Raw genomic sequence first — 67,097 nt, forward strand, 5'->3', positions numbered from 1 at the left:
CCCGTCCCCTAATCCTAACCGGTACGCTAACACTAACCCGTACCCTAACACGTATGCTCACCCTAAACTGTTGTCGTACCCTAACCTGTACCCTAAACCGTCCCCGTCCCCTAACCCTAACCCTCACCCTTACCCGAAGCCTTACCCTAACCCGTCCCCTATTCCTAACCCGTACGCTAACACTAACCCGTACCCTAACACGTATGCTCACCCTAAACCGTTGTCGTACCCTAAACTGTACCCTAAACAGTCCCCATCCCCTAACCCTAACCCTAACCCTTACCCGAAGCCTTACCCTAACCCGTCCCCTAATCGAAACCCGTACGCTAACACTAACCCGTACCCTAACACGTACGCTCACCCTAAACCGTTGTCGTACCCTAACCTGTACCCTAAACCGTCCCCGTCCCCTAACCCTAACCCTAACCCTAACCCTTACCCGAAGCCTTACCCTAACCCGTCCCCTCATCCTAACCCGTACGCTAACACTAACCCGTACCCTAACACGTACGCTCACCTTAAACCGGTGTCGTACCCTAACCTGTACCCTAAACTGTCCCCATCCCCTAACCCTAACCCTAACCCTAACCCTTACCCTAACCCTTACCCAAAGCCTTACCCTAACCCGTACCCTAATCCTAACCTGTACGCTAACACTAACCCATACCCTAACATGTACGCTCACCCTAAACTGTTGTCGTACCCTAACCTGTACCCTAAACCGTCCTCGTCCCCTAACCCTAACCCTAACCCTTACCCGAAGCCTTACCCTAACCCGTCCCCTATTCCTAACCCATATGCTAACACTATCCCGTACCCTAACACGTACGCTCACCCTAAACCGTTGTCGTACCCTAACCTGTACCCTAAACCGTCCCCGTCCCCTAACCCTAACCCTAATACTTACCCGAAGCCTTACCCTAACCCGTCCCCTAATCCTAACCCGTACGCTAACACTATCCCGTACCCTAACACGTACACTCACCCTAAACCGTTGTCGTACCCTAACCTGTACCCTAAACCGTTCCCGTCCCCTAACCCTAACCCTAACCCTTACCCATAGCCTTACCCTAACCCATCCCCTGATCCTAACCCATACGTTAACACTAACCTGTACCCTAACACGTACGCTCACCCTAAACCGTTGTCATACCCTAACCTGTACCCTAAACCGTCCCCATCCCCTAACCCTAACCCTAACCCTAACCCTTAGCCGAAGCCTTACCCTAACACGTCCCCTAATCCTAACCTGTACACTAACACTAACCCGTACCCTAACACGCACGCTAAACCTAAACCTTTGTCATAGCCTAACCTCTACCCTAAACCATCCCTGTTCCCTTACCCTAACCCTTACCCGAAGCCTTACCCTAAACCGTCCCCTAATCCTAACCCATCCACTAACACTAACACATATCCTAACACATACTCTCACCCTAAACTATTGTCGTACCCTAACCTGTATCCTAAACCGTCCCCGTTCCCTAACCGTAACCCTAACCCGAAGCATTACCGTAACCCTTACCCTAATCCTAAACCGTACACTAACACTAACCCATACCCTAACACGTACGCTCACCGTAAACCATTTTCGTACCCTAAACCATACCCGTTCCCTAACCCTAACCCTAACCCTAAACCCACTTATAGCCCTACAGCTCAGGAAAATTAAAATAACTAGAAAAAACCACCCCAAAGTTTAGGGCAGCTCTGTATATGAGAGCCTCGACTACAGTACAAATTAAATATCCTAGAAAGAGAAAAATGGATAAAGAAGTTTTCGTACTTACGTACAATGGAATATCACTCAGCAATGAAATCAATGTCATCAGGTCCGTAGCTGCTTAATGAGTGGATTTATGTACGATGATTCTGAGTGAAATAAGTCACACAGATAAAGAAACTTATCATAAGATATCACTTATAGAGGGAATGTAAACTTGGCTACACATGAACTGAATTACAAAACAGAACAGAGTCTCACATTTAGAAAACAAACTTATGCTTGCTTAAGGGGAAAGGTGAGTTGGGGTGCTGCATAAAACCAGAGATTGAAATTAGCACAGATACCGTTCCATAAGCCAAATATGTAATAGACAACACCTACTCCTTGCTCAACGAATTAGACTCAACACTGCCTATTCACCGCAGAAGAATATATCTGACAATAAGAATATTAAAACGTATGTATTTATATGTCTCCATAAGAGAATCAAGTGTGTGTAGAGCAGCATACACAGCCGTGAAAATCAGCTAAACCCCATTATTAAAATAAATTTCAAAAACAAAGACAGTGAAGGAGAGAAATTTCTTAAATAATTTGTTCAGGGCTTGTGATGAAACTTGGATTTACCACATCTATACCCACAGCTGGGTGAGATATAAGGCAGGACATTTGGGGCTGAGAGGATTGGTGAGGTTCGGTGAGCATATGCAGACCCTTTGAAGTAATACTGCATGCTACCCATTCCATGGGTCCCAACTCTCCTGGTTTCAGGAATTCTTCCTACAGCTAAAACATGCATGGAAAACCCAGAGGATGGTCCACCGTGTGATCGGGCAACGTTTCTAAAACGCATCTCATTTTTTGTCCCTTGGTACACGGGTTCTCCATTCCAGACGCTTTACTAAAAATCTCCCCACTTGGAGAGTCAGTGCCTTAAAACTCATGTTTGGCAGTTTGCAATTTCTGCGGAGGATGAACGGGAATAGGGAAAACCAATGAGAGACTAGCTGTAGGTGTTTGGACAGGCACATTTCACTCTAATTTCCCACCAGGAAGAAGAATTAACAAAAGGCTCAGCGTGCCCTGATGAAACCAGAAGAGGGCCAGATGCAACCCTGCGGTTTTGCGCCCAGCTCACAAAAAAGCAAGTTGAAAAAAGAAGCTCAGGCTCACTGCAATTCACAAACCTGCAGAGTTATAAAGGACAGCTATCGTCCAAAAATATATTGAGGTAAGGCTGCTAAGAGGACTTGAAAGCAAGGCACAATTGCAGGAAATATATTTCAGGAGGTAGATGGAAACTGCATTTAAAGCATATGAAAAGCGGCAGAACTTCGACAATGATGCACTTGGCCAAAAAGGGCGTATGCGTTTTTTTCCTGAATATATGCAGGAGAAAACGCATACACTCTTTTTGTCCAAATAAGCAAGCCTGCAACGGAGATCTGCACTACAATGAAGTCTCACTTCCCACCAGTCAAAAGGGCCATCTGAAAAAAGTGTAAAAACCAGAAAGGCAGGACAGGCCATGGAGAACAGGGAGCCTTGTTATGCTGATGGGCGGAATGTAAATGGCCAACAGCCACTCTGGAGAAGTGTATGGTGTTTCCTGAAACATCTAAAAAACAAAGCTACAGAGCCTAGGGCACTTCCACTTACGGCTCTATAGCTTAGGAAAATTAAAATCAACAAGACACAGCCACCCCAAAGTTTAGAGCTGCTGTGTTTACAAAAACCTCGACTACGGTACAATTTAAATATCCAGAAAGAGGAAAATGGATAAAGAAGTTGTGGTACTTACGTACAATGGAATATCACTCAGCAATAAAATCAATGTCATCAGGCCCGTAGGAGCATAATGAATGGATTTAGGTACGATGATTCTAAGGAAATAAGTCACACAGATAAAGAAACTTATCATAAGATATCACTTATAGAGGGAATGTAAACTTGGCTACACATGAACTGAATTACAAAACAGAACAGAGTCTCACATTTAGAAAACAAACATATGTTTGCTTAAGGGGAAAGGTGAGTTGGCGTGCGGCATAAATCCAGAGATTGAAATTAGCACAGATACCGTTCCATAAGCCAAACATATAATAGACAACACCTACTCCTTGCTCAACGAAGTGGACTCAACACCCCCTATTCACCGCAGAGGAATATATCTGACTAATAAGAATCTTAAAATCTATGTATTTATATGTCTCCATAAAAGAATCAAGTGTGTGTAGAGACGCACAAACACAGCATTGAAAATCAGCTAAACCCCATTATAAAAATAAATTTCAAAAACAAAACACAAAGACAGTGAAAGAGAGAGAAATTCTTAAATAATTCGTTCAGGGTCTGTGATGAAACCTGGATTTACCACATCTACACCCACAGCTGGGTGAGACATAAGGCTGGACACTTGGGGCTGAGAGGATTGGTGAGGTTCGGTGAGCAAATGCAGACCCTTGGAAGAAATACTACGTGCTACCCATTCCATGGTTCCCAACTCTCCAAGGGATTCTTCCTACAGCTAAAACATGCATGAAAAACCCAGAGTATGGTCCACCATGTGATCGGGCAACGTTTCTAAAACGCATCTCATTATTCGTCCTCTGGTACTCGGGTTCACCATTCCAGGCGCTTTACTAACGATCTCCCCACTTGGAGAGTCAGCGCCTTTAACCTCCTGTTTGGCACACTCTGCAATTTCTGCGGAGGATGAACGGGAATAGGGAGAACCAATGAGAGACTAGCTGTAGGTGTTTGGACGGGCACATTTCACTCTAATTTCCCACCAAGAAGAAGAATTAACCAAAGGCTCAGCGTGCCACGCCGGAACCAGATTAGGGCCTGAAGCAATCCTGCGGTTTTGTGTCCAGCTCACAAAAATGTGAGTTGAAAAAAGGAGCTCAGGGGCACTGCAATTCACAAACCTGCAGAGTTATAAAGGACAACTATCGTCCAAAAATATATTGAGGTAAGGCTGCTAAGAGGACTTGAAAGCAAGGCACAATTGCAGGAAACAGATTTCAGGAGGTAGACTGGAATTGCATTTAAAGCATATGAAAAGCAGCAGATCTTCGACAATGATGCACTTGGCCAAAAAGTGCATATGCGTTTTTTCCTGAATATATCCAGGAAAAAACGCATACGCCCTTTTTTGCCAACCAAGGAAGCGTGCAATGGAAATCCGCACTACAATGAAGTCTCACTTCCCACCAGTCAAAAAGGCCATCAGAAAAAAGTGTAAAAACCAGAAAGGCAGGACAGGCCATGGAGAAGAGGGAGCCATGTCATGCTGATGGGCGGGATGTAAATTGCCAACAGCCCCTCTGAAGAAGTGTATGGTGTTTCCTGAAACATCTAAAAAACAAAGCTACAGAGCCTAGGGCACTTCGTCTCATCGTCCTATATCTTAGGAAAATTAAAATCAACAAGACACAGCCACCCCAAAATTTAGGGCTGCTGTGTATACAAGGACCTCGACTACGGTACAACTTAAATATCCCAGAAAGAGAAAAATGGATAAAGAAGTTGTGGTACTTACGTACAATGGAATACCACTCAGCAATGAAATCAATGTCATCAGGTCCGTAGCTGCTCAATGAGTGGATTTAGGTACGAAGATTCTGAGTGAAATAAGTCACACAGATAAAGAAACTTATCATAAGATATCACTTATAGAGGGAATGTAAACTTGGCTACACATGAACTGAATTACAAAACAGAACAGAGTCTCACATTTAGAAAACAAACATATGTTTGCTTAAGGGGAAAGGTGAGTTGGGGTGCTGCATAAATCCAGAGATTGAAATTAGCACAGATACTGTTACATAAGCCAAATATGTAATAGACAACACCTACTCCTTGCTCAACGAAGTGGACTCAACACCCCCTATTCACCGCAGAGGAATATATCTGACTAGTAAGAATCTTAAAACCTATGTATTTATATGTCACCGTAAGAGAATCAAGTGTGTGTAGAGCGGCATAAACACAGCAGTGAAAATCAGCTAAACCCCATTATAAAAATAAATTTCAAAAACAAAACACAAAGACAGTGAAAGAGAGAGAAATTCTTAAATAATTCGTTCAGGGCTTCTGATGAAACCTGGATTTACCACATCTACACCCACAGCTGGGTGAGACATAAGGCTGGACACTTGGGGCTGAGAGGATTGGTGAGGTTCGGTGAGCAAATGCAGACCCTTGGAAGAAATACTACGCGCTACCCATTCCATGGTTCCCAACTCTCCATGTTTAAGGGATTCTTCCTACAGCTATAACATGCATGAAAAACCCAGAGTATGGTCCACCGTGTGATCAGGCAACGTTTCTAAAACGCATCTCATTATTCGTCCTCTGGTACTCGGGTTCACCATTCCAGACGCTTTACTAACGATCTCCCCACTTGGAGAGTCAGTGCCTTTAACCTCCTGTTCGGCACACTCTGCAATTTCTGCGGAGGAAGAACGGGAATAGGGAGAACCAATGAGAGACTAGCTGTAGGTGTTTGGACGGGCACATTTCACTCTAATTTCCCACCAGGATGTAGAATTAACCAAAGGCTCAGCGTGCCACGCCGGAACCAGATTAGGGCCTGAAGCAATCCTGTTGATTTGCGGCCAGCTCACAAAAAGCGAGTTGAAAAAAGGAGCTCAGGGGCACTGCAATTCACAAACCTTCAGAGTTATAAAGGACAGCTATCGTCCAAAAATATATTGAGGTAAGGCTGCTAAGAGGACTTGAAAGCAAGGCACAATTGCAGGAAACAGATTTCAGGAGGTAGATTGGAATTGCATTTAAAGCATATGAAAATCTGCAGATCTTCAGCAATGATGCACTTGGCCAAAAAGGGCGTATGCGTTTTTTCCTGAATATATTCAGGAAAAAACGCATACGCCCTTTTTGGCCAACCAAGCAAGCGTGCAATGGAAATCCACGCTACAATGAAGTCTCACTTCCCACCGGTCAAAAGGGCCATCTGAAAAAAGTGTAAAAACCAGAAAGGCAGGACAGGCCATGGAGAACAGGGAGCCATGTCATGCTGATGGGCGGGATGTAAATTGCCAACAGCCAACAGTGAAAGAAGTCCCACAGAAAAAGGAACTTGTCATAACATATCACTTATAGAGGGAATGTAAACATGGCTACACATGATCTGAATTACAAGACAGAACAGGGTCTCACATTTAGAAAACAACTTATGCCTGCTTAAGCGGACAGGTGAGTTGGGGTGATGCATAAAACCAGAGTTTAAATTAGCTCAGATACGGTTCCATAAGCCAAATATATAATAGACAACACCTACTCCTTGCTCAACGAACTGGATTCAACACCCCCTATTCACCGCAGAAGAATATATCTGACTAGTAAGAATCTTAAAACCTATGTACTCATATGTCTTCGTAAGGGAATCAAGGGTGTGTAGAGCAGCATAAACGCAGCAGTGAAAATCAGCTAAACCCCATTATAAAAATAAATTTCAAAAACAAAACACAGGGGCTTCCCTCGTGGCGCAGTCGTTGAGAGTCCGCCTGCCAGTGCGGGGGACGCGGGTTCGTGCCCCGGTCCAGGAAGATCCCACGTGCTGCAGAGCAGCTGGGCCCATGAGCCATGGCCGCTGAGCCTGCGCGTCCGGAGCCTGTGCTCCCCAACGGGAGAGGCTGCAGCAGTGAGAGGGCCGCGTATCGCAAAAAAACAAACAAACAAACAAACAAACCAAAGGCAGCAAAAGAGAGAAATTATTACAAAATTCGTTCAGGGGTTGTGATGCAACCTGGATTGACCACATCTACACCCACAGCCACGTGAGACATAAGGCTGGACACTTGGGACTGAGAGGATTGGTGCAGCTGGGTGAGCGAATGCAGATCCCTTAAAGTAATACTGCGTGCTACCCATTCCATGGGTCTCAACTCTCCAGGTTTAAGGGAATCTTCCTACAGCTAAAACATACATGGGAAAGCCAGAGGATGGTCCACCATGTGATCCAGAAAGGTTTCTGAAATGCACGTCATTTTTCCTCTCCTGGTGCTCGGGTTCACCATTCCAGCCTCTTTACTAACAACCTCGCCACTTGGAGAGTCAGCGCCTTTAACTTCCTATTTCTCACAGTGTGCAAGTTGTGTGGAGAATGAAAGGAAACAGGGGGAGCAAATTAGAGATTCGGTGTAGGTGTCTGGTCGGGCACATTTCACTCTAATTTCCCATCGGGAAGAAGAATTAACCAAAGGCTTAGCCTGCCACCCCAGAACTAGAATAGGGCCTGAAGCAATCCTGCAGTTTTGTGGCCAGCTCACAGAAAAGGGAGTTGAAAAATGGAGCTCAGGGGCACTGCAGTTCACAAACCTGCAGAGTCATAAACGACAACTATCGGTTAAAAATATATTGAGTTAAGGCAAAGAAGAGGATTCGAAAGCAAGGCAGAATTACAGGAAACTGATTTCGAGAGGTCGGTTGGAGTCGCCTTTAAATCACATGAAAAGCAGCAGAACTTCGACAGTGATGCAGTTGGCCAAAAAGTGCATATGCGTTTTTTCCTGAATATATTCAGGATAAAACACATACGCACTTTTTGGCCAACCAAGCAAGCGGGAAATTCAAATCTGCACTACAAAGAAGTCTCATCCTAACACGTACCCTAACCCTATCCCGCTACCGTACCCTAACCTGTACCTGAGACCGTACCCGTTCCCTAACCCTTACCCTAAGCTGTACACGAACACTAACCCGTACGCTAACATGTACCCTAACAGTAACACATAGCCATACAATAAATTTTATCCTAACCCTACCCCGTATCCTAACCCTTTCCCTAAACCATACCATAACCTGTACCCTAATCCTAACCCACCCCCTAACACTAACCCATAACCTAACCCGTACCCTAATCCTAACCCATACACTAACATGTACCCTAACCCTAACCCGTTGTCATACCCTAACCTGTAACCTAATCCGTACCCATTCCCTAACCCTAACCCTAACCCTTACACTATCCCGTACCATAATCCTAACCTGTACACTGACACTAAACCGTACCCTAACACTTATCCTATTCCTAACCCGTGGTCATACCCTAAACTGTACCCTAAACCATACCCGTTCCCTAACCCTAAACCTTACCCTAAACCGTACCCTAATCCTAACCCGTACACTAACACTAAACTGTACCCTAACACGTACCCTAACCCTAACCCTTTGTTGTTCCCTATCCTGTACCCTAAACTGTACCCGTTCCTTAACACTAAACCTAACCCTAACCCGTACCTAACACTAATCCATACACTAAACCTAACTATAACCCTGAACGTACCCTAATCCTAACCCATACCCTAACACTAACCCATACCGTAACCCGTACCCTAACACTAAACCATAGCCATACCCTAAACTGTACCCTAACGCTAACCCGTACCATAACCCTAACCCTAAACCATACTCTAAGCCGTACAATAATCCTAACCTGTATTCTAACCCTAAACCTTACCCTAAACCCTAATCCTTACCCCTAGCTTAATTTTGGTTTTTTGTATTTAAAAAAATATTTTCTTGGGTTAAAACAAACTAGCAGAACAACAAAATAGGGGGCTTCCCTGGTGGTGCAGTGGTTAGAATCTGCCTGCTAATGCAGGGGACACAGGTTCGAGCCCTGGTCTGGGAGGATCCCACATGCCGTGGAGCAACTAGGCCCATAAGCCACAACCAGTGAGCCCTCGCATCTGGAGCCTGTGCTCCGCAACAAGAGAGGCCGTGATAGTGAGAGGCCCGCGCACCAAGATGAAGAGTGGCCCCCCACTTGCCACAACTAGAGAAAGCCCTCACATGGAAACTCAGACCCAACACAACAAAAATAAATAAATAATAAACTCCTACCCCCCCAAAAAAAGAACAACAAAATAAAACAGAAAGTAACCTGAGTATCCCTCAAAAAGCTAAGTCTGAAATAGTTGGTACTTCTGTTCTATGGACTGTCATGTAGCCTATAAAAAGTGTGAGAGCTAAATCTGTTTTTCTACAGTGAGAAGCATGATATTCCAGATGTATAGAACACCTGGATAAAATGAGAAATCTACACATTATGCTGGTCGTTTCAGTAAATGGGAAAGGATGGCAAGTGGTAAAATATTATCTTTTCCTTTAGTCTTTTAAACTTCACTTGTTACTAAGAACTTGAATTATAATTGTACTTTAAAAAAGTAACAATGGAAATTTAAAAGAAAAAATATGTATTGTGTGTTCAGTTACATTTCATAGAATTATGAAATGCTCCACCCTCTGGCCATTACCTGCAAAAGCAGCTTTAAAACCTATGCTAATTGTCACTTCATATGAACAAGTCCTGCAGGGCTGTAAAGGAAACCTGCCCTCATCATGTCTTGAGGGGGGTAAAGGCCAAAGTATTTCAAAATGTGGCACATATTTCAAGAAAACCATTTGAAGAACTAAGCTGTAATAACCGTTTGAAAAATAAAAGGACATGCCTGAAAGCTCAATTTCAAAGGATTATGAGACACATGCAAATCCAACCACACAGAGGTATCAGCTCACACCATTCAGAATAACCATTAGGAAAGAAACTACAAACGATCAATGCTGAAGAGGTTGTGGAGAAATGCATACCCTTAATTTGAAGCGGGATGTAACCTGGTAAGAGCCACTAATGGGAACAGAGTGGAGGTGCCTTTAAAAGGTAAACATTGAGCTACTATATGCAGGCCCACTCCTAGGCCTATAACATAAGAAGACATAATTGGAAAGACACAGGCAGGCAAATCTGCACTGCAGCAGTATTACAATAGCCAAGACATGGAAGCAACCAAAAGTCCATCAACAGATGAGTGGACAAAGAGGAACTGTTACATGTAGAGATGGAATATTAGCTCGGGAAAAAAATGAAACAATGCCATTTGCAGCACCATAGATGAGTCTAGAGGTAATCATGCAACTTGTAGTAAGTGAGAAAGCGAAAGACACCTAACGTATATCACTTATAGGTGTTACCTAAAAATTGATACCAATGAAGATATTTCCACAGAGAAAGGCAATCACAGATTCATTGAACAAACTTATGGTTCCCCAAATCGAAAGGTGTCAGGATTGGATACATTACGATATTGGGGTTAACAGAGATATACAAACACATGTGAAATATATAATCACCAAAGACCTACGGAATACCAAGAGAAGACTACTCAACATTGTGTCATAACCTACCTGGGAAAAGGTTCCGAAGAAGAATAGATATATGTATATGTGTGAAAGAACCACATCTTGCACACCTAGAACAAAAAAAACCATTGTAATCAAATTTGCTGCGATAAAAAATAAAAATTAAATTAAAAATATGAACAAGAAATAATGAGACATAAACTGAAAGGAATTTTTCCTGGCACATTCCATTCTAATTTTCAACCTAGAACAGGACTTCCATTAAGGCTCTGTTGCCCTGGTAACCAGATTTGGTAAAGGAGAAATGCTGCCGCCTTGTGGCTGTTTCACACAACAGCAGCTTTAAACCAAGAGGTAATGGTCACTTAATATTCAAAATGTGTGCAGCACTGTAAAGGACACCGGCCCTCAAAAAATGTCCTGGGGTCGTAATCGACCAGAAAATTCAAAAGACGTCAACATTTCAAGAAGACAATGTCAAGAGGCATATTTTACGCACATTTTGTCTTTTCTCTTTTTTCTCTTTAAAATAAAAGGGAATTGGAAAATGCGCAACATCAGCAATGAATAAAGCCATGCAAATCCAATTACAGAAATGTTCACCTCACAGCCGTCAGAATGTTCTTCAGCAACAAGCCTACAAAGAGTAAACGCTGAAGGGCTTTCAGGGAACTGTGTACCCTCTAGCTGCTGAGGGGATGTAAACTGGTAACAGCCAGTAATGAGAACATAATGGAGGTGCGTTTAAGGGTAAAAATTGAGCTACCATGTGATCTGGTAGGTCCTTTGATGCGCCTATCACCTGAGCAGAGCAGAATGGAAAAGACACAGGCTGGCAATCCTGCACTGCAGGAACATTTAACATAGCCAAGGCTTGGAAGAAACCAAAATGTCCATCAACAGAAAAATGCACAAAGAGGAAGTGGGCCATGTACACAATGGAATATTAGCCATGGAAAACAATGAAACAGTGCCATTTGCACCACCATATAAAGACCTAGAGATAATCACCCAACTTGAAGTAAGAAAGAAAGTGAAAGACAGATATCCTATGACATCACTTCTAGGTGTTACCTAAAAGTTGATACTCATGAACTTATTTCCAAGAGAAGGAAAAGCATGGATTAAGAAAAAAAAATTATGTTTAACCAAATGGAAAAGTGTAAGGAATGTGTGAATTAGGATATGGGGGTTAACAGACATGTACTAATACATATGAAATATATAATCACAAAATACCTATGGAATACCAAGAGAGGTCTAGGCAACACTCTGTAATAACCTACACGGTAAAGAATGCAAAGATAAATGACAGACACATTGATATAATGAACCAGATTCTGTACACCTAGGAGAAACAAAATATTTTTATCAAGTTTGCTCTGATAATTAATAAAAATTAAATTTATAAAACAAACAAGAAGTAAGGAGATATAAGCTCTTGGGGATGTGCTCTGGCACATTCCACTCTAATTTGCAGCCTACTAACACGATTTCCAGGAAGGCTCTGCTGCCCAAAAACCCAGAGTTGGAAATGTAGAAATTCTGCTGCCTTGTGGCCGTTTTCCGCAAGAGCGGCGTTAAGCCCACAGCTAATGGTCTCTTAACATTCACAAGGACTCAGGGCTGCAAAGGACACCTGCCCTAAACAACTGTGCTGAGGTAGGGAATGGACAATAAAATTCAAAACTGGCAAATTTTTCAAGACGATAGTATGAAGAGGTAAGTTTGACTCACTCTCTTGTTTAAAAAAAGGAAAATGGGTGAAAGCTCAACCTCAGGAATTATTAGACTCATGCAAATCTAATCAACAAAAAGGTTTCAACACACACCAGTCGACTGACCATCAGCAAAAGGTCTACAAACAATAAATTCTGAAGGGGATTTAGAGAACTGTGTACCCTCTAGCTGCTGGTGAGATGTAAAGTGGTAACAGCCAATAATGAGAACAGAAAGGAGCTACGATTAAAAGTAAAAATTGAGGTACCATTCGATGCAGCAGTCACACCACTGGGCCTCTCACCTGAGAAGACCAGAATCGAGAAGACGTGGGCTGCAAAAGCTTCACTGCAGCCTTATTCACAATAGCCAAGACAGTGAAGCAACCAAAATGTCCATCAACAGATGTATGGATGAAGAAGAAGTGGTCCACGTTCACAATAGAATATTAGCCATGGAAGACAATGAAACACTGCTATTTGAGGCGCCATAGATGAGCTTGGAGATAATCACAGAATATGTGGTAAGTCAGAAAGCAAAAGACCTATATCCTATGATATCACTTATAGGTGTTATCTAATAACTAACACAAATGAACATATTTCCACAGAGAAAGGCACTCACAGACTTAGAAATTAAGTATGCTTATCTAAAAGGAAAGGTGGGCAGAATGGATAAATTAAGATTAGCGTTACCATACGTATACAAATACATATTATAAACATATATCAAAAAGACCAACCATATAGCAAGGGAGGTCTATGGAACACTGTAATATTTTACATGGGAAGAGGATCTGAACATGAATAGACATATATTGTACAAATGAACTAGATTGTGTACATCTGGACAAACAATATCTAATCATTACCCCGGTTAAATAAATTTTTAAAACCAAGATGTAATGAGACATAAACTTATGGGCGTTCCTCCTGGCACATTCCATTCTAACTTACAACCTAGGACCACGACTTCCAGAAAGGCTCTGCTGCCCTAGCACCCAGATTTGGGAAAGGACAAATGCTGCCTCCTTGTGGCCGTTTCCCACAACAGCAGCTTTAAACCCAGTGCTAATGGTCACTAAATATTCACCAAACTTGCAGTTCTGTAATGACATCTGCCCTCCAAAAAAATCCTGGGGTCGAATATCGACCAAAAATTCAAAAGAGGGCAACCTTTCAAGAAGACAGCTTCAAGAGATATATTGTACTCACACTTTATTTTTAACAGAAAGGAAAAAGGCGTGGAAAATGATGAATTTTAGGAATTTTTAAAGACATGCAAACCCCAATTACAAAAACCTATCAGGTCACAGAGTCAGATTGGCCATTAGCAAAAATGCTGCAAACTATAAATGCTGAAGGGATTGTGGAGAAATTCGTACCCTCGGTTCTAAGGGGGACATGGTAAGAGCCGCTAATAAAAACACAATGGAGGTGCTTTGAAAAGGTAAACATTGAGCTACTAGTCAATCAGTCACACCCACTGCTGGGCCTATCACCTAAGAAAATGAGAATCAAAAAGTCACAGGCTGGCAATCTTGCACTCCAGCAATATTTAATATAGCCAACACTTGGAAGCAACGAAAATGTCCATCAACAGAGGAATGCAGCAAGAAGTGGTCCATATACACAATGGAAGATTACACCAATAAAAATATAAATTAAATTAAAAAAACAAACAAAAGTAAGGAGACATCAGCTTTTGGGGGTTTATCCGGGCACATTCCACTCTAATTTATAACCAAGGAAGACCACTGGCCGGAAGGTCTGTTCCCTAGTACCAGCATGGGGAACAAAGAAAGGCTGCCGGATTCTGGCCGTTACCTGCAAAAGCAGCTTTAAAGCCTGTGCTAGTGGTCACTTCATGTGAACAAGTACTGCAGGGCTGTAAATGAAACCTGCCCTCAAAATGTCTTGAGGGAGGTAATGGCCAATAAATTTCAAAATGTAACACATACTTTAAGAAAACACTTTGAAGAGCTAAGCTGTAATCACAGTTTGAAAAATAAAAAGGACATGCCTTAAAGCTCAATTCAAAGGATAATGAGTCATATGCAAATTCAACCACAAAGAGGTATCAGCTCACACCAGTCAGAATATCCATCAGCAAGAAAACTACAAACAATAAATGATGAAGCCATAAAAAGAAACGAAACTGAGCTATTTGTAATGAGGTGGATAGACCTAGAGTCTGTCATACAGAGTGAAGTAAGTCAGAAAGAGAGAGACAAATACCGTATGCTAACACATATACATGGAATTTAAGGAAAAAATGTCATGAAGAACCTAGGGGTAAAACAGGAATAAAGACACAGACCTACTAGAGAATGGGCTTGAGGATATGGGGAGGGGAAAGGGTAAGCTGTGACAAAGGGAGAGAGAGGCATGGACATATATACACTACCAAACGTAAGGTAGATAGCTAGTGGGAAGCAGCAGCATAGCACAGGGAGATCAGCTCGGTGCTTTGTGACAGCCTGGAGGGGTGGGATAGGGAGGGTGGGAGGGAGGGAGATGCAAGAGGGAAGTGATATGGGAACATATGTATAACTGATTCATTTTGTTGTAAAGCACAAGCTAGCACACCATTGTAAAGCAATTATACTCCAATAAAGATGTTAAAAATAAATAAATAAATGCTGAAGGTGTTGTGGAGAAATGAATACCCTCAACTTTAAGTGGGATGTAGCCTGGAAAGAGCCACTAATGAGCACAGAATCGTGGTGCATTTAAACGGTAAACCCTGAGATACCATATGATACATATGAACTGAGGAGGAGGTCCCTGAGGAGAGGCACAGGATAGAAGATGTTAGGCATTAACATGACTGCATTCATCTTAAACGTGCCTGAACTACATTCACATGAGATGATTTTGTCCTGTATGTACATCAGCACCTCTAGTCGGAACTGCAGATCTTTGGCTTCACTGCCTCTACTGACAGCATTAGCTTCACCTGCTGTGGACCGTCTCCTATAGGATTTCTAGAACCACAAATCATCGAAGCTTCACAGGACCCAGAGTCTGTGCGACTCCTCTCCGAGTCTCAGAGTCTCAACTGCACTCAGAGACTCAGAGTCTCAACAGAGACTCCACTCTTGGAGGGCACACACAAAGTAGTGTGCACATCAGGACCCAGGGGAAGGAGCAGTCACCCCGTAGGTGAATGATCATACCTAGTTGCTAGTTTTAGAGGGTCTCCTGCAGAGGCGGGGTGTGGCTGCGGCTCACCATGGGGACAACGACACTGGCAGCAGAAGTTCTGGGAAATATTCCTTGGCGTGAACCCTCCCAGAGTCCACAATTAGCCCCACCAAGAGCAAGGTAGGCTCCAGTGCTGGGTCGCCTCAGGCCAAACAACCAACAGGGAGGGAACCCAGCCCCATGCATCAGCATACAAGCAGATTAAACTTTTTATTAAACTTTGATTTAATCCACAGACAAGCAGATTAAATCTCTGCCCACCAGAGCAACACCCAGCTCTACCTACCACCAGTCCCTCCCATAAGGAAGCTTGCACAAGCCTCTAAGATAGACTCAATCACCGGAGAGCAGACAGCAGAAGAACTACAATTCTGCAGCCTGTGGAAGGAAAACCACATTCACAGAAAGACAGAGAAAATGAAAAGGCAGAGGACTTCATACCAGATCAAGGAACAAGATAAATCCTCAGAAAAACAACGAAATGAGGTGGGAATAGGCAACCTTCCAGTAAAAGAATTCGGATTAATGATACTGAAGATGATCCAAGACCTTAGAAAAAGAATGGAGGCAAAGATCGAGAAGATGCAAGAAATGCTTAACAAAGACCTAGAAGAATTAAGGAACAAACACCTAGAAGAATTAAAGAACAAAAACAAACAGAGATGAACAATACAATAACTGAAATGAAAAATACACTAGAAGGAATCAGTAGCAGAATAACTGTGGCAGAAGAACGGATAAGTGACCTGGAAGACAGAAAGGTGGAAATCACTGCCATGGAACAGAATAAAGAAAAAGAATGAAAATAAATGAAGACACCCTAAGAGACTTCTGGGACAACATTAAACGCAACAACATTCGCATTATAGGGGTGCCAGATGGAGAACAGAGAGAGAAAGGACTCGAGAAAATATCTGAAGAGATTATAGTTGAAAACTTCCCTAGCATGGGAAAAGAAATAGCCACCGAAGTCTACAAAGCGCAGAGTCCCAGGCAGGATAAACCAAAGGAGAAAAATGCCGAGACACACAGTAATCAAATTGAAAAAATTAAAGACAAAGAAAAATTATTAAAAGCAACAAGGGAAAAATGACAAATAACATACAACGGAATTCCCATAAGGTTAACAGCTGATTTCTCAGCAGAAAATCTACAAGCCAGAAGGGAGTGGCATGATAAATTTAAAGTGATGAAAGGGAAGAACCTACCACCAAGAGTACTCCACCCAGCAAGTACCTCATTCAGATTTGACGGAGAAATCAAAAGCTTTACAGACAAGCAAAAGCTAAGAGAATTCAGCACCACGAAACCAGCTCTACAACAAATGCTAAAGGAACTTCTCTAAGTGGGAAACACAAGAGAAGAAAAGGACCCACCAAGACAAACCCATAACAATTAAGAAAATAATAATAGGAACATACATATCGATAATTACCTTAAACGTGAATGGATTAAATGCTCCAACCAAATGACACAGGCTCACTGAAAGGATACAAAAACAAGACCCATATATATGCTGTCTACAAGAGACCCATTTCAGACCTAGGGACACATACAGACTGAAAGTGAGGGGATGGAAAAATATATTCCATGCAAATGAAAATCAAAAGAAAGCTGGAGTAGCAATACTCATATCAGATAAAATAGATTTTAAAATAAAGAATGTTACAAGAGACAAGGAAGGACACTACATAATGATCAAGGGATCAATCCAAGAAGATATAACAATTATAAATATATATGTACCCAACATAGGAACACCTCAATATATAAGGCAACTGCTAACAGCTATAAAAGAGGAAATCAACAGTAACACAATAATAGCAGGGGACTTTAACACCTCACTTACACCAGTGGAGATCATCCAGACAGAAAATTAATAAGGAAACACAAGCTTTAAATGACACAATAGACCAGATAGATTTAATGGATATTTATAGGACATTCCATCCAAAAACAGCAGATTACACGTTCTTCTCAATGGCACATGGAATATTCTCCAGGATAGATCACATCTTGGGTCACAAATAAAGCCTCAGTAAATATAAGAAAACTGAAATAATATCAAGCAGCTGTTCTGACCACAATGCTATGAGATTAGAAATCAATTACAGGGAAAATAACGTAAAAAACACAAACACATGGAGGCTAAACAATACGTTTCTAAATAACCAAGAGATCACTGAAGAAATAAAAGAGGAAATCAAAAACTACCTAGAGACAAATGACAACAAAAACACGATGATCCAAAACCTATGGGATGCAGCAAAAACAGTTCTAAGAGGGAAGTTTATAGCAATAAAAGTCTACCTCAAGAAACCAGAAAAATCTCAAATAAACCATCTAACCTTACACCTAAAGGAACTAGAGAAAGAAGAACAATACCCAAAGTTAACAGAAGGAAAGAAATCATAAAGATCAGAGCAGAAATAAATGAAATAAAAACAATAGCAAAGATCAATAAAACTAAAAGCTGGTTCTTTGAGAAGATAAACAAAAATGATAAACCTTTAGCCAGACTCAAGTAAAAGAGGGAGAGGACTCAAATCAATAAAATTAGAAATGAAAAAGGAGAAGTTGTAACAGACACCACAGAAATACAAAGCATCCTAAGTGACCTCTACAAACAACTCTATGCCAGTAAAATGGACAACCTGGAAGAAATGGACAAATTCTTAGAAAGGTATAACCTTCCAAGACTGAACCAGGAAGAAATAGAAAACATGAACAGACCAATCACAAGTAATGAAATTGAAACTGTGATTAAAAATCTTCCAACAAACAAAAGTCCAGAACCAGATGGCATCAGAGGTGAATTCTATCAAACATTTAGACAAGAGCTAACACCCAATCTTCTCAAACTCTTCAGAAATTTTCAGGGAACACTCCCAAACTCATTATATGAGGCCACCATCAACCTGATACCAAAACCAGACAAAGATACTACAGAAAAAGAAAATTAGAGACCAATATCACTGATTAATATAGACGTAAAAATCCTCAACAAAATACTAGGAAACAGAATTGAACAACACATTAAAAGGATCATGCACCATGATCAGGTGGGGTTTATCCCAGGGATGCAAGAATTCTTCAATATACACAAATCAATCAATGTGATACACCATATTAACAAATTGTAGAATAAAAATATGATCATCCCAATAGATGCAGGAAAAGCTTTCGACAAAATTCAACACCCATTTATGATTAAAAGTCTCCAAAGAGTGGGCACAGAGGGAATCTACCTCAACATAATAAAGGCAGTATATGAAAAACCCACAGCAAACATCATTCTCAATAGTGAAAAACTAAAAGCATTTCCTCTAAGATCAGGAACAAGGCAAGGATGTCCACTCTCACCACTATTACTCAACATAGTTTTGGAAGTCCTAGACACAGCAATCAGAGAAGAAAAAGAAATAAAAGGAATACAAATTGGAAAAGAAGAAGTAAAATTGTCACTGTTTGCAAATGACACAATACTACACATAGTGAATCCTAAAGATGCCACCAGAAAACTACTAGAGCTAATCAATGAATTTGGTAAAGTTGCAGGATACAAAATTAATGCACAGAAATCTCTTGCGTTCCTATACACTAACAATGAAAGATCAGAAAGAGAAATTAAGGAAACAATCCCATTCCCCATTGCAACAAAAAGAATAAAATACGTAGGAATGAACCTACCTAAGGAGGTAAAAGACCTATACTCAGAAAACTATAAGACTGCTGAAAGAAATCAAAGATGATATAAACAGATGGAGGTATAAACCATGTTCTTGGATTAGGAGAATCAATATTGTGAAAATGACTATAGTACCCAAAGCAAGCTACAGATTCAATGCAATCCCTATCAAATTACTAGTGGCTTTTTCTACAGAACTAGAACAAAAAAATCTTAAAATTTGTATGGAGACACAAAAGACCCCGAATAGCCAAAGCAGTCTTGAGGGAAATTAAAAGAGCTGGAGGAATCAGACTTCCTGACTTCAGACTGTACTACAAAGCTACAGTAATCAAGACTATATGGTACTGGCACAAAAACAGAAATATAGATCAATTGAACAAGATAGAAAGCCCAGAGATAAACCTACGTACCTATGGCTAACTCATCTATGACAAAGGAGGCAAAGATATACAATGGAGAAAAGACAGTCTCTTCAGTAAGTGGTGCTGGGAAAACTGGACAACTACACGTAAAAGAATGAAATTAGAACACTCCATAACACCATATACAAAAATAAACTCAAAATGGATTAGAGATATAAATGTTAGACCAGACACTATAAAACTCTTAGAGAAAAACATAGGCAGAACACTCTATGACATAAATCACAGCAAGATCCTTTTTGACTCACCTCCTAGAGAAGTGGAAATAAAAACAAAAATAAACAAATGGGACCTAATGAAACTTCAAAGCTTTTGCACAGCAAAGGAAAACATAAACAAGACAAAAAGACAACCCTCAGAATGGGAGAAAATATTTGCAAATGAAGCAAATGACAAAGGATTAATCTCTAAAATTTACAAGCAGCTCATGTAGCTCAATATCACAAAAACAAACAACCCAATCCAAAAATGGGCAGAAGACCTAAATAGACATTTCTCCAAAGAAGATATACAGATTGCCAACAAACACATGAAAGGATGCTGAACATCACTAATCATTAGAGAAATGCAAATCAAAACTACATTGAGGTATCACCTCCCAGCAGTCAGAATGGCAATCATCAAAAAATCTACAAACAATAAATGCTGGAGAGGCATTTACTGGAGAAAAGGGAATGCTCTTGCACTGCTGCCGGGAATGTAAATTGGCATAGCCACTAGGGATAACAGTATAGAGGTTCCTTAAAAAACTAAAAATAGAAGTACCATACGACCCAGCAATCCAATTACTGGGCATTTGCCCTGAGAAAACCATAATTCAAAAAGAGTTATATACAACAATGTTCATTGCAGCTCTACTTACAATAGCCAGGACATGGAAGCAACCTAAGTGTCCATCGACAGATGAATGGATAGAGAAGATCTGGCACATATATACAATGGAATATTACTCAGCCATAAAAGGAAATGAAATTAAATTATTTATAGTGAGGTGGATGGACCTAGAGTCTGTCCTACACAGTGAAGTAAGTCAGAAAGAGAAAAATAAATACCGTATGCTAACAGAGATATATGGAATCTAAAGGAAAAAAAGTTTATGAAGAACCTAAGGGCAGGACAGGGTTAAGGACACAGACGTAGAGAAAGGACTTGAGGACACAGGGAGGGGGAAGGGTAAGCTGGGACGAAGTGAGAGAGTGGCATGGACATATATACATTACCAAATGTAACATCGATAGCTACTGGGAAGCAGCCACATAGCACAGGGAGATCAGCTCGGTGCTTTGTGACCACCTAAAGAGGTGGGATATGGAGGGTGGGAGGGAGATGCAAGAGGGAGGGGATATGGTGATATATGTATATGTATAATTGATTCACTTTGTTATACAGCAGAAACTAACACTCCATTGTAAAGCAATTATACTCCAATAAAGGTGTAAAAGGAAAAAAAAAAAGAAAGAAAGCCCAGAGATAAACCTACACACCTATGGTCAACTAATCTATGACAAAGTAGGCAAGACAATACAATGGAGAAAAGACAGTGTCTTCAATCAGTGGTGCTGGGAAAAATGGACAGCTACATGTAAAAGAATGAAATTAGAACACTCCCTAACACCATATACAAAAATAAATTCAAAATGGATTAGAGACCTTAATGTAAGACCGGACAGTATAAAACTCTTAGAGGAAAACATAGGAAGAATACTCTAACATAAATCACAGCAAGATCTTTTTTGATCCACCTCCTAGAGTAATACCATAAAAAAGAAAACTAAACAAATGGGACCTAATGAAACGTAAAAGCTTTTGCAAAGCAATGGAAACTACAAACAAGACAAAAAGACAACACTCAGAATGGGAGAAAATATTTGCAAATGAATCAATGGACAAAGGATTAATCTCCAATATATATAAACAGCTCATGCAGCTCAATATTAAAAAAACAAACAACCCAATACAAAAATGGGCAGAAGACCTAAATAGACAATTCTTCCAAGAAGACATAGAGACGGCCAAGAAGCACATGAAAAGCTGCTCAACATCACTAATTATTAGAGAAATGCAAATCAAAACTGCAATGAGGTATCACCTCACACCTGTTAGAATGGGCATCATCAGAAAATCTACAAACTACAAATGTTGGAGAGGGTGCGGAGAAAAGGAACCCTCTTCCACTGTTGGTGGGAATGTAAAGTGATATAGTCACTATGGAGAACAGTATGGAGTTTCCTTAAAAAACTAAAAATAGAATTACCATATGATCCAGCAACCCACTACTGGGCATATACCCAGACAAAAGCATAAATCAAAAAGACACATTCACCACAATGTTCATTGCAGCACTATTTACAATAGCCAGGTAATGGAAGCAACCTAAATGCCCAGAGACAGACGAATGGATAGAGATGTGGTACATATATAAAATGGAATATTACTCAGCCATAAAAAGGAATGAAATTGGGTCATTTGTAGAGACGTCGATGGATCTAGAGACTGTCATACAGAGTGAAGTAAGTCAGAAAAAGGAAAACAAATATTGTATATTAATGCATATATGTGGAACCTAGAAAAATGGTACAGATGAACCGGTTTGAAGGGCAGAAATAGAGACACAGATGTAGAGAACAAATGTATGGACACCAAGAGGGGAAAGCCATGGTGGGGTGGCGGTGGGAGGAGTTGGGAGATTGGGATTGACATGTATACATTTATATGTATAAAATAGATAACCAATAAGAACCTGCTGTATAAAAAATAAATAAAATTAAATTAAAAATAAAATTTTTTAAAAAACGGAAAATAGTTATTCCCTTCACATACATGTATTTATATGAATGAATTATTTCCATGCTTATATCTATAAGTACAAAAAAGAGGAATAAAATCTACCTTGAACCAAAAAAGAAAAAAACACAGAACCCACCAGTTATACAGAGGAAAACCCTATCAGGGCACTTGCTCCAGTTGTAAACAATTCTGAAGTTGGTCAGTGGTGGGGAATCGTCTCCCATTCAGCCAGCAGCCCCCACGCAACAAGCATCCTCATTGCAAAGCTGGGGGACCGTGCCGAGGCGTCTGTGAGTAAACGTGAGCTGAGCCCCAGGCCAGCTGCTGCTGAACTGTTCCCACCTTTCCCAGGTAAAACACCTGAATATGTACAAGGACTTGAAAGCCTAGAGGAAGGGCCGTGGAGCCACACCAGCGACAGCACGCCATCCGACTTGGTGCCTGCAGGCCAGCCAGGATTGTCCTGGCCCCGGGCGCTCTTCTGGAAGCTTTCCATTTCCCTGCCTGAGGCACCCCTCCTGTCCCGGCCCCCACTGCTTTTTTCCTTCCTCACCTCTGCCCGGGGAGAAATTCCAGCGGCAGTTACGGGTGACACATCCTCTTTAGCAGGTGGCAGCCCGGCAACTCCTGCAGAAAGTCCAGCAGAGCCCCACTCACACCGGGCCACCCACAAAGCCGTGGCCCCTCACTCCCACCCACTAGCCCAGCCCCGACACTGCTGACGGGGCACAGAATATGGCGTCAGGCACAGCTGCAGGGGCTCTTGCTCGCTGGAGCGGTGTTTATATTGACTTCAACCCGGGCACACCTGGGGAGGGCTGGCCGGCACGGTAAGGCTGCCCAGGTCAGCCAATCCTCACCCCTCAGGGGCTCACAGTTGCAGAAAATGTGCCTTGCTGCACCGGCCAGGTCCAAGGAACAGGTGTGGGCTCCTGAGTCAGGATAGACAAGGGGCTGCGGCTCCGGCTTGTTTTCTAATCATTTTATCTGGCCCATGAGTGGGAGACAACTTCAAGAAAACCCTCTCCTAATGAGAGGAACCCAGGAGTCAGGGAGAGGAGGGGTGGTGGGTGGAGACAGAGGCCTGGTGCCCCGGCTGCAGTGGAAGCCTCTGGAAGAGCAGGCAGAAGGAGGCCACACAGAGTGAAGCCCAGGGTCACAGACCTGTCCCGGAGCTGCTGTTTGTTAGTTCAGGTCCTGCTCTGAGGTGCTCTGTGTCAGCTCTGACCGACAGGTGGGCTGGGGGTGCTCTGCAATGAGGGCTACATGCACGGTTCCTGTGTGCCCAGCCTTGCCGGGGGACCTGCCCAGGGGAGCTCCGTATCCTGGGAGGGGCCTGACCACGAGAGCCCCGTGGGCTGCTGGGTACCTGCCCAGGTGAGCTCCATATCCCGGGAGGGGCCTGGCCATGAGAGCCCCGTGTGCTGCGAGGGGGGCGTGTGTATGCAGCCGGCACAGAGTTGCTTAGCAACTTCCCTGTGGGCAGCGCTGGGATGAGATGAGAACCGGGAGATGCCACGGACCCCCTGAACCCGTCCATCCAGAGTGATGGGGTGAGTAGGCGGGTGCTGGCCACTGTGCTGCGTGAGGGAGGCCCCACGGGTACCTCTTGTGTCGTCCACCTGACACCACGGAGGCCTCCCCAGGACAGAGCAGACAGCCTGCCTGGGGCAGGTGGGAGCTCCTGGTGACCCTGCAGGGGACATGAGAGGGACGGAGCAGGCAGGAAGAGGTGGGAGCCCAGGCAGAGCCATGGGGCTCGGGGCCGAGGGGGCCTTTCTGGGTCTGAGCTGGGAGTGGACGTGCAGGTGGTGAGTGTGATCCAGGAAAGCTGCCCTGGTGACGTGAGGCTGATCGTGCTTCAGTGACAAGCTTCCGGGTGACCCCAGAACAGGACAGTGAGACGCATCCTGTTAGAAGAAGGTAAGTGAATCCCCCCAAGAGGAGGCTCTGCGAGCTGGTCCTGGGAGGGGGGTGAAGGGAACAGGCGTGGAAGCTTTGGGGAGTGGGCAGTCTCCCTGGGCGGGCGGCGGGTGCAGACCCCACTCCGTGGTCCCACAGCTGTGCTTCCGGCTGCATTACTTGGCTTCTCGGAGCCTCAGCTTCCTGGTCTGCTCGTGGGGTGATGGTAGCATGGACTGACTAGTAATTTGCTCAGAACAGGGTAGGAAGGGGTCTAGTGGAAATTCCACAGAACACCGTCAGTATGGGAATCGCAGGCCCTGTTTCCCGCAGGTCTGTCTTCAGGATCGGGAGAGCAAAGCCGAGCAGGCTTGCAGCACAGCCTGGGGACGGGCTCCGTTTGGTGGGTCCCCCTGTTTCCTGAGTCTCGGAAGGAGCAGCTCCAGCGGGCAGTGGCAGCTTCATCCCACACCTGGGAGCATCCAGACCGCAAGGCCCAGCAGCCCCCGAGCCCTGTGTCTGGGCCCCCAGGAGGCAGGTGGGACAGGTCGGTGGCCTCCTCGGCTCTCTTCCTGCCCAGAACATTCGGGGTCCAGGCTCTCATTAGGGAGAAGCAGGGATGGGGGTGTCCCATGCGGGAACAGGACACGGAGCAGCTTGTGCACGTGGACGTCCACACCGGGAATGTGGGTCGGTGGGACGCGGGCACCGGGAGGGGCAGGCGGTGGGCCTGAGGAAGCAGGGCGGGGCTGGGGGTCCCGGCGGGGGGCGGTATGAGCTTCGCCTGTGCCGGGCCTCAGACTCCATGGGGCTTCCCTCCCCTGGTCACTGGGCAGGAGGGGCCGAGCAGCGTTGGTGGAGGGACCCCTCGTGTCCCCAGGCTCTGGCAGCATCAGCCCTCCAGGCTCTGGGTCGGGGAGCCTGAGGGGCGCAGGCCCAGCTGTGCCCGCAGGGAGGCCTGGAGGGGTCGGGCGGGAAGCACGGGTGTGGTCTCGCCTGTGCGGAAGCTCCCAAGCCAGTGTCCAGTGGGAGCCCTCACCGCGCACATGGGTTTCAAGTCCACAGCTCAGATCACCTTCTAGCCGCTTGGTTTGTTTTCTAGACACAAAGTCCTAATATCTCCTATGTCCCCTGCCCGTGAAAAGGCACGTCTCACCTGGCACCAGGTGCTGCCTCTGGTCCCCCCTGACTGGACGCCCAGCAGCCAGTGTCACCGCGTCACGACTGTCAGGGGGGTGTCAGGCGTGGGGGGACGAGAGCACACGGTCCAGGCCCACAAGCGGCCGTGCTGTCCACGGAGCTGGTGCTGTGGCTGTAGGCGTTCCCTCCCCACCCCGCGGGCAGAGACCACCGTCCCCTTACAGACTGTTACCAGGTGAAGTCATGTGCACCCTGCTCGGGCCCCAGCCTGCGAGGCGCTCTGCCTCAGCGGGGAAGGTTTCCTTTTCCCACGTGGGTTCCAGTAGGCAAAGAACAGAACCAAAGCCGAGACCAACACAGCACAGGCTCTGTTCAGTGGCCAAAGAGTGGAGAAGCGGGAACTGAGCTCACAGATCACCGTCTCGCCCTCCTGGAGACAGTGGTTTAATTTTAAAGAGTAAAGGCAAAGGGAGGAGGAGGGAGGCTAGTGGTGGGATGAAGAGGCCTTCCGGGGAAGGGGCGGGGCTTCTTCCAAGGGGCTGGGGTACCACCTCCTTTTACCCGTTTCTGGCCCTTCATGTCCAGCCATGGCCGCCGGTAGGTGTGTCACTTAATATGCTGATGTAGTAAATTCAACATGTGATGAGACTGGGGTCGGTTGGAGGTCACACTCGTTGCCATCCTGGTCCCAGCTGGTTCCATCTGTTTGTTTGTTTGTAGCGTCCTTTCTTACCTCTGGACCCCTTCACTTAAATACTTAGGGGAACTCCTGCTGAAGGTGGGGGTGCAGGACAGCCCTGTGAAAGGTGGGTGCACGGGTTTGAGCAGGGCCCGGAGCAGCTCTGACAACAACAGGAGGCTGAGACGGGCGGGCAGTCTGACGCCCGCACTGGGGCCTGTGGTCGGCATGCAGAGGGGGTCAGCCGGGGGCACGTGTCAGAGAAGGTTCTCGGTGTTTACACAGAAGATGTGAACGTGGCCCCCAGAAGCAGAGCTGCCTGCGGATGCTGCTACAGAAACCCCTGATTCTTTCCTCAGAAAACTGGTGGGTGGTCATTCAGGCAACAGGGCAAACAGCTTGCTCTGGAGGCTCTTGTGGGATAGTGGGGACTTAGCAACAGGGGCTCAGCCTGCATAATCCCAGAAGCCCTCCCAGGACAGCCCCAGAACCGCTTCTAGAATGGCAAGGAGAAGTGGGTCTTCCACCTACTAGACGTGGAGGAGAGGGCTGGGGTCTGCAGGGCCACCCTCACCTTCAGGTATCGGCTGGGAGGCTCACAGGACCCAGCACATGCTTGTGACTTGTGTCCTCACAGCTGAGATGGGTCACAGCACGCAGTAGGGATGCACGGGAGGGAGGGCCCCTGCTCCGGTCACCTCGTGACCCTTCATGCCCCCTCCTTCCCTCGAGGGTCTCTAGGGTGTCTCTTCCCCCAGCAACAAGGGCAGAACCATTACAGTTACCCCCACCCCCGTCCCCCCAGGGAAGCCCATTAGAGGCTTGGTACCCGGCTGGGGGCTGGTCACGTGGTGTTGTCTGCCCTCACCCTCCAAAATGCCGGTGCCCAGAAGGGGAGCCGGGGTTCAGCATGAACCACATGGTTTGTGCACACAGCACAGGCGCAGGGGGCTGCCCCTAACGGGAGGCCGGAGGGTTTAGATCAGGCCAGGGAGCTGCTCACCAGCTGCATTAGCTTCCCAGGGCAGCTGTGACAAACGACCACAAACGGAGGCTCAGAGCAACAGAAACCTGTCCTCTCTCAGTCCCGGAGACCAGACGTCTGAGGTCAAGGTGTCCCAGGCCCGCGCTCCCTCCGGAGGCTCCAGGGGAGGGTCCTTCCCGCCTCTTCCAGCTTCTGGGGGCTCCAGGCGTCCCTGGGCTTGTGGCCTCATCCCTCCCGTCTCTGCCTTCATCTTCACATGGTGTCTCCTGTGTGTCTGTGTCTCTCCTCTAGTCTCTTAGAAGGACACTGTCACTGATTCAGGGCCACCCGGATCCAGGATGACCTCATCTCCAGATCCGTAACTAATTATACCTGCAGAGACCCTACTTCCAAATAAGGTTCTTTTCTCAGATTCTGGGAGCCATGACGTGGACATAACTTTTGGGGGGACCTCCCCATTCAACCCACCATAGCACCCAGTTCCCAGATGCCAGCCGACCTTCCTCAAGACAGCATCAGGCTGGTGATGTTCTGTCTTTCTGCATGGAGTTGTCTCTTGTTTCTTGTGGTAACAGTGAGGTTGGGTGGGGGGCACTTCTGGCTGACCTCCCGGTCATTCCAGGGACCATGCTGACGTGTCCTTCCTGGGAGGGTGCGACCACAGCCAGGGCTCCCTGGGAATACTCCACACAGACTGCTCGGTGGTCAGAAACCTGCATGGGCTGGACCGGTCCCTGGCACCTTCTACCACATCCACAGCCTGATGGACTCTGTGCGGGCCTATGACCAGGTGTGGACCGGCAGGATCGGTGGGAGCCCGCCTGCCTGCCACGAGGCCTCCAGCCCACCACAGACCCTCCAGTCCTGCCATGGACACCCCCGTCGCATTAACCCCCAAGAGGGCTTCTGGGAGGGCTGAGAATTTGACCGTGAAGAAGACAGGGCAGGCCCTAACTGCAGCAGGTGAAGGCAAGGACTGGGGGTGCTTGGCTATTTGTCCTCCAAAGACCCAGGATGTGGGCTCTGACTTGATGGGTCCACCTCCACCTGGGCTCACCTGCGGGGTCGCTGCAGGGAGAGTGCATCCTTGGGTGATTTTCCAAGTCTCCCCACATCAGCCTTACCCCCTGGGCCCCCTCCCCCATTAATAGTCTTTAAATAGTGTCTCTCACCCAACAGGCCTGCGTGGGAGATTTTAATATTGTGTGGGAGTCCAGCGACCAGCGTCCATGTGTCCTGGGAGGGGAGGGAGCCTCGCTCTCACATTCCTGCCCCAGTGCACCTGGGGTCGGGGGCAGCAGACCCAGGCTCTGTTCCGGCAGAAGCTCCCTTTCTGTGAACAGGTCTTCCCCCATTCCCGTTATCCTCCCTGGAGACTCAGGAGGCCACAGCATCGGGGCACCTCCAGCACCAGGACGCCACCCTAGGGAATCTCTCAAGAGCAGGGACCAGGCCTGCAGGCGGAGGGGAGGAGGGAGCCGGCCGCTTCAGGATCCCCGGGGCTAGGATGCCTCCTACACAGGAGGGCCTTGGACTCAGCTTAACTACAACCCGGGGTCTCCTACCCCTCCCCTGGTAGGGGAGCCCTTCAGATTCCAGGGCCCCAAGATCCTCCCCACCGACTTCTGCCCCCAACTGCAGAGCTGGGGACCCAGAGACCCCCTCCCCGGCTTCTTTTTTCTTGCTCCCAGAATTCCCTGAAGCTGTTATACTCAGGGTTTATTATGGTGAAGGATGCAAGTTAAAATCAGCGAGGACAGGGGGACGAGCAGGGTCCAGCCTCCTCGGCTGTGGCAGCCCAGGGAAGTCCACCTGAGTCCTGAAGTGCAGGGTTTATAGGGGTCTGTCACATCAATGTGGGGACCGCCATGTGCCTGACCTTAGCCTCCAGCCCCCGAGGGGGACTCAGGAAGTCCCACCGTGTATCATGCCATCAGCACAGACCAGCCTGGAGCGAGGCCCACGGAGCACGGACACTCCCATCAGACTCAAGGTGACCTCTGGAGCCAGGACAGAGGCCCGGCCTCTCTGTGGGCAGGCGAACCCACACCGCACAGGCCCTGGTGCAGTGCCCGTTCCGTGGGGTCAGCTGGGTGCACGCAGGTCAGCCAGTGTCTGTGTGTCTCAGCCTGTGACCACAGACCACACTGTCCTGCTCTGCTCACAAGAGCGAGGCCAATGGAGGGACACCGGGGGTGGGAACAAAGCCGGGTCACGGTCCGGCTGGGTGAGAAAGGGTCCAAGGAGCGAGAACCCGGCTGCCCTTGCCTGATGAGCCGAGAGCTGACATCCACCCTGTGGGCAGCCCCTCTCCCCACATCCCGAGGTAAGGCTGCCTTTCCTGCACCCTGGGCAGTGTCATGCCTGTGTATAGAGACGGACGCACAGCAGTGCATGCAGCAGGCCTGACGCCTGCCCTTGCCATGTACTTGGGGGCTTGGTGAGGGTGGAACATCCCGACAGCACATGGGCCGACCCCGGGGAGGATGTAGGGGGTGAAGCGTTTGGGAACCTCTGGAGGGGATCCTCACCTGTCTGCACAGGTGGACTGAGGACACCGACCAAGGGTGGGCAGGCGGGGAGCCCAGGAAGGGTCCTGGGTCATCCCTGAGGCTGGAGGAGGGCTGTGGAGCTGGGGGTGATGGCGGTGGGGACGAGGGGCTGATCACAGGACAGCGAGGAGACAGAGCATCCGAGGCAGCGGGGAAGGTGACGACTGTGCCCAGTGGGAGGACGGAGAGACCAGCAGGCGGCGCTGTAGCCGCGGGTAGCAGGGCTGCTCCCTGCAGGGCGGCGCCAGAGCCCCGCACCGCTGGAAACCCCGCCGTGTCCGGATGGGGGATGAGGGCCCGGATGGGCGGGAAGAGTTTGGAAAAGTCACCTGATCTCCACATGTCCTGGGGGAGGGGTTCCCTGCTCTTTCCTTAGAGTCTCCCCACCTGGGGAAGTCAGCACACTCAACAGCCGGTCGTGCACTGCTTGGAATCTGTCGGGAGGATGAAAGGGAAGGGGGGGAAGGAATGAGAAACAAGCTCTACGTGTTTGGACAGCACATGCCACTCTAATTTCCAATAAGGAAGAGGAATTTCCCAAAGGCTCAGGGTGCCCCTGTAACCAGAATGGGGCTTGAAGCAATCCTGCCACCTTGTGGCCAGTTCCAAAAACAAGTTGAAGACAGTTGCTCAGGGGCAAGGTTGTAAATGACAAGTATCGTAGAAAAATGTCTTGGGGTAAGTAACTAAAAAGGACTTGAAAACAAGGCAGAATTGCAGGAACCGGATTGCAAGAGGTAGATTGGACTCGCCGTTAAAGCACATGAAAGCTGCTCAACATTGCCTACGATTCAGTTGGCCAAAACGGGTGTACAGGCTGAAACCCATATGACCTTTGTGGCCAACCAAACATGCGGGAAATACAAATCAACACTACAGAGATGTGTCACTTTGCCCCAGTCAGAATGGCCAACCTCACAAAGTGTAAAAACCAGAAATGGAGGAGAGGATGTGGAGAAAACGGAACCCTGCTGCGCTGATGGTGGGAATGTCAACTGCTAACAGCCACGCTGGAGAAGGGTATGATGTTTCCTAAAAATTCTAAGAAACAGAGTCACAGGGACTTCCTGGTGGCGCAGACATTAAGAATCCAACTGCCAAGGCAGAGGACACGGGGTCGAGCCCTAGTCAGGAAAGATAACACACGCCGCGGAGCAACTAAGCCCGTGCGCCACAACTACTGAGCCTGTGCTCTAGAGCCCGCGAGCCACAACTATGGAGCCCGGGTGCCACAACTACTGAAGCCTGACACCTAAAGCCAGTGCTCTGCAAGAAGAGAAGCCACTGCAATGAGAAGCCCGCGCACTTCAACGAAGAGTAGCCCCAACTTCCTGCAAACAGAGCAACCCCACGTGCAATAACAGAGACCCAACACAGGCAAAAACAATTAATTTAAAAAAATAGAGCTACAGAGCATACGGCACTTCCACGCCTGGGTGTATATCTCGGGATAACCATAAATCCATAGGACACAGGCACTTCAACTGTTAGTGCAGCCCTTTTGCAGGAGCCTCGACTTGGAAACAATGTAAATGTCCTTGGAAGGAAAAAATGGATAAAGAAGATATGGTACTTATGTACAAGGAATTAGTACTCAGCCATGAAATCAACGAAATAAGGCCAGTTGCAGCAACTCGGGTGGACTTAGATACGATCATTCTAAGTGACAAAATTCAGACACAAAAAGACACAGCATAAGATATCATTTATAGGTGGAATCTAAAAATGGTTACACATGAACTAAATTACAAAACAGAAACAGGGTCACACATTCAGAAAACACACTTATGGCTGATAAAGAGAAAAAGTGGGGGTGGGGTGAGACATAAACCAGAGGGTTGAAATTAACACAGATACTGTTCCAAAGACCAAACAGGTAATCGACAAGACCTACTCTATAGCTCAAGAACTGGACTCCGCACACTCTAGTCACGAGAAAAGAATATATACGACTGGTAAGAATCTTAAAAGAATTGATGGATGTCTCTCTGTAAGTGAAACAAGTGGACGTGCAGCAGCCAGAAAGACAGCATGGAAAATCAGCTACACCCCATTATAAAAATAAATTTTAAAAAAAGACACAGAAAGAAAACGTTACAAAATTCGTTCAGGGGCTGTGATGCAACCTGGATCGACCACATCTAGACCCACAGCTGCATGGGCCCTAAGGCTGGACACTCGTGGGGCTGAGAGGCTGGGTGAGGAGTCAGCAAATGCAGCCCCTTTCGAGTAATCCTGCCTGGTCCCCATTCCATGGATCCCAAACCTCCAAGTGCAGGGGACCCTTCGTACAGCTAAAACATGCATGGGACACCCTGACGATGGAAAAGGCGCCTCATCTCCCCATCTCCTGGTGCTCGGGTTCCCCCCTCCAGCCTCTTTCCTAATAATCTCCCCGCTAGGGGAAGTCAGCACCTTCAACATCCTGTTTCGCACACTTTGGAATTTGTCCGCAAGATGAACTGGAAGGTGGGGAAGAATGAGAGACAACACCTAGGTGTTTGGACAGGCACATGCCACTCTAATTTCCGAAGAGGAAGTGACGAAAGGCTCAGCTAGCCTTCGGAACTAGAATAAGGCTTGAAGCAATCCTGCTGTAGGGTGGCCAGTGCCCAAAGAAACAAGTTGAAAAGTGGAGCTCAGGGGCACTGCAATTCACAATCGTGCAGGACTGTAAACGATCCCTAACGTGGAAAAATGCCTTGAGGTAAGTCACGAAAGAGGACTTGAAAGCAAGGCAGAATCGCAGGAACGGAATTTCAAGAGGGACACTGGTCTCGCCTCGAAAGCACATGGAAAGGGGCAGAACTTCTTCAACAATGCCGTTGGCCAAAAAGGGCGTACGCGTTTTTCCTGAATATATTCAGGAAAACCGCGTACGCCCTTTTTGGCCAACCACGCAGGCGCGCGGTGCAAACCAACACTACAAAGAGGTACAACTTCGCATCAGTCCGAAGGGCCATCCTCACAAAGTGTAAAAACCAGAAATGCAGGATAGGGCGTGGAGAAAAGCGAGCCTTTTTACGCTGATTGTGGGACGGTCAATTGCCAACGGCACTCTGGAGAAGTGTAGTTTATTGCCCAAAACATCTAAGAAACAAAGCTACAGAGCATACGGCACTCCCACTCACGAGCGTGTATCTTGGGAACACCAAAACTCGACAGGACACAGGCACCACAACGTTTAGTGCTGGTCTGTCTACAAGAGCCTCGACTTGGATACAACCATAATCTCCCTGGAAGGAAAACATGGATAAAGAAGATGTGATACTTATGTACAATGGAATACTACTCAGCCATGAAATCAGTGAAATAAGTCCAGTTGCAACAACTCGGGTGTACTTAGGTACAATCATTCTAAGTGACATAAGTCAGACAGAAAAAAGAGACTTATCCTCAGGTATCAGTTATAGGTGGAATATCAAAATTGCTATACACGAACTAAATGTCAAGAGACACAGAATCACACATTTAGAAAACATACTTATGACTGCTAGAGTGCAAAGGTCGGTTGAGGTGAGGCATAAACCAGGAGTTTAAAATGAGCACAGATACCGTTCCATAGACCAAATAGGCAATCAACAAGGCTTACTCTAAAGCTCAAAGCACTAGACTCAGCACACCATACACACCGGACCCTGACCCTGACCCTGACCCTGACCCTGACCCTGACCCTGACCCTGACCCTACCCTAACCCTAACAACCCTAACCCTAACCCTAACTTATAGGTGGCATCTAAACATGGATACAAATGAACAAACTTACAAAACACAAACAGCGACACACATTTAGAAAACACAACTGTGGCTAGGAAAGGGGCGGAGGGAGGGATAGACCAGGAGGCTGAAATTAGCATACATACCCTTCATGGACAATATAGGTAATCGACAAGGACCTAGCGTATAGCACACAGAACTCAACACATTGAAATCTCCGGAAGAGAATACGTAAGACTGCTAAGAATATGGAAAAAAATATGTAGATGTTTCTCTTTATGTGAATCAAGTGGATGTACACCAGAAAGGGACACAGCATTGTAAATCAGCTATAATCTACTATATAAAAATGATAAATTACAAAGAGAAAGAGAGAGAAATTCTTAGTAAATTCTTTCAGCAGCGGTGACCCAACCTGGAGTCACATGATGTAGACCCAGAGCTGGCTAGTGCCCGAAGGCTGGACACTCCTGGCGCTGAGAGACACCTGGTGAGGGTGTGCCAGCAAATGGAGCCCCACTGCAGTCGTACTGCCTGGTCCCCACTCCATGGGTCCCATATCTCCAGGTGCAGGGGAGCCAACCTACAGCTAGCCTAACCCTCTAACCCTGAACCTCTAACCTAAATCCTTTAACTCTGATCCCTCAAAACCTCATCCTCTTAATGGACCTTCTAATACTGTCCCTAAGCCTCTAGCTCTGACCCTGACCCTATCTTCTCACCCTGAGCACTGAGCCTGAATTTTTTTAATGAAATGTACAAGTCTTTTATTTTTTTATTATTTATGACTGCGTTGGGTCTGCATTGCTGCACGTAGGCTTTCTCTAGTTGCAGCGAGCGGGGGCTGCTCTTCGTTGCGGTGCGCAGGCTTTCATCGCAGTGGCTTCTCTCATTGCGGAGCATGGCCTCCAGGCGCGCGGACTTCAGTAGTCGCAGCATGCAGGCTTAGTAGTTGTGACACGTGGGCCCTGGAGCACGCAGGCTTCAGTAGTTGCGGCGCATGGGCTCAGCAGTTGTGGCTTGTGGGCTCTAGAGTGCAGGCTCAGTAGTTGTGGTGCACGGGCTTAGTTGCTCCGTGGCACGTGGGATCTTCCCGGCCCAGGGTTCGAACCCGTGTCCCCTGCATTGGCAGGTGGATCCTCAACCACTGCGCCACCAGGCAAGTCCCTGAGCCTGAATTTCAATCCTTAATCCTGACCCTCTAACTCTGAACCATACACTACTCCCTAACCGTAACCTCTGACCTGACCATGATCCTACACCACCTTTAACCCTTAACTATAGGCTCGTATCAGAACAGAATAAAAATTTGAACCCTACTCCAATCCCTTGAAGTTGCATGAAGAAGCAGGTAACTCAGATACACTCATGCCTCACCTGTTCCCTACCTCCAATCTCCTTTCCCCACACCTAAGACCACCTTGCTTCCTTATCCCATAAGTATCTCAAGCCCCTTGCCTCTGGGGAGGTGGATTTGATATCATCACTTGGCTGCCTTGCAACCTCGGCATCTAAGCATTTGGCTTGCTGCATGACAAATAAGCCTGGTTCCAAACACCATGAGTCCCTAAGCCTTAAGGCAGGGAAGCTTCTATAAAACACATCCTGCTGAAATAACTCCCAGAGACAGTTAGGATTAACCATGTGACAAAGTCCAGAAAACAAGGGCTCTGTGCTCGCAGTGGGAAGACAAGCGTCCCTGCGGAGCCTGCCACACACCTCCCACCACTCACTCAGGGCTGCTGACTGCAGCGGCCTCCTGGCTTTGCTCTCACCACCCCAAACTGTGCTTTAATGTGCTTACAGAAAAACGGCCTGTTGAAGTAAAAGCAGCACGGGCTGTCTGTCATATACTCTGCCGCCAGAACGGGCCCTCACCCAACCGTGCTGGTGCCCTGATCTCAGACTTCCAGCTCCAGAACTGTGAGAAATACACTTTTATTGTTTATAAGCCAACTAAAATACCCAACTGGTGTTTTGTTATAGCAGCCCAGATGGATTAAAACAATCAGCAACGGTGTTTAGGAAAAACTGGAATTTTCAATGAAAAAGAAAAAAAAAGCTCATTTACAATAGCACCTCAATACTTTTAAGTCTGGACCACGACCCTCTGACCCTGACACTAAATCCTGACCCTGGCCCTGGCCTGACCCCAACGCCAACCCTGAACCCTCATCCTCGCCCCCTGCTGCCCCACAAGATATGATGCCATTACTCAATATCTTTTACTTAACATTTTGACGATAGGGGGAAATCGTGCCAAAAAACTAAACCAGACTCTCTCCAGACGCCTATGCTCTCATGTAGCCACTCCGTCTATTCCAACTTCCTGTGTTTAATCACATATCACGCCTCCCCTAGGTGTGCTAGAATGGTACAGACTTCAGCAATAATGCAAACGGTGAAAGAAAGTACAGGATTGTAATTTTTTTTTTTTTTTTTTTTTTTGCGGTACGTGGGCCTCTCACTGTTGTGGCCTCTCCCGTTGCGGAGCACAGGCTCCGGACGCGCAGGCTCAGCGGCCATGGCTCACGGGCCCAGCCGCTCCGCGGCATGTGGGATCTTCCCGGACCGGGGCGCGAACCCGTGTCACCTGCATCGGCAGGCGGACTCTCAACCACTGCGCCACCAGGGAAGCCCTGATTCTAATTTTTTAAAGTTTATTTTAAAACATTTTTGAAAACAAAATGTAGCCAAGAATTTTAATTCCACACAGGAAACAGAAGCAATGCCAAGAAGGCTAAAGCGTCGTAACTACCTTTATTGGTACCTTTATTGGTACCTTTACTGGTATCTGTTGTATATCAGTTCATTAAAACCTTTGTTTCATATTCCTTGCATTAATCCCCTCCAGATGGGCAAAAATATTTTTAAATACACAGCTGATTTCTACATTATATACTTAATATTTATAAATTTGTTATTTGTTTTGCACATGTCTATGGCTGTACTACTTTCAAGACGAAAGTCACATATAAAAATACAGACTAATCAAAACATAAGAGTCAGCCACTGTCTAGAATGTGGTTTACAATATAGAGCTTGCAGACAACACAGACTATATATATAATTCATCTGTTTGAAAACAGAAAGTAGTGTCTCAGACTGACTCTGGAGAAAGGTGCTGACACACAGGGAAACTCACTGATGATTCTCCTTTATGTTTATTAGATCAATACCAAATTATTTCACATATATTATATTCAATATCTATATATATATATATCTTGTAACCAAATTCTGGTTTAAAAGTCACAAACCAACATGTAAATACAAAATACAAAATGTTAGGAAAGGTTTAACATATATAGAAACATAAACATAAATATAAGAAACACAGGTTAATTTCAACTTCAGTTTTCCTTTCTGATGCAGACACGAGTACCTTGTGTAAGAAACGGTCTCCAGGCCACCTCCACGTGTAGACCTCAGCATTTCCTGAGAGTGTGAAGTCAACCCCTCCTCCAGGAGACTCTCGCCCTTTTGAGACATTCCCCCCTTGCACCTTATGTTTGTCAGACTGTGTTTACAGAAATCAGATGACTGGATGAAAACTCTACAGGACAGTCAAGGACAGACGAGAAGACGAGATGCAGAGCGGGAGCCCCTTCCTTCTCCAGTGCACCTGCTGCGGGCAGCCCTCCAGGAAGGCTTGACCTCCTCCCCTGGACCACAGACTTACTTTTCTCTGTAATAAAGCAGGTAGTACTTCAGGGGATCTGGCAGAGGGAGGTTCAGGACCTTCTCACGCAGGAAGTTCACCGGGGGCTCAGGCTTGGTGTCCGGCGGGGTTGTCACCTCTTCTTCTTGCCGCTCGTCTTCCAGGTCTCTGCAGCTGGTGTCATCAGAGGGGTTGGAGATCTGACTGGCAAACACCTCTTTGTCCAAAAAGACAATCGTTTCCATTCGGCGGCGGTGAACTCTCCTCCGTTTAAACCTGGGAGTGTTCTTCAGTCTGTTCCCGTTTTTGTTCACAGCTTCCTGGTGGATGACCTTCTTAATGGTGCCCCGGATGGCAATGCGCGCCAGGTCCTGGAGGCTGCGAACCGCCAGGGGTGCTGTGCAGACAGCGAGACCGTCAGCCTCACCCTCGTGACACCACAAGGTCTAGACACCTGAGAAAATTCTAACCACATTTTCATTTACTGGCGTATTTACAAACACATTACAAGAATAGGACAGTGCTGTAGGCAAATGTTAATTATACTCTAATTTGCATTCATATGGTATTTTTCCAAAGATATTTTCAAATGCACTGACCTTTAAATCAGATAAGAAAAGGAAGCAGTACTGCTTGGCTAATCAATCAATGGAAGAATAAGAACCAGGGTTACAGCGTTTGGTTCTTTGACAACCGGCTTCATTTCCCTATTTGCCGTGTTCAGTGATGCATTGTCTCATCCAGTAAAAATACAGTGACCACATGGCTCTACAATTCTTTTATCTGTTTTTATATTTTCACAGTATTTCAGAAATTTAAGAATTTGTTCCTTTTTTATTAAAGTAGAGAAAAAGCAGTTCCAAAACATTTTTAAGAACGAAAGTCCCAAAGCACATCAAGGAAAAATAAAATCTGGTAATTAAAGCTCAATTTAGGCAAATGTGTAGGCAATACACACATGGCAATATAAGGGCTCTTCTGAGGGGAAGAGAATCACTAGGGGCCATGTGTTTAAATGCATGACACTGAAAGTCAGCACCACTTCTTACCCCCCTGAACCTAACTTCTCCAAAAAGTAACAACCCAAACTATCCGGAGGGCTCCTCTGTTGCCCACATCTCTTACCAGAATCACAGAGGCCCGAGCAGAACCTGCTCAGCGCCCAATGCCCTGGAGGCGCCCCCGGCTCGCAGCACCCTCCTCCCCTTTGTCAGGACACTGCACTCGCGCGGCCCTGACACCCCGACTCGGCCGAGCAGGAGGTGGCGGCAGCACTCCTCCCCCGCCACTCCACTTGCTGTCGCCCCCTTCTCAGACCTCCCAAGGGCCAGCTCTGGCCTCTCCAGCTCACCCTGAGGTGCCATCGGTGGGGGCCGCCTCATCCCCTGGCCTCCTCCTCTTCCACCCAGCCCGGCGAGCTCCTCTCCGCTTATCCTATTAGTCCTTGGTTTGACATCCATCCCGTGGGCTTCAAATAACACAGGGCAGCCAAAGGCTCCCCAGGTTCTAACCCAGTCCTGCTGGGGTCAGGGCCTCCTGCAGACCCGCCTCCATAACATGCCAGCCACCTCAGGCCCACCTCCTCCCTCAGACAGGCCCTACACGCCTCCTGAGCCCCTGCCACTGTAGAGCCCCATGTCTTAGCTTCAGTCTTTATCTCTTGCCCAGAAAATCCCAGCGGCCTCTTGACCAGCTCAGCCTGCAGTCTGGTCACTCACCCGTCCATCCGAGAGCTGACCCCATCCCCTGTGCAGCACACGACCACATCCTCACGGCCTCCGTGTGCACTGCCCTCATCAACGTGACTCTACTCGTCTAAGAACCTCTGGTCCGGGAGACAAGATCACAAGTTCCCTTCAGGAGCCCTAAATAGCATCGACATTGTTCACTGTGCCACGTTTGCTTTGAAGCCTCAAAACCCACATCTCGGGGTACCCTCCACATCTTCATGATTCTTACCCAGGCATGATCAACACACTTGTCATAGATCCCACCTGTGACCTCACCTTCTGAAACTCTGCAGGGGCTCTGGAAGGCGGTGCCCTCCCCACCCACGGGCAGTGCCTGCCTACCCATTCCGGTGGGATTTTCAGGGAGCACACATTTGACAAATTCACCCTCCCCTGACCACCAGGGAATCCAGAATACAGAGGTGCCACATCTTCTATTTAGAGTTTTTTGAGCGGGGGGGGGGTTGTTTTTTATTTTTTGGCTGCGTTGGGTCTTCGTTGCTGCGCGCGGGCTTTCTCTAGTTGCGGCGAGCGGAGGCTACTCTTCATTGCAGTGCTCAGGATTCTCATCGCGGTGGCTTCTCTTATTACAGAGCACGGGCTCTAGGTGCGTGGGCTTCAGTAGTTGTGGCACATGGGCTCCGTAGTTGTGGCTCGAGGGCTCTAGAGCGCAGGCTCAGTAGTTGTGGCGCACGGGCTTAGTTGCTCCGCGGCATGTGGGATCTTCCCGGGCCAGGGCTCGAACCTGTGTCCTCTGCACTGGCAGGTGGATTCTTAACCACTGTGCCACCAGGGAAGTCCCCACATCTTCTATTTAAAACATGGGACGGACTCTACCACCTACATGATAAACTCGGGTCTAACCCACCTGCCCACCTCACGTTCCCACGACCCCCACTCTGGCGAGCTCCTCTCCGCTTACGCCTATTAGTCCTTGGTTTGACATCCATCCCGTGGCTTCAAATAACACAGGGCAGCCAAACGCTGCTAACCCTAACCCTAACCCTGACCCTGACCCTGACCCTGACCCTGACCCTGACCCTGACCCTAACCCTAACCCTAACCCGGACGTCCCCGGCATACGTGCCCCGCACACCAGCGACGTCCAGCTCACGGCCAGTGTGCCTCTGCTCACGCTTCTCTTCCCTTCTCTTTCTTTCTAGGGGTTCCTTTTCATCCTTGAATAGCAAGCACAAACATCCTAAAATAACCCGAAATAGGCTAAACGTAGACTATAATTTTTTGAGTGACTTTTTAAACATCACTTGTAAAACTTTAAAGGCTTCAATGGGTGGAAAAGTGTTCTTTAACATTAAAAGGTTTCTTATGAATTTTATTTCTCTTCAAATTCTAACGACAGTGAAAAGATCTAAACAGTAAGCAAGAATCTTCATACTCACGTAACTGGACAAGTCTTGATTCTCCTGACTCCGACTGGCAGGGCTGGATGAGTGGAGCAAAAGACACAGCCAGAATCTTTTTGGTTTCCCAGGCGGAAGGACCCGTCCGAGTTATCTTAGTCAACTATCCCAAAGACAAAACGAGAAGATTCAAAAGGTCTGACTACTGGTAGTGTCGATTTAAATATAATCATTCCTATACACAACCTGAAAAAACACAGACACTAATAATGAAAAACCCTGACAATACGGGCCTGCAATGTGCCCATAATGCGATGTGGCAAGAATTACACATAACTTAATGATATTCTTGCAAATATACTCAAGCTTCTAGTACAGAAAATATATCTAACAGGGAAAGAAGTTAACGGGTGACAAGAGGAAACAATCAGAGAAGGAATGTGGGGATTCTGATGAGACAACCTTCTTGGACTCTACAGAAAAAGTCCGTGTGGCGGGGGAAACGTAAGGAGATGGGGCGATTCTCAAGTACAAGTCGTTAGAGACCCTCACAACCAGCTGTGATGCTTCAGCCTAGACGGAGTCCCTGGCTGTGGTTTCTGGAGGGTGGGAACTGGAAAGAGATCATCTCGCCCCCACTGAACAGCAGCAGGAACCTCTCGAAGGCAAATGGCCTGATTGCTTCAACAAATAAATTGCAAGAAAGAAGGAAAACTTGGAGATTAACAACACCGAAGAGATAATCCACCAAGTGCAGGGCACAGCCCTAAATGGGGTCCCATTCAAGTAAGCTGTTCAGCCTGGTTTTGAGACAATCAGGAAAACCTGAACGCTAGCTGGACGTTTCAAGATATTAAGGAATTACCATTAACTTTTTTAGGTTGATAACGGTTTTGTTATGAAGTTTTAAAACACAGAGCCCTTATCTTTTGCAGATACAAACTGAAATATTGAAGAATATTTTTTTTTTTTTATTAAGGACGTTCACTACCGTCTTTACGTAACAGTAAATAACAATAAAAACGACATACAACCTAATGTCTGATTATAGGAGCCAGATAATTAACTGGTCAATGGTTCAGCCGGCTACCACATAAGCACTAAAAAACGATGATGTGGAATATTAAGTAACTTAAAATCATATTCACAAACTCTGTTAAGTAAAACACCTTAGTGTACAATAACCTTTTTGAAAGGATACAAACTAAGAGGAGAGGGCTACAAGAATCACACGCTAACAGTCATTAGGGACTGTGAATAGCTTTTCTTAATGTTCACATCTTCTGGATTTTCTAAAATAAATAATTACTTTTCAAACAAAATGAATTGAATGCTAATATTTTAAAACTGAAGAAAATTTCACCAAAACGCACAATCTCCTAACATTTGTCATTTCTGTTTTTCCTAGTTGTTTGGGACGGATAGGTTGCTCATTTATGGCAATCTGTTTTCCCAATGAAACACAGTATCTAAAACATACAGAAACATGCATAGCCAAGTAGACCTGGACAAGATTCCCACTCAGCAAGGGATTCTGTACAGTACCCGCCACCATGGAATTTAACAATTAGACTAGCTACCAAAATAGAATTACTCTAATATTTTTTTATGTGTACTGTAATTCCAATACTAGAAAAAGCATAAAAGAATAGCTAAGGGGGGGCGGGGGGAGGAGGGGGAGAGGACAGAAAAGACGAGGAGGGAGGAGAGAGAGGGCGGCAGGTCAGCCTTGCAGTGCAGGCTCTGGGATGCCCGCCTGAGTCAGGACCTGCCCCGCCTTGGCTGCCTCTGCGGCCTGTCTCATCCTCAGTGAAATGGAGGGCATTGTTACAAGAGTTACGAAGGAAAGTGCACGTCAGACCCCCGGAACCGACGCTGGCAGGCAGCTAAGTGTGCAAAATCGTGGGTTACGTGGGGACCTGACCTTCTCTTCCAGCGGCATGACCAGGACGCCCCCGACTTTGAGGAGGCTCTTCATGTACCCCTCGTGCTGCTTCTGCACGCCTGCCCCGCAGTACACCCGGTCATACTGAGAGCAGCCTGGAGAGATCTCCAGGCAATTGCCAGTGACGAAGGAGGGCTCGCAGAAGTCAAACCTGAAGCAAACAATGTTTTCCACAACTAAATATATCACATCAGAACAAGCCTACATAGTAAATCTACACTAAACACGGGTATGTTTTCATTGCACAATCCCACAGCAACATAGCAAGATCAGAGGCAGAAGCTGGACCCCAGACTTCAGGAAGAATTACGCTAGTAATAAGCAGAACCCTAGAAATTCCAAACCAAATATTGTGAAAGTCAATATCATAGGCGCAATCCAAGCTTAAATCACCCAAGCTCCAAGCATCACTACTGGCTATTTTTATTATCTTATTTTATTATCTTATTCAAGATCTACTAACCGAGTAAAAAGAGGGAAAATTATATTTGGTTTTTCTAAAAATTTTAATCCCTAAAATAAGAACTTTAACGCTTTGTTTTAAAATGCAAGAGCTAGCTACATGGTGCCATTTAAAGACAAATGTGGGACTTCCCTGGTGGTCCAGTGGTTAAGATTCCGTGCTCCCAACGCAGGGGACCCGGGTTTGATCCCTGGTCAGGGAACTAAGGTCCCACATACTGCAACTAAGCCCATGCACCACAACTAGAGAAGCCCGCACGCCACAACTAGAAAGCCTGCACAGCCAAAATAAATAAATAAATTTAAAATAAAAAAATAAAGACAAATGCAACAATTCCATTTTGCAAACAAGTAGGTGATAAAATGTTGTCTCTACTGGAAACACGAAAATTGGGAAAAATGAACATTCTATTTGTTCTCTTATACTGGTGAGAAATTACCTTCAGGTATCATAATTAAAAAACTTGGACTGCCCTGGTGGCACAGTGGTTAAGAATCCATCTGCCAACGCAGGGGACACGTGTTCGAGCCCTGGTCTGGGAAGATCTCACATGCCGCGGAGCAACTAAGCCCGTGCACCACAACTACTGAGCCTGCGCCCTAAAGCCCATGTGCCACAACTACTGAGCCAGCATGTCACAACTTCTGAGCCCACATGCCACACCTTCTGAAGCCGTGCGCCTAGAGCCCGTGCTCCACAACAAGAGAAGCCACCACAGTGAGAAGCCCGCACACCGCAACGAAGAGTAGCCCCTGCTCACCGCACCTAGAGAAAGCCTGTGCACAGCAACGAAGACCCAACGCAGCCATAAATAAATAAATTTGTAAAGAAAATAAAAATTAATAAATAAATAAAAAACGTAAGGCCCTTAAGAACACAAAATATTTTAAGAATAATTAGAACAGATACACACATATCCCTGACTCTCCTGCCACAGTTTAATCATGTTTCCCGGAACACGAAGAGTAATAAACTGATTTCTTTCCATTTAATCCAAAGTTTAAGTTATAACTGACACCCAGAACCACAGACAGATTTGATCTTACTTGTCGAAGCTGTCACTTGTCCTGATGAAAAAGTCCAGCTTCTGCTTCGCATACTCTGTCACATCTGAATGGAGTTCCACCCCGTGGTTCACACCAAAAGGACCTAAAAGGTTTCAGGATAAGAAAACATGTAGAATTAGGGCAAGAACCCCTATTCTTTATTTCTGTTTCATAGACTACAACACATTTGATTTGGCATGTATAATTACAGAAATACACGTTATTGGGCCTAAATCACCCAGCCCAATATTTAAATATGCAGGCTGGCCTCTGCTCACCACATCACCAATACTCTTTCCCACAGCTTCCTAAAGCCTGGATCTCCCTGTCCTCAAACTTCTACGGAATCATTTGAAAATGTAAAAAAGCCAAGGCCTGTAACCAAGAGTTCAAAGTGCCACTAATGAATTAAAGAAGAAGCATGTATTTGCAAATGAAAGTGGACACAGGCCTGTTTTCCATCAAAGGTCTCCCCAAACACTCAGATGTGGTGTTTAATTCTCACAAAATAGGTTTTAATCATCATTAAAATAAAACTATAATTCCAAAATCAAAATGAAACTTTTTTAATCAAAAGAAATTTATCAGTAACTGGAAATAAAGCTGTGAGAAAAGTTGGGAGCCCACTTGATGAAAGCGCTTCCTCCACATACAAACGCCTCTGGGTTAAATCTCGGTGAGAACTATTGACACAAACAGCTTCGTTAAATCTCTGTGTTGTAAGAATCCATTTGTATGAAGGTCGGACTTCCCTGGTGGCGCAGTGGTTAAGAATCCGCCTGCCAACACAGGGGACACAGGTTCGAGCCCTGGTCCGGGAAGATCCCATGTGTCGCAGAGCAACTAAGCCCGTGTGCCACAGCTGCTGAGCCTGCGCTCTAGAGCCCGCAAGCCACAACTACTGAGCCCACGTGCCACAACTACTGAAGCCCATGCGCCTAGAGCCCGTACTCTGCAACAAGAGAAGCCACCGCAATGAGAAGCCCACGCACCGCAATGAAGAGTAGCCCCCGCTCACCACAACTAGAGAAAGCCACGTGCAGCAACGAAGACCCAATACAGCCAAAAAATTTTTTTAAATAAAAAATAAAAATAGGGCTTCCCTGGTGGCACAGTGGTTGGGAGTCCGCCTGCCAGTGCAGGGTACACAGCTTCGAGCCCTGGTCCGGGAGGATTCCCACATGCCGCGGAGCAGCTGGGCCCGTGTGCCACGGCTGCTGAGCCTGCGCTCTGGAGCCCGCGAGCCACGGGTGCTGAGCTCGCCTGCCGCAACTGCTGGGGCCCGCGCGCCTGGAGCCCGTGCTCCGCAGCAGGACAGGCCACCGCAGTGAGAGGCCCGCGCACCGCAATGAGGAGCGGCCCCCGCTCGCCGCAGCTGGAGAGGGCCCTCGCGCAGTGGCGAAGACGCAATGCAGCCAAAAATAAATTTTTTTAAAAATGCAAAAAAGAAATTAAAAAATAAATTAAATTGAATTAAATTAAAATAAAAACATTTGTATGAACGTCAAAACAGGTAACGCTCATCTGTGTGACGGAGGTGAGCATCTTCCCCCTTCTGGAGGGGTGGGGTCCTGCTATGGGGCGGTGGCCATGAGGACTTCTGGGGCACAGACTCTACTCTGCATCTTGTTCTGGGTGATGCTTACGTGGAGGTGGATGTAAAAACTCACCAAGTTCCACGCTTCACACTTGTTACTTTGCTACGGGTAAGTTATACCTCAATTTAAAAAAATCTGCATGTGAAAATGAACAGGGCACATAGGGTTTTATTTAAAAGACATACAGGGACTTCCCTGGTGGTCCAGTGGTTAAGACTTTGCCTTCCAATGCAGGGGGTGCGGGTTCGATTCCTAGTTGGGGAGCTAAGATCCCACACGCCTCGGGGCCAAGAAACCAAAACATAAAACAGAAGCAATTCTGTAACAAGTTCAATAAAGACTTTAAAAATGGTCCACATCAAAAACATCTTATAAAAAAATAAATAAAAGACATACATATAAAGTCACAGTGCAGCATTCAACCCTACAGTCCAACAGAAATCCTGGTAAATGCAACCCTCTGTGCGCCCACAGCTTTGCACTCTGCCACTTGGTTCATCTGGCCCCTTCCTGGTGCAGCAGCCTGGCCCCAGGCCCAGGCCTCCCTGCCTCTGCTGGATGACTCACGCGCTCTCCTTTCTCAACACCTGTCACGTACAGAGCTGCTGCTGTAACACTCTCTCATCAAAACACAGCCTACGGGCATCCTTGGTGGCTCAGTCGGTAAGAATCCGCCTGCCAATGCAGGGGACACGGGTTCGAGCCCTGGTCCAGGAAGATCCCACATACCGCAGAGCAACTAAGCCCGTGCGCCACAACTACTGAGCCTGTGCTCTAAAGCTCGCGAGCCACAACTACTTAGCCCACGTGCCACACCTACTGAAGTCCACTCACCTAGAGTCCACACTCTGCAACAAGATAAGCCACCGCAATGAGAAGTCTGCACACCGCAACAAAGGGTAGCCCTCGCTCACTGCAACTAGAGAAAGCCGTGCGCAGCAAGAATAAATAAAAATTAAATAAATAAATAAATAACCCAACGCTGCCAAAAATAAATTAAATAAATAAATAAAATATCATTAAAAAAAGAATAAACATAGTTATAAAAAGAAAAACCACAGCCTACTTGAGAAGTCACATTTCCAGTGTTTATATCACATCCACATTATTCCGTTTCCATCCCCGCTGCTCTCTTGGTCACTTGCCAGAGACCAAGAAAACTGGCCTTTTTTCCCCCTCTCATCACGTTCTCATCAGCCCCTCACCTTTGTTAGGCACTTATTGAGGACACACCTCCTATTCCCAAGAAGCTTCACACCAGACTAAAAACACATATCCCCTGACCCACCCCAATAAAAAGAGAACTAAAAGCAGAGGGAGTACAGGGGGTGGTCAAGATGGTGGCACCAAAGACACAACACTGAAACTAGTCCCACAAGGCCCCCCAAGCAGAGCATCACACGACATCACACGACACTTTCAGGTTAAGCTGACAAGTGCTGCGTCCTCCCCACCACCAACTGGGACCTCAAGAAGGGAGCGCCCTCAGCAAAGGGGTGGAGCCACAGAATGAGCACAGGAATGTGGCAGAAGGGCTGCGGTCAGAGAATAAGAACCCCTAAGTCAAATGAAACACTTCAAGCCTCACATCTGCAGGCACTGGGAGGCCAGCAAGGTTTTCACCTCTGCAGTGATCTGCACGAAGCACCGTCACGGCTGAATGAACCAGACAGGGAGGCCCAGGACACACAGCATCCAGACAGTGAAAACGGTGCAGTGCGCGCAGCTTTCTCCCTGCAGATCCAAGATGGCTACCCGTGAATGCAAACTCTCAAGTTACCTCCTTCAAATACATCAAAGCACCACGCAGTGTCCACTGCAGCCGAAAACACAGCTTTCCTTCCTTCAGAACTCTCCTCCCCTAATAACTAGTGAGATTCCCAAGAAAGAGGGGACTCAGAAAAGACAAACAGCAACATCAGTTGTAAGCCATTTCTTTGTAACTTCTACACAACATCAAGTGCAGCAGGTCAGCTGAGGTTTACTTTAAGTCACCTTTTCCTGAGCATTTCAGTTCTTTTCAACAGCATTTCTAATCTAACCAGTTTGATAACCTGACCACCTTATCCTTAGCTCCTCCAATTTTTCAGCTCCAACAGAGGGAATTACAATTCACTAATTCCAGAATGATGAATAACCCTGGCTCCCTTTGCAAAGCAGTTTCAATCCAAGTTAAGTTCAAAAAGCATTTAGCTTAAAAAAAAAAAATTCACATTTAATAATCTGAGGGTAGCAATTTATAGCCTAAAGTCAGATGATCAGAATCTCAAAACTTCAGCAAATTCTAAAGTATATGAACTTATAAAGAAACCAAAAGTTTCATTCCATATCCACAAAAAGCAACTGTTACTGCTAAGATTTTCTTAAGTGCCTGTATCAACCGCAAAGAAACAATATTGTGATGGACCACTAATGATTTAAACATGACTTTAAAGCCGTTATTACTTGAAATCGCCAATATTCGGAATCTTACACTGACCCGGTAACGATGTTAAGATACTTAAGCCGAAAGCTTTGATATTTAGCAAACCTGGGAAAACAGGCTAAATGGCTTCAAATGAGATAACTTGTGAAATCCTTCCCATCCCTGGAATATATTTAAAAATAAACAACTTACAAGTATTAACTTTTTTAGTATTAAAACAACAAAAACAAAAACTGCTTGGAAGAACTTTAACTTCCAGGGGACTTTAAAGTTAACTATTCCCTGTTTAGAGACCATGACAGGGCAGGCTGAGTGACTGTATTAATCGAGAAATGACCATACGGTCCAGATTTATACAATGTCTAGGTCCTCCGTTGTCCAAAAGGAGGGTGTGCCGATCAGATGTTGGAGGTGCAGGCTGGGGGGACAGGAAAGCTTCAGAAGGACGCTTCTGTTCCTTATGGCGATTTCTCGATTAATACAATCACCCCCCACCCAGGGGCTGTGTGCACACCACGACGGCCTGGAAGGCCGAGGGCAGTTACAACTCGGTCTCCACAAAAGGACACGCTGCCGGCAGGCTCTCCCTCCTACGTGGGACAGAGCCAGACTCACCGAGGATGAGCCCCACCATGGAGCTGAGGTAGCCGGTGCCGCTGCCCAGGTTCAGGAAGGAAAGGCCAGGCTGCAGGTCCAGGGCCTCCATCACCTCCGAGTAGATGCACGGAGCGGAGAGGTGGATGTTACCGTGCTTCCACGCCAAGTCCTTGTACGCGTTCTCCTTAAACTCCTCGAGGTAATAGTCGGCGCGGTCAACAGCTCGGAAGGCCTGCTCCACCAGCTCGGAGCGGATGTACTGCGCCGCCTTCAGATGGTCTATCAGCTCATCGTTGTCTTCACCAGCACTCACCGCACCTCCCATCTTCGGGACCGCGCTTACGGAAAGCTGCCGCTTTACGATTTTTAAAAGGGCAATTCATACTAAAGGTTAGAGCGGAGCAATAGAAGTTCTAAACACATACCAATTTCAGATTCTGAATTCTGAAAGTAATACAGATGGAATATATTTAGTCATCACCCACCGCTCCCACCTTACCCTCCTCCACTCCCAAGAATGCCAGATTCAAAAAAAAAAAAGTTAAATTTGAAATTCAATTATATCCATCCAAAAATGAGTTTGTAATTTATAGTATGGACTGAATACAGATGAACATGCAATACCTAAAACATAGCTGACGACTTAAAAACATCATTAAAGTATGAATTCAAAACTTTACTAAAAGTCATCATTCTAGAAGGTCAAGCATTTAGGATTAAAATCATCTTGAATATACACCAATCTCTTTTTTTTTTTTTTCCCTTGGTCGGGTCTTAGTTGCGGCATGTGGGCTCTTTCACTGCGGCATGCAGGCTTCTCTCTAGTTGTGGCATGTGGGTTTTCTCTCTCTAGTTGTGGCGCGCAGGCTCCAGGGCACGTGGGCTCTGTAGTTTGCAGCACTCAGGCTCTCTAGTTGAGGCACACGAGCTCAGTGGTTATGGTGCCGGGCTTAGTTGCCCTGCTGCATGTGGCATCTTAGTTCCCCGACCAGGGATCAAACCTGCGTCCCTTGTATTGTAAGGCAGATTCTTTACCACTGGACCACCAGGGAAATCCCGAATATGTATCTATCTTAACAGGTATATATCCACATATGGAAAAATCATTGAATGTAAACATAAAAAGAGAGCAGATATGTCTACTAGAAAATCATTCTAATATCAACCTCTTTGAATATTTCAAGTGCTGTAGATCCTTTTTATGTACATAAATCTTCAAAAGCAAAAAAAAAAATTTTTTTTTAATTCAGGTCAACAAATAATAAAAAGTTATTCATTGTTCATTTGAAATTCAAATTTACCTGCTGTCTTATATTTTATCCAGCAACTCCACATCCCACATGCACATAAACACCAAGTCAAGCAGTCCATTCAAGCTCCGATCTGGACGTTCTGATGTACAAACTTCAGGCAAAAACAACACCCACAAAACCCTCTTCCCCACGAAACATACTGTGACACACACCTCACTGTGACGAACACAGCACCCGTCTCAAGGCTACAGCTTAGGAGCAAGAGAAGCTGCTACTAGAACTCCCTCAACTCCTCGAAGTATCAATACCTACTACACAACCTTTCCAGCTCGTCAACAACGGAAAGTACATTTCCGCTCTCCTCCCAACCGCCTTCAAGAAGACAAAGCAACAGCACGTGCTCCCCTCTGAGCCGGCTACCAGAACACCGCGTACCCTCCTCTAGTTCACAGCGAAAATGCTCCTTCACCTGTAGAGGTTTTACTCTTCCTAAACAACTCCAATTTTATACTTACCCTAGGGACTTTTACTTCAAATAAAATGGTAATGTTTACAAAACATCTGATACAAATTGCTGGGAAAAAAGAAAACAGCACTGACTTCCCGGTGGTCCAGCGGGTCAGACTCTGCGCTCCCAACGCAGGGGGCCCGGGTTTGATCCCTGGTCGGGGAACTGGATCCCACATACATGCCACAACTAAGAGTCCGCATGCCACAACTAAGAGTTCCAAACACACACACCCCACACACAAAACTGGCAGTTGTGGTGGGAGAGATTTCCCCAGGAATGAAAGCCACCGACCACACAGACTAATCTTCAGCTTCTCACAAGGACACAAAATGTGTGAAAGGTGGGACTTTTAATACAAACGCTCTTCTATGTTATGGCTGGAACAGTTCATCTTCATCGTCAAGATTTTAAAGCTGAAGACTTCCCTGGTGGCGCAGTGATTAAGAATCCGCCTGCCAACGCAGGGGACGTGGGTTCGACCCCTGAGCCGGGAAGATCCCACATGACGCAGAGCAACTAAGCAACTACCGAGCCTGCGAGCCACAACTACTGAGCCCATTTGCTGCAACTACTGAAGCCCGCGCGCCCTAGGGCCCACGCTCCACAACAAGAGAAGCCACCGCAATGAGAAGCCCGTGCACCACAACGAAGAGTAGCCCCCACTCGCCGCAACTAGAGAAAGCCCACGTGCAGCAACGAAGACCCAACACAGCCAAAAATAAAAAAATTTTATTTAATTTAAAAAATAAAAATATATAAAATAAATTAAAGACTTTAGAGCTGAATATTAGACTTCCAAATCACTAGGATCTTCCAATTATTAGATTCTCACCCCCACTCTAAATTGTTTCAGAGCCCTTCCTGGTTACACTCCACGGCCAGTTAACTTAGCCAGATGGGATAAAGTGCTAATGAGGTCAAGTTTAATCCTGGGTGAGCCACTTAGTTCTGAGGCTAAGGCCTATAGCCCTAGTCTTGGACAGTCATCTTAAAATTGGGGTCACCAGTAAAAAGTTGGGTCATGTTTGCTTGCTTTAGGGAAATGTCTGGCACCCACACATCCTCCAGGACGGACCTGAAAGCCACCTCTTCACCCAGAAGCCCGCAAAGTATAATGTTCTATCCTCAGAAAGCAAACATGGAGTATATGTTGGGTATGTTTCATTGTCTACTAAGTATTTATCCCTTATTTTCAACTTTGCCTCACTTTGAAAGTTTATTCCACGTGCAAAGGCTAGGTTTTTAGTAAAACTAGCAACTAACTACAACCTTTTTATAGGCACCACCTGCCCGTCACGACCTCATTTTGGCTTTACGACATTATTAGGCATATTGGGACTGAGAAGTTATTCTCGTGGTCACACACCAGTGCGAAAGGACAGGGCTGCCATTCAACCCCGGGCCTATGTTCTTTACCCCACACCAAATACAGCTTTAAAAAATCCTCAAGGGAGCAAAATTCTTTACCAATGAACACACTGGTAATCTCTACCCAAAATGACAGACGAAATAACTACGTGGTAACCCTATCTGCTGCCACTGGTAGGCTGCACGTGATAACCTGTAGGATCTGATATTTACTATTAACTTTCCCTGGCAATCTAACACTCCCTCACACTGGAAACAATCACTGCTTATTACTGACCACGAATGTGATCAGTCCTAACGCCACCAAAAACACCAGCAACAGGTTAAGAGATGTCCTTGCCAAACCAAATCTGGACCTACAAGCCACTCAAATTCAATTTTTCAAAGTAATGGCAAGTCATTTTTCGGATGCTGCACTCGACTATACTTTGCAACCCTGAATTCACCGCTCCGCAGTAACCGGGCACCACCCAACAAGAAAGCCTTACTCTAATGCTGCTTCTTCCAAAACCAGCCGTAAGGGCACAGGGAGGAGACAGCGCTCAGCCATCTGGAGCAGGACCAGGCATCGGAAGGTCTCAGGTGGACAATCGAGGAGGCTGTGACAGTGGCCAGGCTAACGGAGCATGCAGCTCTGATACCCGGGGCCAAGATTCAAGTCGACGCTGGGTTTATCAGGCTACTTATTAAGGGCAACATGGACAAAGTAATTCAGCTGGAAGATGAGCTGGGGAGAAGGAACCAAAACCACACCTCCTGCCGCAGGAATAATGGAAGAAATGGAGACTTCTTTCATTTTGAAAACCAAAACTCTTACAAGGAATGCAGAGGGATTTTTTTCCCCCAAGTACTCGAAAGGCTACCATATACACACTATACATGAATGAGCCTGATAAAAGCCAGGCCAGTGGAACACGTGTTGGATGGAGATAATTTCTACTAAACACACAAAAAAATGCTTTCTAAAACTGGAACTGAAAACATTGACACGTTGTCAGAACGAGGAGTCTCTCCCCGCCAGGGATGTCCCGCGCCAAGTACAAGCAGGGAGGGGGCCCAGGCGCTGGTCTCAGGGGCCGAAACCCACCATCTCCAAGGGCCCCTCCCACCCTAGCGTATGGCTCTATTTCCCCCCAGCAGAGCCACAAGTTCGGACTTGTTTATACAGGGACCTGCCGGTCTACCCAACACTGAGAATGCAGTTGTTTACTTCAGCCCCTCCTTGGTCAAAAAGAACGAAGAAAACGTTGACAAGCACATTGAGCAAAGGGGGGAAATAAAGGACTTCTCTGATGTGCAAACATCAACTCGGGAGACACAGGCCCTCGCAAACACAAACAAAACACACGAACCAAAGCCCGGCGAGCTCTCCTTTCCCAACGGAAGGCGTCTTTCAGGTCTTGCCTGAAGCTAAGTCCCCAAGGCTTGAAGGGCCAATACTTCCTTAACAGACTCTGTCACCTTCGGAAAAGGTACAACCTGTTTCAAACCTTGGTAACTCTCCACTTGCCGTGCTAACTGCAAATGTTTCCTACTTAGTAAGTCAGGAACGAGCTACGCGTCTGGAGAGTTAAGTCAACCCAAGGGGTGTAAGCAATGCGCACCTGGAGAGACCTCGGGAACCCCCGGAACGCTGGAGGGCGGACCCCCGGGGAGGGGGGAGGGGCGACGGGAGACGCCTGGGACGCGGAGGGGTGTTTATGCTTGGGGGTGGGGAACGAGAGGACAGCGGAAGAGGACAGGAAGACTGGGAGAAGAGAGGGCGGCCCTGGGGGAGGGTCCGGGAGCCCGGGACCACGGGAAGGGGAGGGGTGGAGAGGAGGGAGAGAGGGGGAGGGGGCCGAGGGGCCGCACCGCCCCCCATACCCCGCTGCAGGCCGGGCCGAGGGCGGCGGCGGCGGCGGCGGCTCAGTACCTCCTGGCTCGGCGGGCCCGCGGAATCGGCCGCTGGGCCGCACCTGCAGCTCTTCTGGCGCCCCTCGCCAGTCCGCCTCCCACTACGCAGCCCCGACCTCCGCCGCCGTAAACATCCACCGCCCCACTGCGCCTGCGCGCCCGAACGCCCTACTGCGCGTGCGCCTGGGTCCAGCGTTTAAAGGGGCAACGGCGCAGCGGAGGGCCCCATCCAGACGTCCCGGCCGGCCACGCGCTCCGCTGGGAGGCGGAAGTCAAAGGGCAGCCGCAGGTGAGCGTTAACTCTTCCGCGCCCCACCGCGAGCCAGGACTCAGCTGTGACCACGACAGGCAGGGCTCACTCCTTGGAAGTGACCTTCCAGGAGGGGACCGACCGGTGAGGAAGAAATGAAAACACAGGGGATGGACAGCAACTGGCGGCGGCGGTGGCTACTGTGGCTTGGATGACACGGAAGGGACATTCCAGCGAAGATCTGCAGGACCGGAAGGATCCAGCTGTGCCAAGAGAGGGTCCAATGGCTGCAGGCCAGGGAGAGCTGAAGTGGGCAGGAGCCCCTACCATGCCCACCCCTGCGAGGGGTCCACACAGCCCCGGCTTGCACACCCACCCTCACTGGCTTCACCGCCGCCTCCCACGCCGCATCCTGATCAGCCCTTCCTGTCATTCTGCGTCTCAGAAGTGGCCTGCCCCTGCATCCTGGCCCACTGGCAGGTCCTCGGTGTTACTTCCCCGGCCACCCACCGACGCGGGGGGGCCTTCTGCCCTGATGCCACACATCCCTTGTGGGCCACCTGCCCGGCCTACCCAGTAAACTTTGTGAAATCTGCCCGAAACTCACATAGGTTTTCCAGCTGAGTCTTGAGCAGCAGGACCCTTTCTTTAGACACAGTCCTATAAGGGAGCCCTTATACTTAACAGGTGCAAGCACTGCTGCCTGGGTCCCTCCTGCCCCCACATTCCTCCCCAGACTTGAGCTGCACTTGGGGGCATGGTTTTCACCACTTTCCACGTTCCAGGGAAGGCTTGCTTCTCTTGGTGGTCCACAGCCCCGAATCAGTGGCCCTGTGGTTGCCGCCAACCTAGTGACGGTCACACTGGCTCTCAGAGCCCTTCCTACCTGATTGCCTGTGATAGTCTGTGACTGTTTCAAATTACAGACGCCCTGGAGCCATCCTTGACCCTCTCCCTGCTGTGAGGGGATATGCCCTCCATCCACCCCACCCTGCCTAGGCCTTGCTTCCCTCCTCTCTATGCGGCCAGGCTGTAGCCTCGCATCTCACCACCCCTCCCTCTGCTCTGCGGAGTGGTCTTCCTAATATAAATAATAGACAACATACCATCAGTACTGGTCTTTGTAGAGCATCATGCTAAGCACTTTACAGAGATTATTTCCTTGGAGTAGATATTAGCATGCTCTCCAGGAAGAAGGGCAGCCCTGACCATGGGAGTTGGCCTGGGCTCACGGCAAGGTTGTCCTGCTGGACACAGACATCTGGCAGAAAAGCTGCACTGTGACAAAGGCCACATCTTAACTCTGTCCAGGTAGAAGCCAAAACCAGGTCTCTGTGCCACCAGCATGCCCTCTCCCAGCCCACAGCAGTGAGGCCTGCTCCTGCCTCAGCATAGCTGAGCCTCCCTCTGCCCTGCCCCTCACAGGTATCACTCATTTAGATACCCCTGCTTCCTGACAGCATCCAGCCCATGCAGAATTTGTCCGTCTGTAAAAGAGATGTCAGTGCCCTGCCAAGGCCACCAGACATACTGTAGTTGGATGAGCTGGGATTATTCCTTGTCCCAGGGAGTGGGGGGTCACACCATGGGGAGCTGTGGGGTGTCTCTAACAGGTATTGGGAAAGCTCACTGAAAGATGTAGGCTTGGGTTGGGTGATTTGTGGGCCACTCATGGTTGATGTATCTGGAGGAGGGGTCCCCAGGCACAGGGGTGGTCATGCATAGGCCCGAGGCAGGAGCACACCCGAGGCTGGAGCCACATGCGGGGTTGTGTTGTCATCTTCAAAGAACAGTACTAGGACTTCCCTTTGTTCAGGTAGCCCTTTTTTTAAGGTGTTTTTTTTGTGTGTGTGGTAATATATAGATAACATGAAATTTACCATTTTAACCATTTTTAAGTGAACAGTTCAGTGGCATCAAGTACATTCTAATTGTTGTGCAACCATCACCACTATCGATCTCCAGAATTTTTTCATAATTCCAAACTGAAACTCTGTACTAAGAAACTCTGAAGCTCTGACCAAGATGCAGTGACCGGAGTTGGACTTGCCCCCATTCGTGAAACAACAAAGAAATGGACAAAATACGTGATGCAATAGTTCTCGGGACACTAAACATTGTGCAGCAAAGCTCAGTGACTCCTGAGAGATGAAGAACCAATGCACTGAGCCCTGCAATTGCCCCCATCTTACCACTGTGAGAATCTCCAGGCTGCAGTGCAGAGAAAGGGAACCCAAGCAGAGCCAGAAGGACTCCCTGAGTCGAGGAGATAAAACTGAGAATTCAGGGAAGCCAAGGCAGCTAGGGGCCACAGCTGGTGAGGAGAAGGCGACATTGAGAAGGAACTTGGGGATCTGCAGGGGACCCCCCCACACACACCAAAGCTTCAGCAGAGAACTGATCAGCGCATGCATGTCAGTAAACAACCCAAGTCTGGGCGAAGAACCGCCCAGAAGGATTCGAGGCAACGCCCCGCACCGTAACAAGGCAGGAAGTAGTACGGGCTCCCACCAGCCAGACTGGAAAACCTCTTGGTTCACTGGACATTGGTTAGAGGACGGATGTCCCCTGCATCGGCAGGCAGACTCTCAACCACTGCACCACCAGGGAAGCCCAAGAATATTTTTAAGAACACAAAATATCCAACCCTCAACAAGGTAAAATTCACAGTGTCTGGCACCCAATCTAAAATTGTCAGGTACACAAAGGGGGAAAATACAACTCATAATGAGGAGAAAAATCAAGCAATTGAAACTGGCCCAGAGCTGACACAGATCTTAGTATCAGTAGACAAAGACACTAACACGGGTGCTATAATGAATATCAAGTACTGAAAACAGTTAAGTAGAGACATAGAGGTTACAATAAAAGACTCAAATATAGCTTCTAGAAATGAAAATTATAATGTCTGAGTTGAAAACTCTGCAGATATTATTAGCAGCAGATTGGACATTGCTGCAGGAAGGTTTGAAGAGGTAGCAATAGGAACTGTCCCAAATAAGACATGGAGAGAAAGGAGAATAAAAAGTTAACAGCCTCAATGACAACTGTGGGACAACCTCAAGTGACCTAATATACATGTAATTAGTGTCCCAGAAAGAAGGAAAGACAGGTTGGGAGGGAAAAAATTATTTGAAAAAACAAAGGCTGAAAATTTTCCAAATTTGATGAAAACTACAAACCTCAATGTACCTCCAGCTCAGAAACATGAAGGAAACTACACCAAGGTGTAACACAATCGAGTTGCTCAACCAGTGATAAAGAGAAAAAACTTAAACACCCAGAGAAAAAAAGACACATTATGTACAAAGGAATAAAAATAAGGCTGACAGCAGATCTCCTGATGGAAACAATACAAGCAAGAAGACAGTGAAGTAACATATTTAAAATACTAAAAGGAAGAACAAAACCCTGCCACCCTAGAATTCTAGCTTTCAAAAACAAAGGGGAGGGGCTTCCCCAGTGGTGCAATGGATAAGAATCCGCCTGCCAATGCAGGGGACACAGGTTTGATCCCTGCTCTGGGAAGATCCCACATGCCACGGAGCAGCTAAGCCCGTGCACCACAACTACTGAGCCCACATGCTGCAACCACTGAAGCCCACACGCCTAGAGCCCATGCTCTGCAACAAGAGAAGCCACGACAAGTAGAAGCCTGCGCACCGCAAGGAAGAGTAGCCCCCACTCGCCACAACTAGAGAAAGCCCGCGTGCAGCGACGAAGACCCAACGCAGCCAAAAATAAGTAAATTCAAAAACAAAGGGGAGAAGAGTGTAGTGTAAGTGCCTGGCGTGAAGCTTTGATTACCGAGGCATCCATGTCAGATGACATGGCTCGTGAATAAACATATCACCAGCTGTATGACACGACAACTAGCAAAACAATCAGGTAGGGAATTCCCCTCCCGCCTTGCATGGAGTGTTCCCATTTCAGAAAACCCTGGGAGACCTAGAAAACTGAGCACCTGAATGACCCTGCCTACACCCTAATTCCTGCCCTTATGCTCCAGGCTTGCCAGTAATGAGTGATCCCATGATCCTAGACACCCCACCCTCAGACCCTAATAAAGGCAAAGCCCCAGGCTCTCTTTCTCCCCCTCTGACCTTGCTGTGTGGCCCTGAGCTGTGCCATGTACCCTCCAGCACCTGTGAGTAATAAATCTTGTTCCTCAGAGTTCCCTCACGGTTTTTGCTAAAGCGCATCCAGTGATCATAATAAGAACCACAAGAGCCAGTCCAGCCACAACATTGCCCCAGTAGCAGGGTTAGGGGGGGATGTCTCCGGGGCTCACTACAAGTAATACAGGCCCAGAAAGTGCCTCAGGCATTCCTAGCTGAGAGCATCACCATCAACAAGCTGGGACTGACACAGCAAAGAGCAAATTACATCCAAAGTGAGCAGAAGAAAAGAAATAATAAAAATTTGAGCAGAAATCAATGAAACAGAAATCAATAGGGGAAATTAGTGAAACCAGCAGGTGGTTCTCGGAAAAGACTGATAAAATTGATAAACCTCTAGCCAGGCTAACCAAGAAAAATAGAAGATACAAATTATTAATTATCAGAAATGAAATAAGGGCCATCACTATGGATCCCATGAATATTAAAAGCAAATAAAAATATTGTGGGGACTTCCCTGGTGGCGCAGTGGTTAAGAATCCACCTGCCAGTGCAGGGGACACGGGTTCCAGCCCCGGTCCATGAAGATCCCACATGCTGCGGAGCAACTAAGCCTGTGCGCCACAACTACTGAACCCATGCGCTGCACCTACTGAAGCCCACACGCCAAGAGCCCTTGCTCTGCAACAAGAGAAACCGCTGCAATGAGAAGCCCGCACACCACAGTGAAGAGTAGCCCGCGCTCACCACAACTAGAGAAAGCCTGCACACAGCAATGATGACCCAGTGCAGCCAAATAAATAATTAATTTTTTTAAAAAAAGAATATTGTGAACAACTCTAGCTCACAAATATGATAATCTAAAAAATGAACCAGTTCATTTTAAGACGCAACTTACCAAACTCATACAAGGATATATAGATCATGTGAATAGTCCTACATCTATTAAAGAAATCAATAATTAATGACCTTCCAAAACAGAAAGCACCAGGCACAGATGGGTTTACTGGTGAATTCTACCAAAAACTTAAGGAAGAAATGATACCAGTTATCTGATCTCTTCCACAAAACAGAAGCTAGGGAACACTTCCTAACTCATTCTACGAGACCAGAATTTCCCTAATACCAAAACTAGACAGAGACATTACAAGAAAGGGAAAGTATTAGGTTGACCAAAAGTGTCATTTGTTTTTTTCTGTAAGATGCTCTAGTAGCACTTAGCTGTCTTTAACTTCATTCGAAGCAATTTTGTTAGATTGTCTGTGACAGCTGTCATATCAGCGTGCATTTAAAACAAGACTTATCAAAATTGGTGAATTTTTGTGTAACCATTTTAATATTGAAGATGGAAGGAAAAAAAGCAACATTTTCAGCATATTATGCTTTACTATTTCAAGAAAGGTAAAAATGCAACGAAACGCAAAAACAGATTTGTGCAGTGTATGGAGAAGGTGCTGTGCCTAATTGACTATGTCCAAAGTGCTTTGCGAAGTTTCGTGCTGGAGATTTCTCACTGGATGATGCTCCACAGTCAGGTAGAGCAGTTGAAGTGGACAGATCAAATCGAGACATTGATTGAGAACAATCAATGTTATACCACTCGGGAGATAGCTGACATACTCAAAACATCCAAGTCAAGCATTGAAAATCATTTGCACCAGCTTGGTTATGTTAATCGCTTTGATGTTTGGGTTCCGCATAAGTTAAGTGAAAATAAACCTTCTTGACCGTATTTCCGCATGCAATTCTCTACTTAAACGCAACAAAAACGTTCCATTTTAGAACAAATTGTGACGGGCGATGAAAAGTGGATACTGTACAATAATGTGGAACAGAAGAAATCGTGGGGCAAGCAAAATGAACCACCACCAACCACACCAAAGGCTGGTCTTCATCCAAAGAATGTGATGTTGTTTATATTGTAGGATTAGAAGGGAGTCCTCTATTCTGAGCTCCTTCCAGAAAACCAAACGATTAATTCCAACAAGTATTGCTCCCAATTAAGCCAAGTGAAAGCAGCACTCAACAGAAAGCGAAAAGCGTCCACAATTAGTCAACAGAAAATGCATAATATTCCATCAAGATAATGCAAGACCACATGTTTCTTTGATGACCAGGCAAAACTGTTACAGCTTGGCTGGGAAGCTCTGATTCATCTGCCATATTCCCCAGATATTGCACCTTTGGATTTCCATTTATTTAGGTCTTTACAAAATCTCTTAATGGAAAAATCTTCAATTCCCTGGAAGACTGTAAAAAGCACCTGGAACAGTTCTTTGCTCAAAAAGACAAAAAGTTTTGGGAAGATGGAATGATGAAGTTGCCTGGAAAATGGCAGAAGGTAGTGGAACGAAAGAGCGAATACATTATTCAATAAAGGTCTTTGTGAAAATGAAAAATTTGTCTTTTATTTTTACTTAAAAACTGAAGGCACTTTTTGGCCAACCCAATACAAACCAATATCTCTCATGAGCATAGACACAAAAATCCAATATGTACAAATTGAATCCAATAATATATAGAATGAATTACACACCACGACCAAGTGCAGTTTACTCCAGGGATACATTTAACATTTCAAAGTAATCCATCACATCAACAGGCTAAAGAAGAAAAATCTTATGATCATATCAATTTTGGATATGAAATCGGATTTTGTTAGATGCAGAAAAAGCATCTGACAAAATCTAATACCCATTCACTATAAAGACTCTCAGCAAACTAGAATTAGAGGGGAACTTTCTCAGCTTAGTAAAGAACATCTACAGAAAACCCACAACAAACATCATACTGGATGAGAAAACAGATACTTTCCCATAACATTGGGAATAAGGCAAGAATGTTCTCGCCACTTCTCTTCAACATTGTACTAGAAGCTCTAGCTAATCCAATAAGACATGAAAAGGAGAGAAAGGGTGTGCAGATTTGGAAGGAAGAAATAACTGTCTTTGTTCGCAGACGACAAGATTGTCTACATAGAATATACCCCCAAAATCTATTAAAATAAACAAACAAAAACCTCCTGAACTAATAAATGATTATAGCAAGGTTTCAGCATACAATGTTAATATACAAAAATCTATCGCGTTCCTACTTACCAGCAATGGACAACTGGAATTTGAAACTAAAAACACAACATTTACATTAGCACCAAAACAAACAAACAGCAACAACAAAAAAAAACCTTAGGTATAAATCTAACCCAAAAAAGTACAAGATGGATAAGAGGAAAACTACAATACTCTGATTAAAGAAATCAAGGAAAACCTAAATAAATGAACAGATATTCCATGTTCACAGATAGGAAGACCCAATGTTGTTAAAATGTCAGTTCATCCCACATTGATCTGTAGATTCAATGCAATCCAGTCAAAATCCCAGCAAACTATTTTGTGGATATCAACAAACTGATTTAAAGTTTATGTGGAAAGGCAAAAAAAAAAGAATATCTGACACAATATTGAAGGAGAAGAATAAAATTGGAGACTGACAGTACTCGACTTCAAGACAATTTAAAGTTACAGTAATGAAGACAGTGTGGTATTGATGAAAGAATAGACAAATAGATCAACAGAACAGAATAGAGGGCCCATAAAAAGACCTGCACAAATACAGTCAACTGTTTTTTGACAAAGGAGCAAATCAATTCAATGGAGAAAGGATAGTGTTTTCAACAAATGATGCTAGAACAACTGGACATACAGATACACAAAAAAGGATCTAGACACAAACCTCACAATTATCACATAAAAGTTCTAGAAGATGATATAGAAGCAGACGTGGGTGACTTTTGGCTTGGCGATGATGTTTTACATACAACATCAAAGACAGTATTCATGAAAGAAACAATTGGTAAGGTTGATTTCTTTTTTTTTTTTTTTGGTTGCACTGGATCTTAGTTGAGGCAGGCGGGCTCTTTAGTTGCGGCTCACCAGCTCCTTAGTTGTGGCATGCGAACTCTTAGTTGTGGCACGCATGTGGGATCTAGTTCCCGGACCAGGGATCGGACCCGGGCCCCCTGCATTGGGAGCGCAGAGTCTTAACCACTGTGCCACCAGGGAAGTCCCAGTAAGGTGGATTTCATTACAATTCAAAACTTCTGCTCTGTGAAAGACACTATTAAGAGAATGAAGGGTTAAGCCAAAGACTGAGAGAGACTATTTGCAAAACACATAACTTATAAAGGACTTGTATCCAAAATATATAAAGAACTCTTAAAACTCAACAACAACAGAAGCCAAATAATCCAATTTAAAAATGGGCCAAAGACCTGAATAGATGCCTCAGCAAAAAAAGACATACGGAGGGCAAATAAGCATATAAAAGGATGTTCAACATCCTATGTCATCAGGGAAATGCAAATTAAAACAACGAGATACACTACACACCTGTTACAACGGCTAAAACCCAAAACACTGACAACACCAGATGCTGGTAAGAATATGGAGTAACGGGAACTCTCATTCATTGCTTGTAGGAATGCAAACTAGTGCAGCCACTTTGGAAAACATTTTGGCGGTTTCTTACAAAGCTAAACAGTCTCATTAGATACAGCAGTCTCCCTGGTATTTACCCAAAGGAGTTGACAACTTACGTACACACAAAAACCTGCACACGAATGTTTACGGCAGCTTTATTCATAATTGCCAATTTTTGTGCACAACTGTGGTACATCCCAACTATGGAATGTTATTATTCAGCACTAAAAAGAAATGAGCTGTCAAGGCATGAAAAGACAGGGAGGAACCTTATGCTATTTCTAAATAAATGAAAGAAACCAGTCTCAAAAGGCTACAGACTGTGTGATTACGTACATACTGTATGATATGACATTTTGGAAAGGGTGAAACTGTAGAAATAGTAGAAAGATTAGTGGTTGCCAGGGATGGGGTTGGCGAAGGGGGGATAAATAAACAAAGCACATAGGGTTTTTAGGGCAGTGAACCTATTCTGTGTGATACTGTAATGGTGGCTATATGACATATGCATTGTCAAAACTCACAGAATGTACAACCCCAAGAGTGAACCCTAATGTAACTTATGGTCTTTAATAGTGTATCAATATTGGTACATCAGTTGTAACAAGGTACCACATTAATGCAAGATGTTAATAATAGGGGAAACCGTGTGCAGGGGAGAGAGGGCATACGGGAAGTCTCTGTACTACCCCCTATTTTCTGTAAACATAAAACTACTCGCAAAAATGAAGTATATTAATTTTTTTTTAAAGGAGATGAAATTTTTTTCAGACATACAAAAGCTAGAAGCAGCAGCAGACCCGCACATGTGTCAACAACAAATCAGCCCTCGCCATGGGCACTTGCCAGCCACGTCTGCAAAGATTAAGTCCTGTGCTGCTCCTGCAGCGGCAGCTGCAGACCTTCGACACCCCCGAAAGGAGCTCAGGGCGGAGAGCAGAGATGAGGGGCTCTGTGCTCCGGGAAAAAGTGGCAGAACAGGTCTTCAGACAGTTAGATATTTCCAGGAGCCAATTTTATGAGCCCAATTCTTGCATCTCCTCATATCTAGAAAAGCACTAAAACCCTTCATGGTGATGTCTGCTCCTTGTGACTAGCAGAAACCTTCTGCAAAAAAAATGTGTTTGATTGCATGTGCTTCCCCTTCACCAAAATCACATCTATACTGACCTTCCCCCCCACCTCTTTGGAGCGGTTTCTCAGAGATATCTGGGATACTGTCTCCCGGGCTGCAGTCCTCATTTTGCCCCCAAAAAAACTTAACTCGCAACTCTCACGTTGTGCATTTTTTTAAGTTGACACATGAAATGATAAAGTGAGTTTTTCATGCAGAAAGCAAACAATAACAGATGGAAATACAGATCTACACAAAAGAATGAAGAGCCCTGGAAGTGCTAACTGTGTGGGTAAATATATAAGATTATTTTTTAGTGTGCCTCGGTCCTGGACAAGGACGTCACTTCTCACTTTACCTACTTCAGTGCTGTTTTTACTACGGACAAGAATTGCCTTTGCAATTACAGTAACTAAAACATGCCTCCCCCACCCCACCCCACCCCCAGCCCCGCTTCCAACGTCTCCTCCAAGGGGGGGGGGGGGGCGGGGGAAGGGCTCACGTCCACTCTCCGCATCCGGGGCCTCGGAGTGAGATTACTGCCCACAGACGCATCAGACTCCACTGGGGGGGTCAAGGAGGGGGCCTCAGAGCAAGTGAATGCTGTTACACCTGGACCTTCTCTCCTGCCTCTGGCCATCTGTGAAGTGAGGCAGGACGGATCGCATCCCAGGGCCAGGCCATAGCAACGACGAGACCCGATATTGACCACAAGGCGTCGCCGCTGCACTGTTGTGTTGAGAGCGTCCAAACTAGGTCATCTGAGAAGAGAAAAAAGTTTGTTCTTCTTCATTTTAAGCCATTCGTAGCCATTTGTGGTGGAATTAGCCACAGTTTCAGACATGAGCTGAGGCTTCTCTGCTATTTGTACTATGTTTGATGTTGATCTGAAATTATTGGTGAACTCAAATGTATTCATATAAGTAAAATGACTGGGAAGGGATTCTGAAAAATAACTTCTCATCTTGAAACAAACGACCTTAATAAAAGGTTAGCAATGCCTGGGCACAGGAATCTTCAATGATTACTTTTATGTGTCCACTTGACTAGGTTATGGTGCCCAGATATTTGATCAAATACCAGTTAGGTGTTACCATGAGGGTAGCTTTTAAACGTGGTTCACATTTACATCAGTAAACTTTGAATAAAGCAAATTACCCATCAGAATGGAGGGCCTCAGCCATGCAGCTGAGGCCCTAAGAGCAAAGATGGAGATCCCACTCACCACCCTCTCACTACCACTTACCTCCAGACATCAAGACCTCCGGGTCTCCAGGCTGTTGGCCTGCCCTACAGATTGCAGACTTGCCCCCCACATTGTGTGAGCCAGTTCCTGGAAATAAACCACTCTCCATATATAGATATAGATGTACGGGTATAGATAGATACACATGATATGGATATAGATACGGATACGGATAGAGATAATAGATATAGATATGGATACGGATATAGATATAGACATAGCTATAGATATGGATACGGATATAGATACAGCTGATATAGGTATCTCCTCTTGGTTCTGTTTCTCTGGAGAACCCTGGCTAATACAGCGTCCTGACCCAGAAGTGGTAGCAGATCAGGGCCCAGAGGTCTGTCTACAGGACACCTGGGGCAGAAGCACCCTGAGGTGCTGACACCCGCATTTCTTAGGGTGCCGTTCCCAGGATTCGAGGCGCCCCTTCCCCTTAGCCAGCTCTCACTGTGTTTTATGATTTATGAGAGGGAAAGCTTGCGGGGACAGCGTGAGCGGGTAGCAGCCTTAGAGACATGGGGCCAGCCTGGGAAGAGCAAACTCCAGAACCTCTGGCTGCAGCTGTCAGTGGACAAGACCAGTTGCCAGTGCAGGTGGCAGCAGCAGTCGTATTCACCCTGCGGGCACCAGGTGGGTGGCAGTTAGACTTTGCAGACAGGAGTGCCCTGGGTGGCGCCTCCAAACCCAGGGCTTAGCTGGCAGCTGTGGTCAGACATCAGGTGTCTGGTAACCCACGAGGGGCAGATCTTGGAGCCAGGAGTGGTGGCTGGTGCTGATGGGGGGTGCAAGAAGGAGAGGCAGGCTAGAGGGTGTCCGCAGAGCATCAGGGGTGGCATGTGGCCCAGGGCCTGGGCTCCCGCTCGCTCCCTCCCACTCTCCTTCAGCAGCATGTGCTGTGGACCCCTTTACAGAGAAGGAAACTGAGGCACAGGGGCTGGAAGTGTCCTGCTCAAGGTTCCCAGGTATGAGACGGGCCTGGACTCAAACCAGAGAGCTGACACCTGTGCTAACGTATCGGAAACCAGGAGCCCCCGTGAGGGGCATCTCGGCATACTCTTAACTCATGTCCATCTGCTGCCCCTCACCACTGTCCAGACGTACTTCCTGGGCCCTCCTCCAACCCTACAAATCCCCCACCCTGCTGAGCATGAGTTCTGTGCTTGGCTGCCCACGGCCACACCAGTCTGACCCTCAGCCTCCGCCAGAGCAGCATGGGGGCTCCGGGTGACACTCCACTTAAAGGGTTTAGGTGACTGAACAATGTTCGAAGACCGCCAGTCCCGACCCAGGGCTCCAACGTGCAGGGCAGCAGCAGCATCCCCTCCCCCACACCACTGGCCACCCAGGGGCACATAAACCTGTTGGGGGTACCCTAGGGCCCCTCTAGCATGAGTGCGGGGTGGGTGTGGATGGCCCCTGGGGCAGAGCTCTGTGGCCGGGGGGGGGTGAGCCTTGAGGCCTGGAGCACATCACCACCACTGTGAACCCCTCTCACAGATGCCTCTGAGCTGGCTTCCCAGGGACATGCGATGGCAGGGGTGGGGTGTCCAGATGTCTCAGGGCAGCCTGCTCCCCATCGCAGTGCACGCACTTGTCTCAGCGCGTCTGCCCCCTGAACTGAGGAGGAAACTGCCGCACAGAGGGTCGACCTGCCCAGGGCCTGGGCCGCTCTGAGTGCTGTTCACAGGACACGTGGCGACCGTGAGCTGGGAAGTATCCCTGCTGCACTAAAGAATTTGCGGTGGGCTGCGGGCCAGGGAAAGAACCCCTCTGAACGTGCACACATGATTTCTCAATTTAAAGTTGTCTGGACTCTAAAAGGCCCCTAGACTCAGCACTTAAGAAGGAAACACGTTTGAGGGTCTGGTGGTGATCCCAGACCCCAGCTTGGCAGGAATCACGTGGGACAGACCTTCCCCCACCCAGGGTCAGCACAGGGGATGAGGCCAGGAGGCCGCTGTAACCTCTGGGAACAGCATGAATGTGGAGGGGCCTCCAGGGAGGGTACAGTGTGAAGGTGGCTCTGGAATGATCAGGAAGGTTCTGGAAAACGTGGTCCCAGGGCAAGGACCATGTCTTACTCCTCTCTGCCTCTGACTGAAAATGCGTGCATCGGAGGAGACCGCCTTTAGGCATCCAGAGAAGACATCTTGGACAAGCCTGGCCGCCCTTGAGGGAAACCCATGGCTACCCCAGTGACAGTGAATCCTCACCGGACAACAACTGGAGAGGGGCCACTCTGACAGCAGGTCTGGCCTGCCTGGTGGCTGCCACCATCCCCAGCTCACAGTGAAGGAGGAGCCTCTCCAGGAGGCTCCAGAAAGAGGAGAT

The 67,097-nt window shown here is 46.6% G+C and overlaps 1 protein-coding gene across 3 annotated transcripts; it reads right to left on the reverse strand.

Annotated features, from left to right (window-relative positions):
• Positions 1-36,842: 36,842 nt before the first annotated feature.
• LOC111186661 (protein-L-isoaspartate O-methyltransferase domain-containing protein 2) lies at positions 36,843-53,668 on the reverse strand. 3 transcript variants are annotated; one of them, XM_022597464.2, is made up of 7 exons: positions 53,571-53,650; positions 53,260-53,334; positions 48,542-48,878; positions 43,904-44,006; positions 42,374-42,545; positions 40,489-40,612; positions 36,843-37,755 (listed from the first exon to the last, which is right to left on the reverse strand). In XM_022597464.2, the coding sequence occupies exons 3-7, from the start codon at positions 48,846-48,848 to the stop codon at positions 37,376-37,378; spliced, it is 1,086 nt and encodes a 361-aa protein (XP_022453172.2). In that variant the 5' UTR covers positions 48,849-48,878; positions 53,260-53,334; positions 53,571-53,650; the 3' UTR covers positions 36,843-37,375. The 3 variants fall into 3 exon arrangements, with proteins under 3 accessions (XP_022453172.2, XP_022453170.2, XP_022453171.2); XM_022597462.2 differs by lacking the exon at positions 53,260-53,334 and having other exon boundaries at positions 53,571-53,668; XM_022597463.3 differs by lacking the exons at positions 53,260-53,334; positions 53,571-53,650 and adding an exon at positions 49,825-53,189.
• Positions 53,669-67,097: the final 13,429 nt, after the last annotated feature.

The sequence above is a fragment of the Delphinapterus leucas genome, unplaced genomic scaffold (assembly GCF_059928025.1).
Source record: "Delphinapterus leucas isolate spDelLeu-1000000601 "Yukka" unplaced genomic scaffold, BTC_Dleu_Yukka2 spDelLeu_asBTCV2_sq82, whole genome shotgun sequence".
NCBI lineage: Eukaryota > Metazoa > Chordata > Mammalia > Artiodactyla > Monodontidae > Delphinapterus > Delphinapterus leucas.

Bases quoted from the DNA above. Each gene is read 5' to 3' on its own strand.
- LOC111186661 (XM_022597462.2), bottom strand. From the start codon at position 48,848: ATGGGAGGTGCGGTGAGTGCTGGTGAAGACAACGATGAGCTGATAGAC. The intron at 44,007-48,541 runs GTGAGTCTGGCT...GAAACCTTTTAG, and splicing joins CATGGTGGGGCTCATCCTCG to GTCCTTTTGGTGTGAACCAC. The intron at 40,613-42,373 runs GTCAGGTCCCCA...TCTTTGGGATAG, and splicing joins TCATGCCGCTGGAAGAGAAG to TTGACTAAGATAACTCGGAC.